Source organism: Lagenorhynchus albirostris, chromosome 8, assembly GCF_949774975.1.
Source record: "Lagenorhynchus albirostris chromosome 8, mLagAlb1.1, whole genome shotgun sequence".
NCBI classification, from domain to species: Eukaryota; Metazoa; Chordata; class Mammalia; order Artiodactyla; family Delphinidae; genus Lagenorhynchus; species Lagenorhynchus albirostris.
The window spans coordinates 92,728,287-92,789,714 of NC_083102.1; the positions used below are offsets into that span (position 1 = coordinate 92,728,287).

The 61,428-nt window shown below is 43.2% G+C and overlaps 1 long non-coding RNA gene and 1 other non-coding gene across 3 annotated transcripts; one reads left to right on the forward strand and one right to left on the reverse strand.

The window, feature by feature from the left end:
• Positions 1 to 247: 247 nt before the first annotated feature.
• On the reverse strand, positions 248 to 56,481 carry LOC132524847 (uncharacterized). Of its 2 annotated transcripts, XR_009542061.1 has the most exons (8): positions 56,400 to 56,481; positions 55,822 to 56,290; positions 54,462 to 54,559; positions 35,705 to 35,801; positions 34,621 to 34,873; positions 24,824 to 24,964; positions 13,851 to 14,057; positions 248 to 1,721 (listed from the first exon to the last, which is right to left on the reverse strand). It is a non-coding gene; the product is annotated as an uncharacterized LOC132524847 (long non-coding RNA). The 2 variants fall into 2 exon arrangements; XR_009542062.1 differs by lacking the exons at positions 55,822 to 56,290; positions 56,400 to 56,481 and adding an exon at positions 55,021 to 55,492 and having other exon boundaries at positions 251 to 1,721.
• On the forward strand, positions 10,875 to 10,981 carry LOC132525011 (U6 spliceosomal RNA). Its single transcript, XR_009542146.1, has one exon. It is a non-coding gene; the product is annotated as a U6 spliceosomal RNA (small nuclear RNA).
• Positions 56,482 to 61,428: the final 4,947 nt, after the last annotated feature.

A 61,428-nucleotide genomic window follows, 5' to 3' on the forward strand; every position in this document is an offset into this window, starting at 1 on the left:
TACCTTCCTTTAAATCTTACTGTAGATCATACAGTAAGTACTCTTTGATGACTGGCTTTTCACTCATATTTTTACCTATTGGATTCACCCACGTTTTTGGGTGTAGCAGGAGTTCATCCTTTATTGTATAGTAGATCAGTTTACGAACATGCAGTAATTTATCCATTCTACTGTTGATAGGCATTTGGATTTTATATGATTTTTGGCTATCATCAATAATGCTACTACGAACATTCTTGTGCATGTCTTTAATGTTTGGAGGGGGCCATGTCCCCCTTTTCATTATTTTTCTTTTTCAGAATTTTTGGGCTATCTTTGCATATTATTCTTCATAGAGATGTACTTTAGTATCATTTGGTAAACATCTTAGAAAAGTTAACGTTAGGATTTTTGACTTGGATAGTGCAAAACACACAGGTTAATTTAATATCTTAATTTTGCTGATTCTCATTCCGTGTTTATTAAAATCCCATGTCTCTTGACAAAGTTTTACAGTTTTCTTCATATCATTTTTAAGCATTTATTTTTAAGTTTATTCCTCGGTAGTTTATACTTTTGGTTGCTTTTGTGAATAGGATCTTCTTCCAGGGAGGTCTTTCAATGACACTGTATGAAAGAAATAAATGAGTGCTGTTCAGAAATTCAGTATGTTATAGAAATTCTACTTGTCTCTTTTGTTTGTAAACAACTATTTAGAACTTTCATAGTTGCTTAGGAACGTGTCCCCTTGGCTTTTCATTCTGTGGTGGTACAAAGATAACATGGATTTCTGGAGAAATCCAAAATTGCATGGCAGTGTTGGAAGCTTTCCCAGCTCACGAGTCCCTGCACAAGTTTCTACTCAGGCTGACGGGAAAGAACACCTAAAGCCTGGGCCATTTCTAGGTACTTATTCTGTACCAGTTACTACTAAATGTGGAGAAAACAGACACATGATCCTCAGAAACATGTATAGAGCTTTCAGTTTTCTATGGAGAGAGATTCAGCCTCTAAGGCTGAAGAACTTTCCAGCAGGGGACCCGCATGGGGAAAGGCCCTGAGGTGGGAGGGACTTAGCACATTCAGAGAAGGGAAAAGAATGCAGGGCTGGGATGTGCTGAGTGAGGGGTGTGTCTTGAGATGAGTCATGACTGGGGAAGTGCAGGCAGGATTATCTGCTGAGATGATGCTCTTCCCACTCTGGCTGATGGGGACCCAAGCAAATGCGATGGGCTGGGGGTGGCAGTCAGGCGGCCCTGGCTGCAAGGTGGTGTGGGCCCAGGGAGACTGAGTCCCAGCCCCAGGGTGGCCTCCTTCTAGCTGTGGAAATGAGGGCCAGTGCCGTGGCCTAACTCTCCCTGGGCCCCATACTGAACTGGACATCTGGCATTGTAGCTACATTACATAGAGAATGGATGGACAACAAGGTCCTACTGTATAGCACAGGGAATTATAGTCAATGTCCTAGGATAAGCCATAATGGAAAAGAATATAAAAAAGAATGTACATATATGTATAACCGAGTCATTTTGCTGTAGAGTGGAAATTAACACAACATTGTAAATCAACTATACTTCAATTAAAAAGAATTACTAATGAAATTAACATTTAAAGATCAATATATAAAAATACTTTTGGGACTTCCCTGGCGGTCCCGTGGTTAGGACTCCACACTTCCACTGCGGGTGGCACGGGTTCAATCCCTGGTCAGGGAACTAAGATCCCGCATCCTGTGGCGTGACCTAAAAAGAAATAAAAATATATTTTTTAGCATCATCCTTGCAGATTAACTTTATCTTATTTTTAAACTACATTTAATAAGCAGCAAGTTGGAACAGTTAAGCTTTGGGTTCCTCCCTCTGTTAAGCATGTAACCATCTGTAAGTGTACACATGAGAAGCTGCTTCTTCAAGGGGCCCTTTTGAAATATGACAAGCATTTTCTCATGGGAATAACATCACCCTCTAATTGGATGCAGTAAGAGAGTAAATGGTTTGATCATGCAGAAGACAGCCTAGTGAGGGAGAGGGTATGTTTATACACACAGGATTCCTTTGATTCACACTCTGCTGTGTCCTGTGTTTCTATGACAGACATCCGGTCATTCCCCTCCCAGAAAGCCATTGTGTGGCACCAAAGAGATAAAGCATGTGAAAAGGCTTTTTAACAGAAGAGCTAGACAGGTTGGGGGTTATAATTAGGTTGGGTGACTTCCTGGGGTCCCTGAGCATCTGGGGAAATGGGTGGTAGGGGCCCTGACAGGTAACCCACTGAGAAAGCAGAGGAAATGCCAAAACTGAGATAACTGAGGCAGCTGGAGATCAGATAAGACCTTTAATTTTTTTTCTAAGCTGGCCTGCCCACAGTTCAAAATTTGGCACTAGTTCCCATGGAAGAATGCTGGTTGCCTCAACCATGAGACCTTTCACTGCCTCTCCACCCTCACCCTGTCCAGCTTCGACCTGGGCTCAGCCTAGCCAAACCCAGCTCCTGAATGCACGTAGGCCCAAGTGTTGCAGGAAAACGCGTGGGGCCAGAGAGGATGGTCACATCCCACGTCTCAGGCGAGTCCCTGGGACGGCCGCCAAGTGTGGGTTCTTAGCTTCGCACAGGAAAGAATTAAAGAGCGAGCCACAGTAAAGTGAAAGAAGGTTTATTCAGGGAGATCTATATTCCATAGACAGAGTGTGGGCCATCTTAGAAGGTGAGAGTGGCCCCAAGGTAGGGAGATATATATTCCATAGACAGAGTGTGGGCCATCTCAGAAGGTGAGAGTGGCCCCAAGGTATAGTGCTGCCAGTTTTTATAGGGGTGGGTCTCTATAGTGGGTAATTTCATAGGCTAATGAGTGGGAGGAATATTCCAGCTATTTGGGGGAAGTGGTGGGGATTTCCAGGAATTGGACCACCACCCACTTTTTGACTTTGTATGGTCGGCCTTGGAACTGTCATGGCACCTGTGAGTGTGTCATTTAGCATGCTGATGTGTTACAATGAGCATATATTGAGGCTCAAGGTCTGGTGGAAGTCAATTCATCAGCCATCTTGGACCTCGTTCGTTCTAACCAATTTATGTCGTGTCCTCAATGGCTGTCATTCTTTTAAAGGTTGTGTCCTGCCCCCTTCCTGTCTCACAAGCACCCATGTGGCTCAGAGATGGGGTGAACACATCTGGTTTTCCTGCGACCCTCCCCATTTGTGCCTGTTGTCCTGGTGCCATTACTAATACTCCCCCCTCATTCTCCGCAGTGCTACAATATAGGTGATAAATTATGTGTTCTCCTTATTGAGAACCCAGCTACGGGCTGTTACCTCAACCGTCAGCAAGACTTGGAAGCCTAGGTTTGGAGAGCAAGGGTCCAGGGATACTGCACTTGTTCCCAAAAGGTAAAAGGAATGGACAGCAGGGGAGGGTCTAAATTGTTCAGCCTAACATAAGAAAGACCCAGGAGGCAGTGATAATGCTCTGGCTCACCTCCCCATCCCAGGCATCCTCATTTGTTTGAGCCCCAGCACTGCTGCCTTGCGTACTAGCAATCTAGATGCATAAAGCACGGTACACTGATCAAAGGCAATCAGACATTCATTCCATCTAACAAAACTGAGTCCAAGCTCGCTTTGTGTACCACGCAACAGGCCAATGAATCTGGAAACGAGGTGCTGAGGCAAGGAATAGCGACTTTATTCAGAAAGACGGCAGACCAAGAAGATGGTAGACTATAGTGTCCCCAAAAAACCATCTTATCAGGGTCTGGATGCCAGTTTCTTTTATAGATCAGAGAGGGGGAGGCAGTGAGGAAGTAAAGTAAAAAGGGCCATTAGTTTTGCCTGGCTTGGCCAGCCTCAGGGAGGGGATGTGTTAGTTTCTTCTTTTCTGCAGCCATCCACCGGTGGGCAGGGTCAGATTGTCTCCCTGTGAGCTGAACAAAGGCACTTTAGTTTAACATTCAGGCAGAGGGGCAGGGTTCCCTGAGGCAGGCCATTACGGATGATTATAATAACAAAAGCAACGAAAAGCAAAGGTTAAAGTCAAAGAAACAGATCCAACATGGAGTCAGATTTTGCTCTTCCCTGTTACACAATTACTGACACGCTACTTTGGTCCAGGAACAGACACAGATACTGGGAATCCAAAGAGGATTTCAGGCAAGTCACTAGACTTACAGTGCAGTGAGGTAAACACTATGAGGTAAGCCCAAGGGGTCATGGGAGCCCAGAGGAAGAGCTGGCTCACTTTTCCTGGAAAGCCAGCGGGGGGCAGGGAGGGGCGCAGTTACCAGGAAAGCTATCACAAAGGAGCTCTTGGAGCCAGGCTCTGCAGACAAGACAAGGTACCAGATATCTCCCTGTGGGAGCAGGGAGTTCTCAGCTTTCAAGAGCCATACAACCAGTGTGATGAATTGGGGAATGGGGATTGACATATATACACTAATATGTATAAAATGGATAACTAATAAGAACCTGCTGTATAAAAAAAATACATAAAATAAAATTAAAAAAAAAAAGAGCCAAACAACCAGAATTACAAGTGTGTGTGAGCCAGCAGGAGGACCCAGGCAGGCAGATGAAGCCATGGATGACGCAGTCCCAGGAGGGTGGGGCTGGTGTTCCTTTCAGACCTTCCCCTTAGGGGTAGCTTGTGCCAGGCCCCAAGCCGGGTCTGGGGCTGAAGTTCAGAGCATCCAGATGGCCTGTGGGAGGTGAGAGTGGGCCTAGAATCAGGCAGGCTCTGAAAAAGCTGATCCGCTATCAGATAAACCTCCTGGGAAGAAGGGTGGAAATCTCGTGTGCCCATTCCGAGAAGCAGAAAGAATAGGCAGGCCCCAAGGCACTGGTTTCCCCTTGACTAGAGGGCAAGGTTGAGAAACAGGCTGGCCCCAGCTCACCCTTCCCACCCCTCCACCCTCTGCAATTTTTGCCCCTGAGGATGCCATTAGGTTTTAGGGTCTGGTTGAGGTAACCCAGTGGTTCTCAAGTTTTAGCATCACCTGGGGAGGCCTGTTAAAACACAGATGCCTGGGGCCCACTCCAGAGCCCATAGGTCTGGGGTAGAGACCCCAAAACTGTACTGTATACAAGTTCCCAGGTGCTCTGGTTCTCATGGCGTTTTTTGGTTTATTTGCTTTTCATTGAGGTATAATTATACAATAGTATACAAATTTCAGGTGTACAACATAGCAATTCACAATTTTTAAAGGTTATACTCCATTTATAGTTATTAGAAAATATTGGCTATATTCCCAGTGTATAGTATATCCTTGGAGCTTATTGATTATATTCTCATGTTTTGAGAAGCACTGAGGTAACCCAGGCGTGGTCTCTCTTTGATGGGGCCCCCAGTGAGGCTGCCTGGGGCTGAGGACATGGGATTCGGAAGTGGGAACTGGGCTTGTGGGCTGGCTTGTAAGACTCCTCAGTTTCTACCTCAATAAAACGGTCATTCTGGGGAATATCCTGGCTGCCCAGTGGTTAGGACTTCGTGCTCTCACTGCCGAGGGCTTGGGGAACTAATAAATCCCACAAGCTGCGCAGCATGACCGAAAAAAAGAGAAAGGGGTCATTTTGAGTCCCAAACAAGACCTGTGATATAAAAGCCTTTTGTAAACTGAGAAGTGAAATTCAATGTCAGTTATCATGCCCAAGCTGAAACCGTGTAAAACTCAGATTGGGACTCGAACCCACGCAGCCGGGGCTCAAACCCGGCCAAAACCCAGATTGGGACTTCAACCTACGTGGCCAGGATTTGAACCGGGCCAAAGCCCTGCTTGGGACTCTAACCTGACGTCTGGACTTACTGAGGCTCAGGTTCTGCGTCTCGGTGCAGAAGGAATTCAGCGAGAGGCAAAGTGATAGGAAAGAAGTAGATTTCTTAACTTAGGAGGCTTGTAAGAGATGCAAGCGGGCAGGCGAGGGAGCTCTGCCTTGAGGATTAAGTGGGCTACAATTTTATGGTCAAAGGAAAGGGGGAGGGGAAAAGACGGCCTTATTCCAGTAGATGTGAGGCTTACATCACTAGTTCCTTCTTCATATCAGGCAGGAGAGTGTCTGACCCTATGAAGTCAAACTAGGATTATCATAGCACTTATTCAAATCAGTAGAAGGGTGGGGACATTTTTCTTCCATCTAATGGCCTGGGGCATATCTTGTACTTTTATTTATGGCTTTATAGTTAAGCAAGGCTGCTTTGTTCCAATAGTTTTCTTGAGCCATCATTAACTTACAGTGGTCTCCCAAAGTTTCCTAGGTTTCCCTCTCTAACTATAGTCCCCTACTGGGACTTCTACAACTACCTGTATAACTATCCTATTCTATGCGTATCACAAACCTGAAGTTGTGAAATGGGCTTGTTTCTCCTAAAATAATTATGGCTGTGACCTAAGGACCACACCTACATCAGGATCCCCTGGGATGCTTCTTTTAATGTGAACTTCATAGATCTGAATCTTGGGTTGGGGTCCATCATTACATTTACAATTTCAAAACATCTTGGGTGATTCTTGGACACCCCAAGGAGTTTAAGAACCTCCAACTTATTTGAAGAGTGAGTGGGAGATGAAAAAAAAAAAGTCATTCTTCATTTTTCTGGTTTGCTGTTGGGCCAGTAAGATCCCTCCCACCCCAAACCCCGCACTCCCTCAGTCTCCTTGCTGCCAGCAATGCTGGAGGAACCTCACTTCTCTGGAAGGTCATGGCTCACGGGATTCACTTTTCCAGAAAGCTGCTTCTCCGTTGCCAGGCTCCCAGCTGCACGCACGCCAGGCGCCCCCTCCTGGCCACATAGTTTTGTCACTTTTCCTCCGATGGCGCTAATCTGATCCTCCCACGTATGAGTTCAGAATCCTTTTAATGTCAGAAGGAAATATGATTCTCTTGCATTTAAGAAGTTTGAAAGCCTCTTCAAATGTCTCAGCTACTTGTGATTTTACTGTTCCAGTGTTCTGGAATGAGCTGTCCAGAAAAAAGAGGTTCAGGCATTTAGTTTGCAGAAGTGAAATCAGATCGGGGCGGGCGCGGTGGACTCCACCTTCCGTAGGTGGAGTCTTTTCTTTAAAAGGACCACATCTGCCAGGGTGTAGCTCATAACACAGCAGTAAACTTGGTCCCTGGAGGATGTTGGAGGTGTGTACCTGTGTGCAGTTTCCTTCCATGGCTTCATTTCAGCAGTGTGTGGTTTTCTGTGTTCAGTTAGCGTTTCTTGCAGAAGAAATCATGCATAAGCAAATGTAAAATTCCCATTATCCTCAGATAGTTCCCTAATGTATCAATTGTACTGGCACAAATTCATGCTCTTTTATAGCAAATTTGACTGTAATGCATCATTAAGAATGTGCTGATATGAAAATACCTCTGAAATAAATTGTAGAGTGAATAAAACCAAGGTGCAAAAAAAAAAATGCCACATTTCGGTAGGCTGGCAGAGAACGTGTTCATGGATTCAGAAAATCTAATTAACAACCTGAGACTTCCTCTGAGTCTTCTGTTGACTGTCTGGTCACTTTCATCACAGCATCCTGGAGCTGGAGGGTGTCCTAGAGCTGTTCTTCCCAACTGTGTGCACACCCAGCACATAGTGATTGTTAAAAGATAAACTGATAAACTAAGGCACATTACACCTTTGAAGAGTTTATCTGAGCAAACATCAGTTTGAATCGGGCAGTACCGAACCAAAAGCTGTTAGAAGCACTCCACCTACAGGAGCTAGTAGAAAGGCTTTTATAGGAGGAGACTTGGAAAGAAAGCGAAGAAATTATTTGATTGGCTATAGCTTGAGCAGTTGCTTTTGGGGGGCAAACCTAGCTGTTTGTTTTTGTGTTTTTTTGTTTTTTTGCTTTTTGGCACATGGCACGTGGGATCTTAGCTCCCTGACCAGGGATCAAACCCACACCCCCTGCATTGGAAGCGTGGAGTCTCAACCACTGGATCGCCAGGGAAGTCCTGACTGTTTGTTCTTAAATTTTATTTTCTGGGATTTGAGTGGCTAGGTTTTGCTTTACTTAGATAGGCTACCAAGGCATTTGAGTCACCTTAGTCCATATATACATTAGGGTCCACCCTTGGTGTTGTACATTCTATGGGTTTGGACAAATGTGTAATGACATGCATCCATCATTATAGTATCATACAGAGTATTTTCACTGCCCTAAAAACCCTCTGTGCTCCCACGTAGTCAACCTCTCCCTTCTCACTAACAATCATTGATCTTTTTATTGTCTCCACAGTTTTGCCTTTTCCAGAATGTCTTATAGTTGGAATCACATAGTACGTAGCCTTCTCAGATTGGTTTATTTCACTTAGTCATATGCACTTAAGTTTCCTCCATTTCTTTTCATGGCTTCATACCTCATTTCCTTTCAGTGCTGAATAATATTCCATTGTCTGATGTACCGCACTGTACCTATCCACTCATCTACTGAAGATTCCAGAACTTTTTCATCTCCCCAAAAGGAAGCTCTGAATGCATCAAACACTTACTCCACATTCCCTGGCCTCCCCAACCCCTGGCAACTACTGATCTACCTTTAGTCTCTGTGCATTTGCCTATTCTGGATATTTCATGCAAATGAAATCTCATTAATTCTTTGTACCTTCCTTACTATACAGTCTTTTTTTTTCACATCTTTATTGGAGTATAATTGCTTTACAATGGTGTGTTAGTTTCTGCTTTATAACAAAGTGAATCAGTTATACATATACATATGTTCCCATATCTCTTCCCTCTTGCATCTCCCTCCCTCCCACCCTTCCTATCCCACCCCTCTAGCTGGTCACAAAGCACCAAGCTGATCTCCCTGTGCTGTGCGGCTGCTTCCCACTAGCTATCTACCTTACGTTTGGTAGTGTATATATGTCCATACCACTCTCTCACTTCGTCACAGCTTACCCTTCCCCTGCCCTATATCCTCAAGTCCATTCTCTAGTAGGTTTGTGTCTTTATTCCTGTCTTACCCCTAGGTTCTTCATGACCTTTTTTTTTTCTTAGATTCCATATATGTGTGTTAGCATATGGTATTTGTTTTTCTCTTTCTGACTTACTCCACTCTGTATGACAGACTCTAGGTCCATCCACGTCACTACAAATAACTCAATTTCGTTTCTTTTTATGGCTGAGTAATATTCCATTGTATCTATGTGCCACATCTTCTTTATCCATTCATCTGTTGATGGACACTTAGGTTGCTTCCATGTCCTGGTTATTGTAAATAGAGCTGCAATGAACATTTTGGTACATGACTCTTTTTGAATTATGGTTTTCTCAGGGTATATGCCCAGTAGTGGGATTGCTGGGTCGTATGGTAGTTCTATTTGTAGTTTTTTAAGGAACCTCCATACTGTTCTCCATAGTGGCTGTACCAATTTACATTCCCACCAACAGTGCAAGAGGGTTCTCTTTTCTCCACACCCTCTCCAGCATTTATTGTTTGTAGATTTTTTGATGATGGCCGTTCTGACTGGTGTGAGATGATATCTCATTGTAGTTTTGATTTGCATTTCTCTAATGATTAATGATGTTGAGCATTCTTTCATGTGTTTGTTGGCAATCTGTATATCTTCTTTGGAGAAATGTCTATTTAGGTCTTCTGCCCATTTTTGGATTGGGTTGTTTGTTTTTTTGTTATTGAGCTTATACAGTCTTTCTTTCATTTGTTCTTCATTTCCAACCTCTCCTTTGCCCTAGGTCCCCCAGGCTCCCCTGCTGCATGACAATGTGTTATCTTTCCTTGGAATATTTGCACTTTAAACCCATGTGAATATGGCAAGTATAAGGCAAAAAGATATTTTTAATCATGTTTCTGGGCCTCATTGTGACCCTGGAGATCCAGTGGTTAGGACTGGGTGCTTTCACTGCTGAGGCCCTGGGTTCAATACCTGGTCAGGGAACTAAGATCCCACAAACCCCTTGGCATGGCCAAAAAAAAAAAAAAGAGGCCTAATACTTGGAACAAATAGAGCCAGGGAACCTGGGTCAGCCTCAGAGTCACCTGGAAAGTTTCATGAAATGCAGATTCTAACTGCCCACCGGGGAAGTCTCATCCAGGGTGTCTTTGGTATGGTTTCGACAATGACTTTTTGTTCATGCACACTTGTGAGCACTCTGGGGTGGGGCTAGAAGTACAGTAAGGGCAAACCCTGGGGCACAGCATTTAGGGAAGCACTTGCCCTGTACCCCTTGCATCACCCAGTCAGGGCCCTGCCCTGGGGGCTTCTAAAAATGTGTGGAGGAAAATGGGTCTTTCCAGGGAGCTGGAACCAGTGACCAGGGTCAGAAAAACCCAGGTTATACCTATAAGGTGTCCTGACATGGCAACTCGTTGAGTTTTCACTGTTATCTTTTAAAAACTCATATCTTTAAAGGTCACAGGCATAAGGCAATATTTCCACCTAAATCTCAGACCTAGAGATGTCTAAGAACTAATTAGAGTTAATGACATTGACTTTTCTCAAATGGCTGATTTTTAACATGCTGTATTAGTTTCCTAGTGTTGCTGTAACAAAGCACCATAAATGAGGTAGCTTAGAGTAACGATTCTCACCCCGTTCTGGAGGCCAGAAGTCTGAAATCAAGGTGTTGGCAGGACCATGCTCGCTCTGAAACCTGTAGGGGAGAATCTCTCCTTGCTTCTTCTAGTTTCCAGGGGTTACTGGCCATCCTTGGGTTTCCTCAGCTTGAAGTTCCATTACTCCAGTCTCTGCCCCCACGGTCTCAATGACCTTCTTCTCTCTGTGTCTGTGTCTCTGTCTCCCTCTCGTTATAAGATGGCCTATCCCAATCCAACGTGTCCTCATCTTAACTTGATTACATCTGCAAAGGTCCTGTTTCCAAACAAGGTCACATTCATAGGTCACGGATAGACGGGAATTGGAGGGGAGGAGGGGGACCCACTTCAACCCCGTCCTGTGCTCGCTTCGGCAGCACATATACTAAAATCGGAATGGTCCAGAGAAGATTGGCATGGCCCCTGCACAAGGATGACATGCAAATTCATGAAGGGTTCCATGTTTTTCAAATATCATGTATCACATATATGGAATCTAAAATATGACACAGATGAACTTTCCTACGAAACAGAAACAGACTCACAGACATAGAGAACAGACTTGTGGTTGCCAACGGGGAGGGGGCATAGGGGAGGGAAGGATTGGGAGTTTGGAATTAGCAGATGCAAACTATTAAATATGGAATGGATAAACAGCAAGGTCCTACTGTATAGCACAAGGAACTATATTCAATCTCCTGTGATAAACCATAATGGAAAAGAATATGAAAAAGAATATATATACACATATATATGTAAATAACTGAATCACTTTGCTGTACAGCAGAAATTAACACATTATAAATCAACTATACTTCAATAAAAAAAAATTTTGGAGGGGGCTATACCACGCAGCTTGCGGGATCTTAGTTCCACGACCAGGGATTGAACCTAGGCCACGGCAGTGATAGCGCCAAGCCCTAACCACTGGACCGTCAGGGAACTCCCGAATAAATTTTTAAAAAAATTGTTCACCTCTTGGTTCTTCATTTGATTTGGATTCATTCTCTTCACCTACCTCCAAATAAGCGGGTGTCTTTTATAAGGATTTTAATGGATGTTGCCAATCATCTAGCACCAATTTAAAAGATGAGAAGATACTATTCTCCACAGGTGAACTAACACATCAGATTATCAATGTGCTCTGCTCCCTTACAGAAATGCACATTTATAGGGGAGCAGCCTTTAGGGTTTGACCACCTGTATCCACTTGTATGTTTCCAAATGTAGGAGACAGTATACCTACAAAGGATTTTCTATTTCTAGGAAGGTTGGGAAAAAATAAATAAAACTCCTACTGTTTACTTGAATCTAGAAAGGAATGAAAGCTCTCTTTTTAAGTTAGCAAAGGAATGAGATAGTGACAGGCAGACCTAAAAGGCAAATTTTTATTTTAAGCGAAACAACGGGGAATCATCGCTGTTTCTCAGTCTTAAGGATCACCAGGTTCACCTCAGTTTATAGTCAATTGAAACCCAGGGAAGCTAAGTGATTTCCCAAGGTCACACAGTGCATCAATCACCTAAAAAATACTTACTGAGCCTCTGCTACATGGAAATTTCTATGCTGGGTAGCATAGGGGCCGGAACAGAACACTTGACTCCAGATTCCTAGTCTCTTAAAATTGCTGGTGCCTCAATACCAATCAAGGGAGTGGCACCAAACCACCAGCAGCTACTGCATTCTTTATCTCCATGTACTTTTTTTTAAAAAGCCAGTATCATTTAAGAATGTTCTTGATCAAGCAGTAAGAAGTCATTAATTTTATCAAATCTTGATCCTTGCATACACATCTTAATATCTTGTGTACGACATAAACAGGCATAAAGCGCTTTTGTTGCATCCTGAAGTTGTCCACGAAAAGCCCTTGACTTGCAAACTGAACGAGTTGCATTTTTCATGAAATACCATTTATACGTCAAAGAACACCTGCCCAAACTAGAGTTATTCACATCTGAGTATTTGGTAGGCATTTCCTCGAAACTGAATAAAGTGGAGACAACTGACAGCGTTTGTTGCCCATGATAAAATTTGAGCCTTCAAGTGACAAGTGAAATTTTGGAAAACTTGTGCCTAACCACCATGAGCTTGACAGGTTCCCAACATTGTAAGACTTTTCTAATAAGATCTATAGTCATATTCCAAAGGTAATTTTTTCTATATTACATAATGAAGTGTGTTAACTTTTATAAGACTTGCATAACTCAGTTAATCAATATTTCCCAAATTATCAATCCATGATGTTAAAAAACCAAGCATGGGTAAAATATCTATTCAAAGTGCAAGATGAAAAAGAAAAAAAAGTGCAAAAGATGGATCTTAATGTAGCCGAGTAGGAAAAGTTCATTGATATGGTTTCAGATTACACATTGCAACTTAGGAAACCACCACTTGTCAAGCACTGGGGGTAGTATCACGCAATAGTCACAATTATCTAATAATCATCTAAAAACAAAATTTTCTTCCCCTTGCTAACTACATAACGGTGAGGATGAATTTTCTTCAAACACTTTAACCAGAACAACACCTTGCAACAGACTAATGAAAAAGAAGGTGAGAATCAAACTGTCTTCTATTAGGCGAGGCCTTAATAAAACATTTTTAATGTAAAAAAACCACATTCTTCTCACTAAATGCTTCCCTATTTTGAAGAAGATCATTATTTTTTATTTTTAAAAATGTGTTGGGACTTCTCTGGTGGCGCAGTGGTTAAGAATCCACCTGCCAATGCAGGGGACACAGGTTCGAGCCCTGGTCCGGAAAGATCCCACATGCCGTGGAGCAACTAAGCCCGTGCGCCACAACTACTGAAGCCCACATGCCTAGAGCCCGTGCTCCACAACAAGAGAAGCCACCGCAATGAGAAGCCTGTGCACTGCAACAAAGAGTAGCCCTGCTTGCCGCAACTAGAGAAAGCCCGTGTGCAGCAACGAAGACCCAATGCAGCCAAAAATAAATTATTATTATTATTTTTTGCGGTGCGCAGGCCTCTCACTGCTGTGGCCTCTCCCGTTGCGGAGCACAGGCTCCAGACGCGCAGGCTCAGTGGCCATGGCCCACGGGCCCAGCCGCTCTGTGGCACGCGGGATCCCCTCGAACCGGGGCACGAACCCACGTCCCCTGCATCGGCAGGCGGACTCCCAACCACTGCGCCACCAGGGAAGCCCTATTATTGTTTTAAAGTGTTATCGTTTTACCTAACATGAAGTGGGTTTATTATTGTTATTGCTCTGGTCATCCCATGGAAGTATATGGATCCCACAAGCAAAATTTGACTCCAGTTTTGAGACTAACACACCACACACACTAAGAGGGTATGAAGAATGCTATTACTCACATAATCAGGCTTTCTGGGAAGAGCAGGGCAGGCTCCAAAGAAGGTCCAAAAACAGCTGAAGAAAGCAGGGAGAGGCGACTGGAGTCTTCTGGTGGTTAGGGGTGGGGCTGGAGTGAGGGCTCCCTCACGCGGACCAGATCGTGCGTGGGCTGAACTTTTCCTTGGCACAAAGGCAGGCAGCTCCTTGAGCTTTGTAACTGGCTTCAGCTGTGGGGCGAGAGGGCCAGGTCAGGCACAGAGGCTGGAAGTTGTCAACACTCAAATAGCAACAACGGGGTCAGACTCCTTATTAAAATTCACCCTTGATATTGGGCTGATGACTGAAATGTGGCCATGTTTCATTCAAATGAATTTGAACTTGTAAGAAACAAACCATTATGGTGTTCTATGAAGCCTGTAGGCTGGTTAGGGAGGTGAAAGTTCTGTTGAATGCCTTAAGAGCCCAGTGTTCTGTATTTTGCAAAGTGAAATGTGTGCATTGGTCGCTATCAATAATATTTAGAACTGCAAAGGAGATAAGAAGGGTCTTGGTGAGCCCTCGTATTGTGGCTTTCGTAGGTGCAGAGATATGTGTGACCTTGGGTTTATATTTTGGGTATCTGTGAAGCAAGAGATTCCTAGAGTTTTTGACCCATAAGGATGCAACCTTGGATAAGGAATTGTTGCTGCCACTTGGCTGGACCAGATGGCTGACTATTGGCAATGAACAACCCACGCATCTGTAAACATGCGCAGCTGAAGCAGATTGTTGGCTAGGGATCAGGGCTAAGATGACTGCCTGAAGTCCAGCTAATTGTGCTGACACTGTGTCCTGTCCTCAGTTAGGGATGACCCCATAAAGGGATAAAAAGCAGCAGCTCTCCAGAGAGCTCCATGACGTATAGTGATGGCAATGATGTCTGTAAACCATTCAAACTCTCATTGCTATTCACTGTATCGACCCCAAGCCTCACCAAGCAGCCATGAGGTCTGGAGAGGGGTGACCTCTTCCAGCATGGTAGCATCTGGCAAAGGTTGTGAGACAAATGACCCAGGGCTACTTGAAAGAGGGCCTCAATGACATTCTCCAGGCCTTAAACATCAATTATTAAAACTTTCAACTGAGGTTGATGACATGTGTAACAGAGGCTTGGGCAGACTCAGCAGATGCAGCATAAAGCAGCCAACTCAGTGTAAGCTCCCTAGCAGGCAGCAACACAGCTCAAAGAGCACACTGGCCAGTCAGCAGGCAGCAGCTCAGAATGCATGCCTGCCAGCAGGCAACAGAACCAGTTAGCGAATCAAAGCAGGAGAAGAAAGACCCTTGGTAGTGGTCACCACCTAGATACTCAACGGTTGGGTTCACTCTGCCTCCTTGGGGTGATCACAACATTTATTTACACAGAAATAAATAAATAAATAAACAAATCAGTCATTAATTTTAAAATAAAATTTTGAATTCTCAGTTTTAATTTCTAATACAGTAAACGTCAGTAGAAATATCCCACATAAACAACAACTTTTTGACCCCCTCTCTATATTTTAAGGGTGTGAAGAGATCCTGAGACCAAACAGTGTGAGACCCATTGGCATATCTATTTGTAAAACTGAAGCAAAAGTCTCACAAGACGGCAGTTACTCATCTATCATGTGATACACCTGGTTTTCTCCTCTATTCTTTTCTATTTCATCCTATAACAAATGCTGTCCATGCCCACGAATGGTTCACTAGCTACAGCTTGAAAACACACAAGTAAGGCATGAGGATAGTATAATGTCTTTGTGGGGCACTTTTTACTTAAATTAAACTTGGTTATTGCTGGAGAAGGAAGTATCTAAAGTCACATTGCCCCTGAGGATCAGGTTCTCACTTCTAAACAGAGGTGAATAGACCGTGAAGTTAATGAAGCTTGGCTTTACGTCTCCTCATGCGCACAGGCCCCTTCTAGGGTCCTGTACCTATTTTTTATGGGTAATTTGGCATTCCTATTTTTTTTGAAAGCTGGCCACCCAATCTGTATAAGCTTCAGGCCTCACCAAACCTAGATCCATGCCTGCTTCTAAACCATTTTTCCCCCAGTATATAAGCTGGATTGTTTTAAAATAAATGCTTTGCTTTCCTAACTAAAAACAATGGTAGCAATTAGAAACACAGTTGCTGTTTGCATCAGGTCCCTTTAAAGAAACCCACATGAGTTACTTATTTCAAGGAAAAGGGAGTTGATTCTAAGGATACATGTGCACTGGGACTTGAGAACCGTCCAGAACAAGTCTGTCCCTTTTTCCCTTAGCAGCCCCATGGACTCTCTGCTTCTTTCTTGTGAATCTGTCCTCCTCTCTTTACAACCGGGCTCCTTCAGACCCTCAACTCCACGGTCCACAGTGAGCCCTTACTTAGTCCTCATCCTCCATTGACCCAGCCTGCCTCGGTTTACTCCCTTGATTTACAAATTGCCAACCCCTGGACGAGCAATCTGATTGGCTCAGCTCAGGGGTCCAAGCCTGGCCATGCCATAGGTTTCTGGGGAGCCTGAGATAGGCCATCCTTGGACCAAGTGCCCAGTAAACCACAGCAGGGGGTGTGGGCACAGGGCCAGGTGATACAAGCCTTAGCCAGTTAGGCCACAGAATCTGTAGACAGGGCCTTATCCCTTAGAAGGGCTGGTCAGCAGACAGAAGTTATTCTGATCATTCAAGCTTTGAGTTTTTGCTCTATATTCTTAATTAGATTTTAGTTCAATTTTAACTTGAATGTTTTTGCAGTGTTGCTTCCAAATGTATGTGTATGTGTGTGTTTGTGTTTGCCTCACTTTTCACTGTTTAATTTTGGAGTACAGAGGAGAATTTTTAGTTTTGGTATTTTCTATTTTTAAAAACATGTTTCTTTCAGAGCATACTGATATTCCAATTGTATTCCTCCCGGATTTTTTGCTAATCATTGGAAAGTTGATGCAAGTGAATTATTTCAAAGAAGTATGTGCTACTCAGTTTCACCTAGATGTCACTCTAAAAAGGTGGTTAAGACAAAAGAATCAATAGTATGTGTAAATAGGAGTTTCATTACGATATTCTTAGGTGCTGGAGAATTTAATTTGTGAGAAAGACACAAACTCACTGTGAGAGTCAGCTCCAAAAGGTCTCCAATTTCCTTTGTCTCTCTTCAGTGACACCCTAGGATTCCCTGAGTGTGTTGTGGGCTGCGTGCCATTCCATGTTATTGCTTTGTTTGTTGCTGATGGCAAACCGTGTCTATGACTTTTTTTAAAAGTCTGGAAGCAGAAGTACCACATGAAGCATGTTTACAAATTTTAAGCCCTTCTGGGTAGTTGCAGGAAAGAAGCCAGGAGAGGAAGGGAGTTCATGCACAAGAAAACCTACCATGGGCTTGGCACTATTCTCAGGTACTACCCCTTTCTGAAGGCCAGCTCAGTAGAAGACTGCTAGACCCCATCCTTCCTCTGTAGCAGACACCCCTGTAGGGCTGTGGTTTTGCAAGTAGGGTCCTAGGACCAGCAGCTCAGCATCACCTGGGAACTTACCAGGAAAGCACATCTTCAGGCTCAGCCCTAGACCTACCTAATCAGAACCCCTAGGGGTGGGGTCTGACACTTGGTTTTAACGAGCTCCCCCAGGTTTCTGATGCAGGCTAGAATCTGAGAACCGCCATTTACAGCAGCGGCCCCCAACAGTCTGGCACTGGTTTCTTAGAAGACAATTTTTCCACCGACAGCTGGAGGGTCGGGGGGTGGGGATGGTTCAGGAGGTAATGTGAGCGATGGGGAGTGACGGGCAGAGGCAGATGAAGCTTCACTTACTCGTTCACCACTCACCTCCCGCTGTGCGGCCCGGCTCCTAACATGGAAGTACTACTATGGTCCAGTACCAGTCCACGGCCCGGGGGTTGGGGACCCCTGACTTACAGGCTTCCATGTCAAGATATAAGGATACGCAACACAAACAAACAGTACTTGGAGTAGGATCACAAGGGCCTATAACTCACATGTTACTTTGCTACTTTCCTCACTGAGTCCAAGCTCACACTTCTCTTGGCACAATAGGCCAATAAATTGAGAGACGAGGTGTTGGGGCAGGAATAGCAACTTTATTAGGAAAGCCAGCGGACAGAGAAGACGGTGGACTTGTGTCCTAAAGAACCATCTTGTCCAAGTTAGAATTCAGGCTTCTTTTATTCTCAGAGGGGAGGGAGTAAAGTCAAACATTTCCTGCTTCCCAGACAGCCTCCAGAAGGGATATGTTAATTTCTTCCTTCCTGCAATCATTCATAGGTTTGCATGGTCAGGATGTTTCCTGTAGCTAAACAAAGGTATTTCAGCTTAATGCTCATTACCTGGGAGGCAGGGGTTCCAGAGATGGGTCATTATGTGTAATTTAAGCTTATAGGCAACATCCCTTTGGTGATTAACTTGTAATAGAATACAAAGGTTCTTCCCTGTTACACTTTCAGGCCTTTATTTAGGTTACTCCTCTAACTAGAACACTTTCTCTCTCCATGTCCAGGCCCATCTGTTGGAACCTTGTTTGTTTTTCAAAGCCAAACCAGTTCAAAAGCTACTTCCTCTAAGAAATTTTTCCAGATTCATTCACTCCTCTGAAATGTGGTGTCTGTCTTCTATGGGGAGTTCAAAATAGAACAAGTTGTGGTCAGGAAGAAAAGTTAGAAGCTGACACATTTCCTTTGCTTTCTATCAGCAAGTCATACTGCTGCTCCCACCTCAGGGTCTAACTGTTCCCACTCCTGGAATGTGTGTACTTGAGCTCAGGAATCAGAGATCAGAGGTCAACAAACATAGCCCACATTCTATATTATACAGCCTCTGAGCTAAGAATGTTTTTTACATTTTAAAAGGGTTAGAAAAAATCAAAAGAAAAATAATGTTTTGTGACGCATGAAAAGTACAGGAAATGCAAATTTCACTGTCCATAGATAAGGGATTGGTGGGACAACAGCCTCACCCATTCATTTATATTGTCTATGGCTGCTTTCTTGCCCCAAGGGCAAAGTTGAAATAGTCGCAACAGAAACTGTATGGCCTGCAAAGCCAAAAACCATGTCTGGCCCCTTACAGAAAAAGTTTGCCAACTCCTGCTCTAGGTAACCTCATGTTTCACGCTTTCACTTTATTTAAGTCTCTGCTCAGATCTCACCTTATCAGAGAGGTCTTCCTGGACCACCCTACCTAAATGAAACAGATGCCTCCCGACCTGTTCTGCATCCTTAAGGTGCTTTGTTTTTCTTTGTAGCCCTTATCTTTTGTAGATGTTAGGTATTTTAAAATTATGGGTCTCTCCTCATCAGAATCCAGCTTCATGAGATCAGAGTCTTTATTTTGGTTCATTACTACATGCCCAGAATGCTCTTAATTAACATTTAAATGAATGAATAAATATTCTCTAATAAGAATTCCTCCTAAGACATTTCCTGGTAGTTAAATTATTTTACTTTTATATTTGGAGGGACATGGGGTCATGTGTAACTAAGTGTAGTCTCTAGACTAAGTGATAGGAACAGAGGAAACTGGAGATATTGTTTGCCTTAAAAATAATGAACATACACTTTAGAATTTTTTTTTAATTAGAAGAACTGGAGGCAAAGCTTTCAGACATGGAGGCCATTTATCAAAACAACTCCTCTAATTTGTGATAAGAACGTCCAGAGTTGCTGACTGGAATTCTAGAAATTAATTTTGACAACTTGTTTTTTTAAAGAGGTTTTAGAGACTACTTTGTCCCATTCTGTTTCTATTTCAAAATTCTTCCACATTTTAATCCAATTTTACAGATTTAGAATGTAGGCAAAAAAAAATGGGTTTCAAGACATAATTGCTGTTTGCTTTAGGGTAAGGAATTTTCTGGAGAAGTAGCCGGCATCACTCAAGAGCCTCAAGTGATCTTCCCATGCCCTCCCAATTAGAAGTCAGAACAGTGTTTGTAAAGGAATAACTCATCTGCCTTTTCCTCCTTTTGTAAAGGCGTGGTGTCTTCTGTCGTTTTCTGGGGTTTTTTTGTTTTGTTTTGTTTTTATTTTTGGCTGCATTGGGTTTTCACTGCTGCGCGGGCTTTTCTCTAGTTGCGGCGAGCGGGGGCTACTCTTCGTTGTGGTGCACAGGCTTCTCAGTGCAGTGGTTTCTCTTGTTGCGGAGCACAGGCTCTAGGCACACGGGCCCAGTAGTTGTGGCTCATGGGCTCTAGAGCGCAGGCTCAGTAGTTATGGCGCACGGGCTCAGTTGCTGCGCGGCATGCGGGATCTTCCCGGACCAGGGCTCGAACCCGTGTCCCCTGCATTGGCAGGCGGATTGTTAACCACGGTGCCACCAGGGAAGCCCCTGTAGTTTGTCTTTTAAACAGATTGCCTCATGTTTACCTTGTGCTGGATGAAGACAGCATGTTCACTAGGAATATGCCCTCGTCCCTTCCCCACTCAAATAAATAGAAGTATAGGAAAACAAACAAAAAATAAATAAATAGATAGAAGTATCCACATGAAAGGACAGGTTTTATCATTACATTAGGGAAATTTATACAAATGACTTCTATCTGGAAAATCTGAATTGTGAGATTACAAACTTAGGGTGGTTCTCTCACGAAGACTGTCACTGTCACTTTGGGGAGAATTATGACTTTTGTATTAAATTCTGAAAGTTTTTTCTTGGATATCATAGTCTAACTCCCAGAAAGTATAAGCAACTTGGCTGTGGTCACACAGCTAGATTAGGACCCGGATGTTCTGCCTCCATCTCTGAGGGCTCTTTCCTCTTCCTTGCATCCTTCAATGCTTTCCAAAAACACTTTCCTGCATTTTCCTCCTTTAAACCTACATGACGATGCAGGCAGGGTTTCCTTTGTTTATTATTAGTCTAGTTGTTGATTAAAAATGGAGAGAGACATTTCAATGCAATTCTTTTTTTTTTTAAAAGGCATTTCTGGTCTCTGCTTAGTGGAATGTGAAAAGTTTACTACAGAAAATAAAAAGGAGTACATTCCTATATCAAGGAATAATAGGACTTTTTGAGGTTCAGTGACTAGGGGAATAAAATGTGTGTGCTTGAAAGTACACTTAACAATTAGGTTCAGAAAATACTTTTCCAAATACTCTTTGCATCTAAAACAAGAAATCAGTTTGTCCTGGTACAGACACATCTGACAGAGCTAACGTTACTGGGCTTCAAGAAACTGCCCACGAGGACTTCCCTGGTGGCGCAGTGGTTAAGAATCCACCTGCTAATGCAGGGGACACAGGTTCCAGCCCTGGTTCAGGAAGATCCCACATGCCACAGAGCAACTAAGCCCGTGCGCCACAACTACTGAGCCTGAGGTCTAGAGCCCATGAGCCACAACTACTGAAGCCTGTGCGCCTACAGCCCGTGCTCCACAACAAGAGAAGCCACCGCAATGAGAGAAGCCCACACACCACAACAAAGAGTAGCCCCCGCTGGCCACAACTAGAGAAAGCCTGCGTGCAGCAACAAAGACCCAATGCAGCCAAAAAAATATAACTAAATGGATAAATAAATTTAAAAAAAGAAACGGCCCAGAGACAGGACTGAGAGCACGGAAACAAGACTGAAGATCTGTTGTGACCGCAACTGACCATTCAGAAGCTTTATAATCCGAAGAAAAATGAGCTTGAGAAGAAACATGGGATAGCAACAAATCATCACCCTACACGGTGAGCCCTCCGATTTCTATGAAAGATGAAAATTCTGTCATTTGAAAAGGCAGGAAAAAATAAACATTCTAGAAAAAAAAAGAAGAAAAAAAACAAAAAATAAACATTCTAACAATGAAACTTCTTAAGATTTTCTTTTTGTGAGAAACTGAGAGGAAAGTAGCACCTAAGTTATTTTAAAAAGATCACGATGTCAGAAGTCCTGTGGCTTGGAACAGAAAAACCCTGGGTTTAAGTTTTTGCTTGAGTTAACACTTTGTAAAATGGTTTCAAGTACATACTTTTATTTTTTTTAAGACATACTTTTCAAAAGTAGGATGAGTATGTATTGGGCTGCACCCCGCATGCCTGCAAGGCCTGCACTTGCCCAGCGTTAAGACTGAAGGAAGAGGGACTTCCCTGGTAGTTCAGTGGTTAGAACCCCACACTTCCACTGCTGGGGGCCCGGGTTTAATCCCTGGTCGGGGAACTAAGATCCCGCAAGCCACGCCATAGTGGCCAAAAAAAAAAAGACCAAAGAAAGAGTCCCAAGTCAGCAACAGAGACGCCAATGGTTTAATGGATGGGGAGCTTACACGTCTGAAGCACGGTCCTGGAGTGACACCCCTCTGTGTACCCAGTGGGCAGGACTCGGCGGCAGGCTTTACTCCCTGGGGAAGGGGAGATTCCCAGTTACAGGGGAAATGACATCAGACGGGCTCACTGGTTACCAGGGAAACCAGCAGAGAGGCACGCCCCTCACGGGCCCCTTCGATAAGAACAACCACCAGCTGGAGCCGGGGCAAGGAGGAAGGTCAGTTATGTGAGTAGGTGTAGGTGAAGCAGGCCCTGGTCAGGCGGGGCGTGTACAGAGAGCAAGAGGACAGCCCTCCCGAGTGGCCTGACCACACGATATGCCGTTTCCTGCTGCTACCTAGAGCTGTTGTGATTAATTAAATTGAAAAACAAAATAAAATTAAACAGAGGCAGTACCTAGATCAAAATATCTCTGTGCTATGAACAAAAGAAGAGACATTAAAATATTTACTGCATGAAAATGAAAAATGAGGTTGGAGTCTACCTATGCTCTAGTTTTGATATATCTGTTTCTCTTTTGCCAAGTTCAGGAGACATTTGTTGTTTTGGTGCGTATGTGTAGGTTGGATATCTGTTAAGGGGAGAATGTATTGGATAGTTGTTGTTGTTGCTGCTGTTTTTACCCAGCTCTACTCTGTAGTAATTGTTCCCTGATTTTGCTTTGGGGAACCACCCCTTGCTCCACACTCTGAGCCCACATGCTTCAGGTGAACCTGAATCCACTCTGGCTCCTGGAAAGAAGTATGTGACCCAGGGTAAGCTGATCAGCAAGCCTATGTCTCCTGACAACAGTAATTGGTTCAGAGAAGAACACGTGAATCAAATCAGACCAATCAGGGCATAAAAGATTCAGTTCCAAGAAACTGAGTTTATTGGTGGGTGACCTGGACCTATTTTTTCTCATTGGATGTGAATAAGAATAGAGCTACTCCTGTAGCTCCGGGGGAGAATAGAGCTACTCCTTGCATTCCGGGGGGGGGGGAATGCAACTCCTTGCATTCGGGGGGCAATGCAAAATGTTACAACCTTATGGAGGAGAATTCAGCAACATCTAAAGAGACTGACAATAGAACGCAACTCAAAACCTGCGATATTTTTCCCCCTATAAAAGGTGTTATTGGAACAATTAGTGAAATCTGAGTTATTATATCAAGTTTAATATCTTGTTTTTTATCACTGTGTTTTCATAACTATACTGTGGTTGATAGTTTTGTTTTTAGATACTACACACTGACGTATTGAGAGATAGTCATCACATCTGCAACTCATTGCCCATGGTTCCAAAAAATTACATTATACACGTACACACGCAGATAGTATATGTATAAAGTAAGGGACAAGAAAAAGAATGATAAAACGAATGGGGTAAAAAGTTAACTAGGGAACCTGGTTAAGGGGTGTGGTATAATGAGAAATACATTTGGTCTTTGTCATAGTTCCTGGCTCTGAGCTCCTAAAACCCTTGCCATTCCCTGAGTGATAGGAGGGTCTGATCATTCATAAGGAGCCCCTCTCATGTACACCCGAGTTTATGCTAATGAGGTGACTTAGGGTGGGCCCCAAGATAACCTCTGGATGGAGCTGGTCGCCAGAAAGGCAAAGTGATTAGAAGGCTGGAAATTTCAGCCATACTCACCAACCTCTGGGAACGTGGCGGGGATGGAGATTAAGCTCTATAAAAACTCCTGAACAAGATTTGATCAGCTTCCTAGTTGGTGAAAGCTTCCACACACTGGGAGGTGGTGCACCCCAGTTCCACAGGGACAGAAACTCCTCTCCTCAGGACCCTTCCAGACCTTGCCCTATATACCTCTTCATCTGGCTGTAAATTTGTATTCTTTATAATAAACTGGTCAATGGAAATAAATATTTCTCTGAGCTCTGTGAGTCACTCTAGCAAGGTAATTGAACTTGAGGAAGGGGTTGTGAGAACCTCCAATTTATAGCCAGTTGGTCAGAAGCACAGGTGACAACCTGGAGTTTCTACTGGCATCTGAAAAGGCGAGGGTGGGGAGGAAGGGGGCGCAGTCTTATAGGACCGAGCCCTTAACCTGTGGGATCCGGCGGTATCTCCAGGCAGTGTCAGAACTGAGTTAAATTATAGGACACCCAGCTGGTGTTGCAGAATTGCTTAACGTGTGGAAAAAACTACCACACACTTGGTGTCAGAGGTGGAGTGTGTGAGTGGAAGAGTGAAGGACACACAAAGCAAGTGAGTTTTCCTTTACAGACGGGCACACAGAAATCCTTTATGCTATTCTTGTAACGCTTCTGTAAATCTGTAATTATGTCAAAATAAAGTTTACTTGAGGAAGAGCGGGAGAGGGAGGAGGAGAAAGAAGAAGGTGGCTGTTGGCATCCATTTAAAAGCACACTGGGAAAGGCGGTCTCAGAATGGAACAGACCCAGAAGCAGCAGAGCAAGAAGTGGATCGGGGTGACTTTATGGGAACCCTGTGTTAAGATTTAAATGAGTGAATCTGCTCTACCTCTGTCCTTTTCAGCTTGCATGAGTCAAATGATTCCTTTTCACAAGACTTGCTTGTGAAATATATAATTCACCAGATTCCAGAAGTTACTACATTTCTTTTTCTTTCTTTAATTCTTTTTTTTTCAGTTGTTTGTTTTCATTCCTAAATGAACACTGAAACTACACACCAGAGTTCTAAGAAGCTACACACTTTGCTGAAAAAAATAAGAAGAAAAGGAGGACAAGGACAAAAATTACTTACTGAAACACAACCATCAAGAATTACATGGACAGGACTTCCCTGGTTGTCCAGTGGTTAAAACTCTGCGCTTCCACTGCAGGGGGCACAGGTTCAATCCCTGGTGGCCCTGGTTGGGGAAGTTCCACACGCCATGCAGTGCAGCTGAAAAAAAAAAAAAAGATTTTATGGACAACTCAACAACAAAAAACAACCTGATTTAAAAATGAAGAAAGGACTTGAATAGGTATTTATCCAAAAAAGACATACAAGTGGCCAACAGGTATATGAAAAGATGCTCAACATCACTAATGATTAGTGAAATGCACATAAAACCACAATGAGGTATCACCTCACACCTATTAGGATGGCTACTATTAAAACGACAACAACAACAGAAAATAACAAGTGCTGGTGAGCATGTGGAGAAATTGGAATTCTTGTGCACTGGTGGTGAGAATGTAAAATGGTGCAGCCACTGTGGAAAATAGTATGGCAGTTCCTCAAAAAATTAAACATAGAATTACCGTATGATCCAGTATATACCCAAAATAAATGAACCAGCATCTCAAAGAGATATTTATACATTCATGGTCACAGAAGCATTATTTGCAATAGCCAGAAGATGAAAGTAATCCAAGTGTCCATTGATGGATGAATGGAAAAAGAAAATGTGGTATATACATACAATGAAATATTATTCAGCCTTAAAAAGGAAGGAAATTCTGGGGCTTCCCTGGTGGCGCAGTGGTTAAGAATCCGCCTGCCAATGCAGGGGACACGGGTTCGAGCCCTGGTCCAGGAAGATGCCACATGCCGCAGAGCAACTAAGCCCGTTCGCCACAAGTACTGAGCCTGCACTCTAGAGCCTGTGTGCTACAACTGCTGAAGCCTGTGTGCCCAGAGCCCGTGCTCCGCAACAAGAGAAGCCACCGCAATGAGAAGCCCACGCACCGCAATGAAGAGCAGCCCCCGCTCGCTGCAACTAGAGGAAGCCTGCGCACAGCAACGAAGACCCAACACAGCCCAAAATAAGTAACTAAATACATAAAAATTAAGAAAAAAAATAGAGGAAATTCTGACACCTGCTACAACATGGATGAACCTTGAGGACATTATGCTGAGTGAAATAAACCCATCACAAAAGGACAAACACTGTGTGATTCCACTTACATGAGGTTCCTAGAGGGGTCTAATTCACAGAAAGTGAAATACAGAAAGTTAAATGGTGGGTGCCAGGGCCTGGAGGGGAGGGGAGAATGGGGAGTTAGTGTTTAATAGGTACAGGTTTCAGTTTTGCATAATGAAAAGTGTTCTAAGGATGGATGGTAGTAATGGTAGCACAACAAAGTCAGTAAACTTTTTTTTTAATAAATTTATTTACCTATTTTTGGCTGAGTTGGGTCTTCCTGGCTGTGTGTGGGCTTTCTCTAGTTGCGGCAAGTGGGGGCTACTCTTTGTTGTGGTGCGTGGGCTTCTCATTGTAGTGGCTTCTCTTGTTGCAGAGCATGGGCTCTAGGCACGCAGGCTTCAGTAGTTGTGGCACACGGACTCAGTAGTTGTGGCTTGCGGGCTCCAGAGCACAGGCTCAGTAGTTGTGGTGCACGGGCTTAGTTGCTCCACGGCAGGTGGGACCTTCCCAGACCAGGGATTGAACCCATCTCCCCTGCATTGGCAGGCGGATTCTTAACCACTGCGCCACCAGGGAAGTCCCAAAGTCAGTAAACTTAATGACACTGAACTGTATATCTAAAAATGGTTAAGGTGGTAAACGTCATATCATGTGTATTTTACCATTAAAAAAAATAGTTACAAGGACAAAGAACTTGCTGCCAGACAGACTGAACAACTTACATAGTTTGGCCAGAGAACAGCTCGAGTAAAAAAATAGATCACCCAAAGGAAGTAAATATTTATAAATCCTGAGGAAAAATAAAATTTATTGTAAAACTCTGAGGTAAATTTATGTAGAAAATGTAGCAGAGGGCTTCCCTGGTGGCGCAGTGGTTAAGAGTCTGCCTGCCGATGCAGGGGATGTGGGTTCGTGCCCCGGTCTGGGAAGATCCCACATGCCGCAGAGCGGCTGGGCCCGTGAGCCATGGCCGCTGGGCCTGCGCATCCGGAGCCTGTGCTCCGCAGCGGGAGAGCCCGCGACGGTGAGATGCCCACACAAAAACAAAAAACAAACAAACAAACAAAAACAGAAAATGTAGCAGAAAATCAGGAAAACAAAGTATTGTGGTGGGGAGCGGAGGGAAAGCATAAATTAGGAGTTTGGGATTAACATATACACACTACTATTTATAAAATAAACAACAAGGACCTACTGTACAGCACAGGGAACTATACTCAGTATTTTGTAATAACCTGTAAGGGAAAAGAATCTGAAATGGAATATATATATATATATCTGAATCAGCTGTACACCTGAAACTAACATAGCACTGTAAATCAACTATACTTCAATAAAAACAAAAAACAAAACAAAACAAAAAAAAGTATTACTAAAATGTGCATCACTAGACATGGGCCCTCTCTGCTATTCTAGAAATTCTGAGAAAGATGACCTTCCCCTGACATACTCTTGCAACCTTCTCACTGATGCCTTAAATTTCAGTCTTGGAGGTTTATAACTTTGGCTTAAAGCCTTTCCCTCTGGCCTAAGCACGATCCTAAGTTCAGAACTACAGTACAAAAGCCTAATCAACATTTTCCACCAGTTCTTCAAACCAACATATCCAAAAGTATTACCTTATTCTCCTCAGAATTCGCTCCTTCAGACCTTACGAGTTCTGCCAGTCGCTCCCCTATTCCCTCCAAATCCCACAGTAATTTTCCCTCCTCCACCTCCCTTGCCCTAACAGGCACTTGGCAGTCTGGTGCTGGCATGTCCCTTCCCTGCCATTTCCATCTCTTCTGCTCATCCCCATGGTCACTCTCCTTTGTCTCATCATTCCTAGATTGCTGCAACAGAATCCAAATGCGCTCAGCCTCTGCCTGTCCCATGGTAGGAAGACTAAACACAGCCTACAGCAGCAGGAAAGCAGGACAGAAGGAAGAAAGGAAGAGAGGGAGGAAAACGATATTGGAAAATTTTCAATAACTTGAAAATAAAATCAAAGGATGCATCATGAGAAAAATATAAAATCTACCTTGCTTAACAAATTCCATTCCTCAAACACAATCCTTATACACATATATTTCACACTTTTCCCCCAAATTTTCAAAAGATAGTCATGGATACTTCCTAGTAGTCTAGTCAGACGCTAGTCTATGAATCACTGTAATTAAAGAAAGCCTGTAAGAATCAATCTGAATGTAGTAACATAATGTATTGAACCTGAGATATTTTTTAATCAAAAAATGTTCTCCAAGAATTACCAGCCTTTTAGAGGCCAGGGTGTCTTAAGAGGTTATAATACAAAGATTATTGTTTAATAATAATTTTACAGGTTCTGATTTAAATGTGCTCTCTGTATCACTGGATCTTTAGGTCAAACTTGAGGGAAAGGGAGTCTCAGCTCAGTATAAGAAAGACATCAACAACAATAGTGTCAGGAGTTCCCTGGTGGCCTAGCGGTTAGGATTCTGGGCTTTCACTGCCGTGATCCAGGTTCAATCCCTGGTCAGGGAACTGAGATCCTGCAAGCTGCGTGGTGTGGCCAAAAAATAAAATAAAATACCAAAAAAAACCCCCAAAACCCAAAACAACAACAATAGTGTCTACAACAGAATGGGCAGAATCAGAGGAAAGTAAGCTGGGGGGGTGGGGGTGGGGGTTGAGTATTTGTTAGGAAATTGTAGGACCGACTTAAACATGCATTAGTGGAGAAAAGTAAAGGAACTCCTTGATCAATGGTTTCTCAAACTAGTCAGTCATCAGAAACACTTGAAGAGCATGTTATAGTTCAGATTCCTTGGCCTCACTCATAGAAATTCTAATTTGGCAGGTTTGAGATGGAGCCCTGGCACATGTATTTTTACAGAAATCCTCAGAAGACTCTAACACAAAGCCAGCTTTGGGATCCACTACCCTATGTTGGTTTCTCAAACTGGAGAAACCATGATCTACCCCAAGTATGTCCATAGATTGCGTCCCTCATCCTGGGATCCACAGACCTCATTTTAAGAAATATTGCACCTAATCACCCTGCATTTGTGATGTTATTTTGGCAGAGTTATTTTATTCAGTTATAGAGCTAAACCTGTATGTTTTCCAGCCTAACACTCTTAGCTTTATTCTGTACAGCTGTATATATAGCTGGCCAAGCTGTGTGGCATGTGGGATCTCAGGTCTGCGACCAGATATTGAACCTGTGCCCCCTGCAGTGGAAGCATAGAGCCTTAACCACTGGACTGCCAGGGAAGTCCCAACACTCCTATATTCTTAATAGTGAACATATTCACAATATTTGTAACCCAAGCTCATGGTTGGAGAAACCAGTTTGAGAAACATTGTGTTAGAAATTTTCTAAAGACCCTGAGATTTAACAATGCGGTAACTGGAGTTTCTGATTTGGGCTCAATTAATTCCTAAAGAAAGTTCTTAGGGGAAAAAAAAAAAGAGGACTGTGCGTGGAAGTACAGGTCGGGGGCAGGGAAGGGAGCAGGTAGCATATTAGTCCTTGAGGACAGAATCTGTGGCCTTTAAAAGCCCTTTCAGGGGCTTCCCTGGTGGCGCAGTGGTTGAGAGTCCGCCTGCCGAGGCAGGGGACACGGGTTCGTGCCCCGGTCCGGGAAGATCCCACATGCCGCGGAGCGGCTGGGCCCGTGAGCCATGGCCGCTGAGCCTGCGCGACCGGAGCCTGTGCTCCGCAACGGGAGAGGCCACAACAGTGAGAGGCCCGCGTACCGCAAAAACAAAAAAAAAAAAGCCCTTTCACCAGGGCCTGGAGCAGGGTCTGGCACAATAGGCAGTCAACAGATACTTAGGGAGGGAGGGAGGGAGGGAGGGAGGGAGATTATGTTTGTCATAACCAGATCATTTGCCTGTATTTGTGGCTTAGCAAGCCATATAAAAAAACCTACAAAAAGTCATTTTTGAGATAATCAAGGACATTTGAATAGGGTTTGAGTATTGCATGTTATTAATTTATTGAAAATCTTATTAATATTAGTTTTTTTTCAGATGCTACTAATATACTATGACTTTTGCTAGGTGCAATCATGGCACAGTGATTTATTAGCGATGTAAAAGGTCCTTTCCAGTGAGAGATGTATACCGAAGAATTTATGAGTGAAATTTCAGGATGTCTCAAGCAATAGATGAAACAAAATTCACAAATCGTTGCTAATTGCTAAAGATGAGTGGTTTGTATTCAGGGGTTTGTTACAGCACACATTGTGCTAGTCTTTCTATGTCCCTGTATGTAACAAAAGGTAAACAGCCTCTTTCCTGAGAGAAACCGGTCTTCTTGTGCTAAGGCATGCGTATGTAATGAATTAACTTTGCTTCTACGTAACCAGATCAAAGCATTTCTGCGTGGTCCCTGTGGTTCCTCCTCAATGACTGAGAACATTTTAGAGAGAAGTAAAACCCGTAATCCAGAGGGAGTGCCCCGTTAGGAAACAGGAAGGCACAGTCAGGGCTTACCTAATCTTTCTTTGCCTCAGCTCATGCACATGTGAAATGGGGATAATAATACCCACCTTATAAGTGGTTGAGATGAACTGCCTGCCCTTCTCGTTGTCCTGGTCAATTGATTGTGCACTGTCTGAACATGGTGGCTTCTGCCCAAGGCCAAAACAGGGGATGAGGGAAGAGGAAGCATTGGAAGCAATGGTTGTGGGCACACGCCTCTGGACACAGCCCACAAGGACCTGCTTTCCTATCCTGACCCCATGACCCTTAAGCTGTGTGATTTAGGGCAATGACTTAACCTCTCTTAACATCAACTGCTTCTCCCGTGAAACAGAGATGGTATTACCCAACGTGCTGTTGGGAAGACTGAAGCATTGTAGGTAATGGGTCTGGTGGTCTGCATGGTATACAGCAGATGCTCCGTAAGTTAGTGATATAGGCAGGAAAAGCCTCTCATGGCTGCTCTCCCACCATGGCCATTCAGACCTCACAGGATTCTTTGCACCTTGGATTTTAGATGCTGATAACTGGTTTCTGTAAGGTGAGGTCAGGGCAGAGAAGACCCAGGGAAGGGTTGGTAGGCTGCTCAAAAGACACCCTCCATAAGGGCTGATGGTGGGGTTTTAGGTGAGGGAGATGAGAAGGAGAATGCTTGCAAGAGAGGCAAGGGGAATTCCTGGAGCAAATAGTGAGGGAAAGGAGGGTATGCTCCAAGGAACACACGGAGAACTGGCATTACCTGTGAATATGAACATCTATAAACAGAGAAGAAAGTTAGTTAGTGCTTATTATATGCCAATGATTATTCAAGGTGCTTTAGGTATGTTAATTCACGCAAACCTCTCAGCAACCTTTGAGGTATGTACTATTATCATCTCCATTTTACATGTGCGTGAACTGAGACAAAGAGCAGTTAAGTAACTTGCTTAAGGTCCCCCAGCTGGTAAGTGGTGGGGCTGGGTCACACCAGGTAGGCTTATTTTAATGTCCTTCCACCAAACCATGAAACTGATTGTGATTGTGCGCCCCTGTGTTAGGGGCGCACAGAAGTCAGGGTTGTCACATCTTGGTTGATCTTTCTTCCCCTGAAAATTGGGTCACCCTAACAGTCCCTGGTTTACTCAACCAGGGCACTTTCAGTATCCAGCATCTTTTTTCTTTTTTTTCCTCTTGGCTTGTCCATTGTCTGTTCTCAGATGGGATGTCCTCGCCGTTCCCATAGAGCAGTCAGGGTTCAATTAGAGGAAAAAACACCACCACTAGGAGTGATATATAACATTATAAGCACTAAATAATTTTGTGAGCTAAACAGCCTATGTACTGGGGTCTGAAGTCTCCAGGGCAGGTATTCTAGAAGTGAAGATGAAGATGGATATGAAGTGGGAGAGATCAAGGACAAACTGGAACGCACAAGCATGAAGCTGGGACCAAAGGACAGACTGGAACTCACATATGTCTTTCAAAAAGCCTCCAAGTTCAAGGGAGTGGGTGTCCTATAGGAAAAGCCAGAGCCCTCCACTGTGGAATTAACCACACACCTGGCTCGGGAGTCAGAAGCTGAAGGAGGCTCCCACAGGGGAGGGGATTGGAGGGGCAGTGAGCTCAGTGGCTGCCCACACCAACGAGTTGAGACAGGAGCTTGGGCTGCGACGGTGCCTCACACCCCAAACCAGTCTCCGGAGAAGGAATATGGCTACTGTTTCACTTCTGCCCTCCAAATTCCACCCCAGAATGTCTCTTGCGGCCCATGCCAACCTGAAACTGTGCAGGGAAGGGAATTTGGGGAAGCGTAGCTCCAGTTTAACTAAATTGCTACAATGAGGGTCACCCTACTTTTGCCGGGGAAGCCCCATCATTCTTTCTCTGGCTGTCAAGCTGAGGGGAATAAAAATACCTCCTGCCCAGGCAATTTCCTCTTTCTAACATTTACTTTATGTTTTGTTTTAGAGCAAAAGAGGAGTTATTCCCTGCTGCCAGCCTCTACTCTGAACCCCTGGGTGTGTCATCTGCTTCTCTTCAGAACCACCGACACCCTCTGCCCTTGGGCCTCTTCTCTCCAAAAGTAGGTTGTTATCCTAATCAAAAGAGTCACCAGTGGTTTGATGAGTTTGGGAAATGAAGCTAATTTTTTTAGGGTCTTAATTATGTAATTGCTATGTTCCAAAACAGAAAAAAATATATATATATTTAAGTCTCGGAAAGTGTCTTTTGAATATGCCATAATTATATGAAGTAACATAAACGACAGTGTAATATGATCTACCATACTGATCTCCAGGGTAGGTGTAGGCACAGAGTTGCTTTTATTTAAATATACTAACAATTAGAGGTAGCATAGCCTAGGTGAGTGGTTGTCACACTTTGGCCTGTGGCAGAATCCTCTGGAGGGCTGGTTAAAAGTCTGCTGGTTCCCATCGCCAGAATTTCTGGTTCTAAAGGTCTGGGGTTGGCTTCCCTGCTGGCCCAGTGGTTAAGAATCCATCTGCCAATGCAGGGGACATGGGTTCGAGCCCTGGTCTGGGAAGATCCCACATGCCGCAGAGCAACTAAGCCCGTGGGCCACAACTACTGGGCCTGCGCTCTAGAGCCCATGAGCCACAACTACTGAGCCCGTGTGCCACAACTACTGAAGCCCACGCGCCTAGAGCCCGTGCTCTGCAACGAGAAGCCACTGCAATGAGAAGCCCTTGCACTGCAACAAAAAGTAGCCCCCGCTCACTGCAGCTAGAGAAAGCCCGCGCGCAGCAACAAAGACTCAACGCAGCCAAAAAAAAAAAAAAAAAAAAAAAAAAGGTCTGGGGTAGGGCCCAGGAACTTGCAGTTCTATTGAGTTTCCAGGTAATGATGGTGCTGCTGGTCTAGGGGCCACACTTTGAGAACCACTGGTCTTGTGGTTAAGATCACAGGCTTCTAGGCCAGACATCATGGGTTGGACTCCCAATTCACCATCTGTTTGCTGTGTGACCTTGAGCAAATTACTCAATATCTCCATGCCTCAGTTTCTTTATATGTGAAATGAGGATAATAATGACACTTACCTTTGGGGGTTATTGTGAGGTTTAAATAAATTAATCCACATAACGTATGGATACTTTAGTTTTTTATTTTGTAATTTATTTATTTTTGGGTGTGTTGGGTCTTCATTGCTGTGTGGGGGCTTTCTCTAGTTGCGGCAAGTGGGGGCCACTCGTTGTTGCAGTGCGTGGACCTATTGCAGTGGCTTCTCTTGTTGCGGAGCACGGGCTCTAGGCAAGTGGGCTTCAGCAGTTGTGACACGTGGGCTCAGTAGTTGTGGCTCGCTGGCTCTAGAGCGCAGGCTCAGTAGTTGCGGCATGCAGGCTTAGTTGCTCCACGGCATGTGGGATCTTCCCGGACCAGGGCTCGAACCCGTGTCCCCTGCATTGGCGGGCAGATTCTTAACCACTGTGCCACCAGGGAAGTCCGTATGGATACTTTATGCATCTATAAAATACTTTTATCCACATAAAATATGGATACGGCACACGGTAGATATCAAATATTTGCCATTATTTTAATTCAGAATGTTTTGTGAGTCAGTGATTACATAGCAAATGCATATTATAAAATATTCCAGATCCACAGATCTTTTACACTCACAAAGGCTGAGTTTAGAAAAAATGGAGGTTTTAAATTTAATTTCTAAGTAATCGGTTGTGGAGTTCCCTGGCGGTCCAGTGGTTAAGACTCCGTGCTGCCAATGCAGGGGGCTCGGGCTCGATCCCTGGTCAGGGGAACTAAGATCCCACGTGCCACCAGGCCAAAACATTTTTAAAAAAAAGAAAAAGTAATCAGTTGTGAAATTGTTATGTCTCTTCCTACTTGTCCCTTAGTATTTCTCTAATGATCACGGAGCTTGGAAATACCCAGCAAATGCATTAGGAAAAAAGAAAAATATAGCAAATGCCAGTTCTTTTACAAAACATTATCATTTAAGGGAAAAGGTAGCATTATGGCAAAGTTTGAGTTCAATTTCCCAGTTGACCACAAGGTGGCAGCACCACACGGGATTTTGCAGAAGAGTAGTATTGCTCAAAGTCGCCTCCCGCACACCCCCTGCACGAGGCTGCCCTCTTGGACTCTGAAATCCACTTCCTGGATCTCGGTCCCTTTCTTATCCTTGTTTAGGCTTTAGACCATCCGTGGACCGAGCCCCATTCCTGTTGCGGACTCGAGGGTCAATTCACGGATTAGAAAAACAGGGTTTCACTGCAAGACTAACCTGATTTGTAATTCGGAACAGCTCCCTGTGCGACTCTGAGCCTCAGTTCCCCCGGTGTAAACTAAGACAGTGGAATAGGGGCCCTCCGCGGTCATCAGCCCAGGGTTCCAAGTTCCGAATCAGGTTTGTAGGAGGTGTCCACAGCAGGCAAGTGGGTTCACAGTCCCCGGTGATTTCTGGCTGCAGGAATCCAGGACCCGCCACTGTGTGCCAGAGACCAGCACGACGCCCTCCGGAGCATCCTGTTTAGGGCCTAAGAAATGTAAAACGTTGTGTGCTATATTAAAGCAAACCAGGATGTTCAGGAGATTCCGTGGAAAGTCGTGTCAATTTTTAACGTAAAACGGATTACTTCAATGAGATTACATGCCTCAGAAGACTTTTTCAGGGATCACCTGTCCACTCTCTTCTGCCTTCAGGGTTACCTCGGTGGAGCCTGTCGCTTTGAGCAAGTGTTTTTGTTTAATTGACGCCTAACGGGTTTTGTTGAACTGAAACTTCTTTTGGAGAAGGATGCTCTGGCGCCCTCTGGTGACTTATCCCAAGTAATGCGTCACTCGCCTTAAAACGCCTTGCTTTCAACTTCTTACACCAAATAATCCAGTTTTTGCCTTCTGAGTCCTATGTTAGCCTGCTTCTGGATTATTACTTTTACTGCTAACTCTATGAACCACACCCCCGCCAAGTATGGTTATGAGATTCCGTGCTGGAAATATAGACTCCAGGCGAGCTTAGAGTGGAAGCACGAATAAACTAACGTGGCAGGAGTGCCAAGTCTTTGACCTTGGCTCATTTCATAGGAAAAGAACATGCCTTAGGAGAGATGGTTGTCAGTCCCAGCGGGGAGAGGGAGTGTCTGTGATGAGCCTCATATTTTCTGTGCTTACGGTCCAGGTAGCTGGCTCTCTGGAATCCCCCTGCCCTTTCCTCTACCTCCCATCTCCCTGGCTCACGTGGTATGACTTGGTGGCAACCCAGTTCCTCGCAGGCTGGCCCCTGTTGGGACTCTGACTCTATCCTAGTGCTCCTGGCTAGTGAGGGGCCAGATCCTGATCCTTGTGCCTGGAAATGTTGCTAGAAATACCGTATTTCTCCAGGGACCAACTGCATCAGGATCTCCTGGGATGCTGCTTACATCCAGACTCCTTGGGTCCAGCCCCGGACTTGCTGCATTAGAATCTCTGAAAGTAGAGATGAGAATTATGCATTTTAAACAAGATCCCTGGGTGATTGTTAGGGAAGCCAGGATTTAGAAATTGATTCATAGACGTGTGACTTCACAGACATGATGATGATCACGATACCCTCTGTCCACATAACAAGTGTCTGCATTTCTGCTACCACTTCCCCACCCCACCGCCAATATGACTGTGCACCTTCTTAGATCTGAGCATCAGCCAGGGTGCACAAGCATGAACCTCCTGGCTTCTGTCCCAGGAAGCACATCATAGAGTAAGTTTTCTATCTCTTTCCTGAACCCCTTTTATCATCAATCAGGTTAGTGTTTCTGACCAAGACTCTTTGCTGAGCAAACTTAAATTATACCCCTAACATTAAAATGTCAAGGATTAAGAAGTTGATCCTCTATGTGGTACATATATACAATGGAATACTACTCAGCCATAAAAAAGAACAAAATAATGCCATTTGCAGCAACATGGTTGCAACTAGAGAGTATCATACTAAGTGAAGTAAGTCAGAAAGAGAAAGGCAAATACCATATGATGTCACTTATATGTGTAATCTAAAATATGGCACAAATGAATCTATCTATGAAACAAAAACAGACTCTCAGACATAGAGAACAGACTTGTGGTTGCCGAGGGGGAGGGGGAGAGGGAGCAGGATGGACTGGGAATTTGGGGTTAGTAGGTGCAAACTATTACATTTAGAATGGATAAACAAGGTCCTACTGTATAGCACAGGGAACTCTATTCAATATCCTGTAATGAACCATAATGGAAAAGAATATGAAAAAAATACATATATATTGTTTTATATATATATATATATAACTGAATCACTTTGCTGTACAGCAGAAATTAACACAACATTGTAAATCAACTATACTTCAACAAAATAAAGTTTAAAATAAATAAAAATAAATAAAAGCTACCTACCAAAACAGTTGTGTGGTATTTTGGTAGCTTTGCTGAGGCACCTTTTGTCTATCTGTGTCTGTCTTTCTGTCTATGGAGGGCATGGCATGCCATTGTGCACTTGACATTAACAGGAATAACATGAAATTGAGCACCTGCTCTTTCTGTTAGACAGAAACTATGAGGTCTGGGGCCTGAAACCCATCCTAGGGTTCAGGGACTCAGTGGTGGGAAGGACAGTGAAGTCCAATTTGTTGGCCAGGGCAGGAATCCCATCCCCTCACGCTCACTGAAGGGACATTGTCTTAGATGCCAACTTCTGCAGCTGCCTGCCCTTGGACCTATTTTCAGGTGTACTTTTCACCCGAGTACCCAAGTCCTTCCTCACCCAGCAAGGCTCAGAAAAGAGGTGGTGAACAAAATAGCCTAGGAGGTCACTAACACTGGTCACTAGTGCTATGAGTGCGGACACTCATCTCAGACGCTGAGCAGTGCTGTCCAACGTGGTAGCACAAGCCACATGTGGTCATTGAGCACTTGAAATGCGGCTCATGCAGAATGTGCTGCAAGTGTGAAAACATACACCAGACTCTGGACACACAGTAAGAATATAAAATATCTCCTTGACAGTTATAGATAGATAGATAGACACATGGATAGATAGATAGATGGCATGCGGAAATGATAATATTCTGGATATATTGGGTTAAATAAAATGTATTACTAAAATTAATTTTACTTATTTGTCGTTTTCAAATTTGGCTACAAGGCAATTTAAAATTATATAATGTGGCTTGGACGCTACTGGTCTGGGCCCATGGTATTTGACCATTTCCACTGTTTCCAATCCTTTGGAACTTAACCACTTCCCTAACATGAACTTTCTGGTTTCTCCTAGTTCTTTCCCTCCTGGACAGCCCTATTCTATTGCCCATGGAGCTGTGTGACACATGCCAGCTCTTGCTAAAAAGTCCTGCTGGAGTGCCCCAAGTTGCCCACTCCATTGCTACATGACTCTAGCTGTTAGAAGATTCTTTCTTATAACCAAAATAGGCTTCCCTGAGACAGCTTTCTATGAGAATAAATGAGCCATGGTTAATAACCTGATAGCAACACATTTATGCCATTTATTTAGTCGAGTCCCTATTTAGTTTGTTTTCAGGTTTCTAAAATGTGTATTATGATAATCATCCTTATGTTTAAATTTTTATACACATATTAAATAATTTGGATAAATTCTTACTAATACAATCTTTTAAGCTTTTCACACTGTTCTGTATTACATGAACAACATTGGGCATTATAATTTTTAAGATCTTTGTAATTCTTATAAAATGGTAATTTTGTTAAAAATTTTACATTAAAATGGTTTAAAATAAGTTTAAAATGGTAATTTATTGTTTTCTTTTGCTTTAGTGTTAGTATATTTTAACTTTCTTTGTTTATTTAGAACTTAATTTCATCTCAAGCTCCCTTTCTGTTGATGGTAGAAATTAAACAGAATTCAAATGCTAGTTCCTATGTGCATGTTTTCTTCTAGAGGTGATCTATGCATTTTCTACACAAATGTACCATATAATACACGTTTTTCTATGCCTTTCATTTTCATATTTATTCTGTTTTTAAAAAAGAAAATCCTAGGCTGGCTTTTTAAAAATATTTAGTTGGCTGCACCGGGTCTTAGTTGTGCATGAGGGATCTTCGTTGCCACGTGCAAGATCTTCAAGGGCCTGGGGATCCAGTTCCCCGACCAGGGATCAAACCCGGGGCCCCTGCGTTGGGACTGTAGAGTCTTAACCACTGGACCGCCAGGGAAGTCCCTAGGCTGACTTTCTAAAAAGTCCTCCTTCACAAATGTCACTGATTACCTTAGCCTTGTAATAAACACAGGAATCCACTTTAAGGAGCAATTCAGTTTCCTTTTTTTTTTTTTTTTTTTCACTTCACCCTTCTTTCCTTTATTTCTACTTGTCTTTTCTTCAGATGGAAGAGTAAGCAGTCAGATCCTGAGTGTCCCGGAACCCCCAGTGGACAAGTTTGCTCACCCCTGCATCTTGTGAGCTGGAAACGGTGGGCATGAAGGCCCTGGGCCAGGCTGCAGAATCTCTCCACTAAGACCTGCTGATGGAGGCAACAGGTAAGAAATGACTGAATTCTTCTTCTTGTAAGAAGTCCCAGCCTCTCCTCCTCAACCCCCCAGGTTCATTCCTTTCTTTTATCTCTTTGTCTCAGTTTAACAATGCTTTACATATAACTGGCACTATATCAATACTTGTTGAATGAATGAATGAATAAATGTAAATATCAATGGGTGAATGCTAACCCTGGAAATATCTGGTTAGGCTTGTTAAAGCAACACCGAAGATTTTCATCTGTGTGAATGACTTACCATGAATGACCAGTGATAGGGTAGCACAAACACCATTGGGATATCATAAAATCATATATTGTTAGAGCTGGAAGGGGCCCTTGAGCTTTGCATGTCCCAAGGTTCCCAACTGATGAATACCATCAGAATCTAGCTGGCAGGTGTATTTACTTAGCTTGTAGTCTTGCTGCTGATGTTGGTTTTCCCCTTGGAATTAGTTACCAACATATAAATACTGGAAGACTTCATAAAAAGTGTTTTAAACTGGAGTGTCTGGCACTGCTAGGTCCGTAGCTACACACAACACCCTGGGCTGAGCCGTTGCTGCCCTATTTTAGATGGGATGCGTTCTATTCATCGATGGAGCCCTCAGCTGCACACAGTGCACCTGACACACACACAGGACTTGTCTGGCCCTGGGAGAGGTTGCACTTGTGATGCCTAACCTAGTCCAATGCCAATGTAGATAAGGAAACTGAAGCCCACTGAATTTACCTCCCTAAACAGTTTGCTTGATTTTAGCCTCATCCCTGCACTATCTTCCATCTACTTCCAGAGTAAGCTCCGGAAAACACAACATTGACTAGGTCACACCCCTGCTTAAAATCCTTTGGTGGCTCTACTAGATCTAAAGATCCCAATCTTCTTATCATGGATTATGAGACCTTTCAGTGGAAAGCCTGCTTTGCCAACTTTAACTCGGACAACTCTGACTCACCGGCCACACCAGGTATCTTCATGTTCCTCTACTCTGCCATGTCCTCTTGTGCCTCAGCGTCTCCATATCCTCTGTTCCCTTTTCCTAGAAGGCTTCTCCCTATCTGTTTATGTGTCTGACAATTTATTCATATTCAGTACTTAGCACAGGCACCTGTGATTCTCCCCGGTGAATCCTTCCACCCTCACGTCTCTACCATGGGACACAGTTCACAGTCCTCTTTATAGCTCCTGGAACCGTTTACTATGACTTCCCCACTAGACTGTGTGCTCCTTGAGGAAAGGAACCACAGATCATTCATTTTTATCTTAATTATTTATCCCAGTGCTCAATAAATGATGAATGAATGAATGACAGCCTTGCTCCAGGTGACTTTGTTAGTGACATAGCTGTGAGACACTATGGTCTTCCCCTGATTTCCTCCTGTAGCGTTACGACCAGGAGTCCTTTGCAAACAGAAGAGAGTGTAGGGACAAGCTTCACTCTTCCCATATTACCAGACTGTCTCAGGACCCTTAGTCTTCAGCGTTTGTCGATTTTATTCCTCCTCTTTCTTCTATACATATTGTATACCTCATCTTGGCTTCAGCTTCCCACTTAAAAAATTGACTCCCAGGGCTTCCCTGGTGGCGCAGTGGTTGAGAGTCCGCCTGCCAATGCAGGGGACACGGGTTCGTGCCCCGGTCTGGGAAGATCCCACATGCCGCGGAGCGGCTGCGCCTGTGAGCCATGGCCGCTGAGCCTGCGCGTCTGGGGCCTGTGCTCTGCAATGGGAGAGGCCACAACAGTGAGAGGCCTGCGTACCACACACACACACACACACACACACACACACACACACACACACAAAATGACTCCCAAACATCCATTTGACTCCAGATAATTAACACAAGCCAATCATGGAAATTCTATACTCCATGCCAGTGGGTTCATAAATGGTTTGCGGCCAAAACCTGGCCAGTGAGATGTGAGGAGAATCCTGCTGGATGGAAGATAGCTCTGAGACATTGTCCACCATCCTAAAGAAAAGCCATGAGAACAGATGTCTCCTCCCTTTATCATCTGGACATTGTCATTTCAGAATTTGATGTATACAAGTGCTAAAAATATCTTGCCACAAGCCTGAAAACGAAGCCAATATCAAGGATGACAGAAAGATGGGAAAAACCTGGAATGAAGGTATCACTGAACAAATGAATTAACCAACCCTGATTCTTATTACCAAATGAGGGTATATTGGTTTTTTAAATTTTTATTTATTTATTTATTTATTTATTTTTGGCTGCATTGGGTCTTCGTTGCTATGCACAGGCTTTCTCTAGTTGCAGCGAGTGGGGGCTACTCTTCATTGTGGTGCGCGGGCTTCTCATTGCGGTGGCTTCTCTTCTTGCGGAGCACGGGCTCTAGGTGCGCGGGCTTCAGTAGTTGTGGCACGCGGGCTCAGTAGTTGTGGCTCACGGGCTTAGTTACTCCATGGCACGTGGGATCTTCCCGGGCCAGGGCTCGAACCAGTGTTCCCTGCATTGGCAGGTGGATTCTTAACCACTGTGCCACAAGGGAAGTCCCTGAGGGTATACTGTTAATTGCTACGTTAGATAATAAACTTCCTTCCTGTTAAGCCAGTTTAAGTCTTGTTTCTATAATTTGGAACCAAAACATGTTACCTGATGTAGTTCTTCAATTCCCACTATCATTCCTAAAATAACTACATATAATCCTCAACTTTCTAATCCCTTTTTTAGTCTGTGAATAGCGTATTATATAAGCTTTGGGTGATCTAAAATTGAGCACCAAAGAGGAACCAAGATGGAGGAGTAGAAGGACGTGCTCCCACTCCCTCTTGCGAGAACACCAGAATCACAACCAGCTGCTGGATAATCATCGACCGAAAGACACTGGAACTCACCAGAAAAGATATCCCACATCCAAAGACAAAGGAGAAGCCACAAGGAGATGGTAGGAGGGGCGCAATCACAGTAAAATCAAATCTCATAACTGCTGGGTGGGTGACTCACAGACTGGAGAACACTTATACCACAGAAGTCCATCTACTGGAGTGAAGGTTCTGAGCCCCACGTCAGGCTTCCCAACCCGGGGGTCCGGCAATGGGAGGAGGAATTCCTAGAGAATCAGACTTTGAAGCCTAGTGGGAACTGATTGCAGGACTTTGACAGGACTGTGAGAAACAGAGACTCTACTCTTGGAGGGCACACACAAAGTAGTGTGTGCATCGGGACCCAGAGGAAAGAGCAGTGACCCCAGGGGAGACTGAACCAGGCCTACCTGCTAGTGTTGGAGGGTCTCCTGCAGAGGTGGGGGGTGGCTGTGGCTCACCGTGGGGACAAGGACACTGGAAGCAGAAGTTCTGGGAAGTACTCCTTGGTGTGAGCCTTCCAAGAGTCTGCCATTAGCCCCAGCAAAGAGCCCAGGTAGGCTCCAGTGTTGGGTTGCCTCAGGCCAAACAACCAACAAGGAGGGAACCCAGCCCCACCCATCAGCAGACAACTGGATTAAAGTTTTACTGAGCTCTGCCCACCAGAGAAACAGTCAGCTCTACCCACCACCAGTCCCTCCCATCAAGCCTCTTAGATAGCCTCATCCACCAGAGGGCAGACAGCAGAAGCAAGAAGAACTACAATCCTGCAGCCTGTGGAACAAAAACCACATTCACAGAAAGATAGACAAGATGAAAAGGCAGAGGGCTAGGTACCAGATGAAGGAACAAGATAAAACCCCAGAAAAACAACTAAATGAAGTGGAGATAGGCAACCTTCCAGAAAAAGAATCCAGAATAATGATAGTGAAGATGATCCAGGACCTAGGAAAAAGAATGGAGGCAAAGATCAAGAAGATGCAAGAAATGTTTAACAAAGACCTAGGAGAATTAAAGAACAAACAAACAGAGATGAACAATACAATAACTGAAATGAAAACTACACTAGAAGGAATCAATAGCAGAATAACTGAGGCAGAAGAATGGATAAGCAACCTGGAAGACAGAATGGTGGAATTCACTGCGTGGAACAGAATAAAGAAAAAAGAATGAAAAGAAATGAAGACAGCCTAAGAAAACCTCTGGGACAACGTTAAACACAACAACATTCGCATTACAGGGGTCCCAGAAGGAGAAGAGAGAGAGAAAGGACCAGAGAAAATATTTGAAGAGATTATATTCGAAAACTTCCCTAACATGGGAAAGGAAACAGCCACCCAACTCCAGGAAGCACAGTGAGTCCCATACAGGATAAACCCAAGGAGAAACATGCTGAGACACATAGTAATCAAATTGGCAAAAATTAAAGACAAAAATTATTGAAAGCAGCAAGGGAAAAATGACAAATAATATACAAGGGAACTCCCATAAGGTTAACAGCTGATTTCTCAGCAGAAACTCTACAAGTCAGAAGGGAGTGGCACGATATATTTAAAGTGATGAAAGGGAAGAACCTACAACCAAGATTATTCTATCCAGCAAGAATCTCATTCAGATTGATGGAGAAATCAAAAGCTTTACAGACAAGCAAAAGCTAAGACAATTCAGCACCACCAAACCAGCTCTACAACAAATGCTAAAGGAACTTCTCTAAGTGGGAAATACAAGAGAAGAAGGGACCTACAAAAACAAACCCAAAACAATTAAGAAAATGGTCACAGGAACATACATATCAATAATTACCTTAAACGTGAGTGGATTAAATGCTCCAACCAAAAGACACAGGCTTGCTCAATGGATACAAAAACAGGACCCATATATATGCGGTCTACAAGAGACCCACTTCAGACCTAGGAACACATACAGACTGAAAGTGAGGGGATGGAAAAAGATATCTCATGCAAATGGAAATCAAAAGAAAGCTGGAGTAGCTATACTCATATCAGATAAAATTGACTTTAAAATAAAGAATGTTACAAGAGACAAGGAAGGACACTACATAATGATCAAGGGATCAATCGAAGAAGAAGATATAAGAATTATAAATATGCACCCAACATAGGAGCACCTCAATACATATGGCAACTGCTAACAGCTATGAAAGAGGAAATGGACAGTAACACAATAATAGTGGGGGACTTTAGCACCTCACTTTCACCAATGGACAGATCATCCAAAATGAAAATAAATAAGGAAACAGAAACTTTAAATGACACAATAGACCAGATAGATTTAATTGATATTTATAGGACATTCCATCCAAAAACAGCAGATTAACTTTCTTCTCAAGTGTGCCCGGAACATTCTCCAGGTTAGATCAAATCTTGGGTCACAAATCAAGCCTCAGTAAATTTAAGAAAATTGAAATCATATCAAGCATCTTTTCTGACCACAATGCTATGAGATTAGAAATGAATTACAGGGAAAAAACCGTAAAAACCACAAACACATGAAGGCTAAACAATACGTTACTAAATAACCAAGAGATCACTGAAGAAATCAAAGAGGAAATCAAAAAATACCTAGAGACAAATGACAATGAAAACACGACAATTCAAAACCTATGGGATGCAGCAAAAGCAGTTCTAAGAGGGAAGTTTATAGCTATACAAGCCTACCTCAAGAAACAAGAAAAATCTCAAGTAAACAATCTAACCTTACACCTAAAGGAACTAGAGAAAGAAAAACAAACAAAACCCAAAGGAGGCAGAAGGAAAGAAATCATAAAGATCAGAGCAGAAATAAATGAAATAGAAACAAAGAAAACAATAGCAAAGATCAATAAAACTAAAAGCTGTTTCTTTGAGAAGATAAACAAAATTGATTAGCCAGACTCATCAAGAGAAAGAGGGAGAGGACTCAAATCAATAAAATTAGAAATGAAAAAGGAGAAGTTACAACAGACACTGAAGAAATACAAAGCATCCTAAGAGACTACTACAAGCAGCTCTATGCCAATAAAAAGGACAACCTGGAAGAAATGGGCAAATTCTTAGAAAGGTATAACCTTCCAAGACTGAACCAGGAAGAAACAGAAAATATGAACAGACCAATCACAAGTAATGAAATTGAAACTGTGATTAAAAATCTTCCAACAAACCAGGACCAGATGGCTTCACAGGTGAATTCTATCAAACATTTAGAGAAGAGCTAACACCCATCCTTCTCAAACTCTTCCAAAAAATTGCAGAGGAAGGAACACTCCCAAACTCATTCTATGAGGCCACCATCACCCTGATACCAAAACCAGACAAAGATACTACAAAAAAAGAAAAGTACAGACCAATATCACTGATGAATATAGATGCAAAAGTCCTCAACAAAATACTAGCAAACAGAATCCAACAGCACATTAAAAGGGTCATACACCACGATCAAGTGGGCTTTATCCCAGGGATGCAAGGATTCTTCAATATATGCAGATCAATCAATGTGATACACTATATTAACAAACTGAAGGAGGAAAACCATATGATCATCTCAATAGATGCAGAAAAAGCTTCTGACAAAATTCAACACCCATTTATGATAGAAACTCTCCAGGAAGTGGGCATAGAGGGAACCTACCTCAACATAATAAAGGCCATATACGACAAACCCACAGCAAACATCATTCTCAATGGTGAAAAACTGAAAGCATTTCCTGTAAGATCAGGAATGAGACAAGGATGTCCACTCTCACCACTATTATTCAACATAGTTTTGGAAGTCCTAGCCACGGCAATCAGAGAAGAAAAAGAAATAAAAGGAATACAAATTGGAAAAGAAGAAGTAAAACTGTCACTGTTTGCAGATGACATGATACTATATATAGAGAATCCTAAAAATGCCACCAGAAAACTACTAGACCTAATCAATGAATTTGGTACAGTTGCAAGAAACAAAAATTAATGCACAGAAATCTCTTGTATTCCTATACACTAATGATGAAAAATCTGAAAGAGAAATTAAGGAAACAGTGCCATTTACCATTGCAACAAAAAGAATAAAATACCTAGGGATAAACCTACCTAGGGAGACAAAAGACCTGTATGCAGAAAACTATAAGACACTGATGAAAAAAATTAAAGATGATACCAACAGGTGGAGAGATATACCATGTTCTTGGATTGTAAGAATCAGTATTGTGAAAATGACTCTACTACCCAAAGTAATCTACAGATTCAATGCAATCCCTATCAAATTACCAATGTCATTTTTTACAGAACTAGAACAAAAAGTCTTAAAATTTGTATGGAGACACAAAAGACCCCGAATAGCCAAAGCAGTCTTGAGGGAAAAAAACGGAGCTGGAGGAATCAGACTCCCTGACTTCAGACTACACTACATACAAAGCTACAGTAATCAAGACAGTCTGGTACTGGCACAAAATCAGAAATATAGATCAATGGAACAGGATAGAAAGCCCAGAGATAAACCCACGCACCTATGGTCAACTAATCCATGACAAAGGAGGCAAAGATATACAATGGAGAAAAGACAGTCTCTTCAATAAGTGGTGCTGGGAAAACTGGACAGCCACATGTAAAAGAATGAAATTAGAACACTCCCTAACACCACACACCAAAATAAACTCAAAATGGATTCGAGACCTAAATGTAAGATTGGACACTATAAAAATCTTAGAGGAAAACATAGGAAGAACACTCTTTGACATAAATCACAGCAAGATCTTTTTTGATCCACCTCCTAGAGTAATGGAAATAAAAACAAAAATAAACAAACGGGACCTAATGAAACTTCAAAGCTTTTGCACAGCAAAGGAAACCATAAACAAAACGAAAAGACAACCCTCAGAATGGGAGACAATATTTGCAAACAATTCAATGGACAAAGGATTAATCTCCAAAATCTATAAACAGCTCATGCAGCTCAATATTAAAAAAAACAAACAACCCAATCCAAAAATGGGCAGAAGACCTAAATAGACATTTCTCCAAAGAAGACATACAGATGGCCAAGAAGCACATGAAAAGCTGCTCAATATTACTAATTATTAGAGAAATGCAAATCAAACCTACAATGAGGTATCACCTCACACCAGTTAGAATGGGCATCATCAGAAAATCTACAAACAACAAATGCTGGAGAGGGTGTGGAGAAAAGGGAACCCTTTGCACTATTGGTGGGAATGTAAATTGATACAGCCACTATGGAGAACAGTATGGAGGTTCCTTAAAAAACTAAAAATAGAATTACAATATGATCCAGCAATCCCACTACTGGGCATATACCCAGAGAAAACCATAATTCAAAAAGACACATGCACCCCAATGTTCATTGCAGCACTTTTTACAATAGCCAGGTCATGGAAGCAACATAAATGCCCATCGACAGATGAATGGATAAAGAATTTGTGGTACATATATACAATGGAATATTACTCAGCCATAAAAAGGAATGAAATTGAGTCATTTGTTGAGATATGGATGGATCTAAAGACTGTCATACAGAGTGAAGTAAGTTAGAAAGAGAAAAACAAATATCATATATTAACGCATATATGTGAAACCTAGAAAAATGGTACAGATGAACCGGTTTGCAGGGCACAAGTTGAGACACAGATGTAGAGAAGAAACGTATGGACACCAAGGGGGGAAAACCATGGTGGGGTGGGGATGGTGGTGTGCTGAATTGGGGAATTGGGATTGACATGTATACACTGATGTGTATAAAATTGATGACTAATAAGAACCTGCAGTATAAAAAACAAACAAAAAAAATCTAATACTAATTTTTCTTTGGGTTATTTGTATGGAAATATGTTAATATAAATGTTTCAGACATTACATGAAATTTCTAAAACTCTTATATGTTCTGGTATAATGTTATAAGTCATAATTCAAGTTATTACTTTAAAATGTATATCTCAGAAATAACTAAATTTCCTTGTCAATTGCATTATTTTGAACTTTCATCAAATCTTTAACCGTGGTCATTTTTAAGTCTTTTGTCATTACAGACAGTTCTGGGTGTATTCTGATGCTTTTTCAAAAATGTTCCTATAAAAGGGTTTCATTGGGCTTCCCTGGTGGCACAGTGGTTGAGAGTCCGCCTGCCGATGCAGGCGACACGGGTTCGTGCCCCGGTCCGGGAAGATCCCACATGCCGCGGAGTGGCTGGGCCCGTGAGCCATGGCCGCTGAGCCTGCGCATCCGGAGCCTGCGCGTCCAGAGCCTGTGCTCCGCAACGGGAGACGCCACAACAGTGAGGGGCCCGCGTACTGCAAAAAAAAAAAAACAAAAAAAAAACAAAAGCGTTTCATCTTCAAGGAATTCATGGAAAAGACTCTGACAAGTACAGGTTTCTGGTAACTGACTGTACTGCTGAACTGAATAAATAAGCATTTTCAGAAATCTAATGGAAAACTGATGAATTCATAAAAATGCTAACAAAAGGTCAAGATGAAAAAAAATTAATTACATGGGACTGAATGAACTGATGAGGATGATTATAATTTTTGTGACTTTCTGTTTGAATAAAAAAAAATCCCACAAGGACTCAGAGGCAAAAAACATATAAATCAATTTTCACTGCAAAGTAACGGAGCTGTTACAGTGGAGGATTACTGGACTGAATGTCAATATTATGACATAGTGTGAGTGTGTTTCGTGTTTGGTAATTGCAATCATTGTTGCTTTTGTTGTGGTCATCCATTTACAATGCTTGGTGTCAGTTTATTAAGCTCTTGTAAAAATAAAATACAGTGTGTGTGTGTGTGTGTGTGTGTGTGTGTGTGAAAAATAAATAAAATTGAGCACCATAAAGGGGGAAGTGACATGAAAAGGAATTCTTTTTTTTTTTTTTTGCGGTACGCGGGCCTCTCACTGTTGTGGCCTCTCCCGCTGTGGAGCACAGGCTCCGGACGCGCAGGCTCAGGGGCCATGGCTCACGGGCCCAGCCGCTCTGCGGCATGTGGGATCTTCCCGGACCAGGGCACGAACCCGTGTCCCCTGCATCGGCAGGCGGACTCCCAACCACTGCGCCACCAGGGAAGCCCGAAAAGGAATTCTTTAAGTATTTGTTTTCTTTGTATCAGTCCTACACATGGCTCTTAATTATTAATAAAGCATATCTTAGAGGGGGCCACGAGTGAGCCTCACTTCATTATTCCCTACTGTGGGCCACGCTGTCAGTTTCTCTTCAGGCTTCAGCCACAGTTTTTCCTTCCTAACTCCACCCAGATTTTGTTTATAAGAATACCCATCCTCTTTATAGTCACAGTACCCCCAGTTCTAAAAGTAAGCCTGATTCTTCCATGGATAATTCCACTACCCCTTGTCAACGATCAGTTATGAGTGATCCCATGACTGAATTCCAGCCAGGGAGACATGAGGGGAAGTCTATTACGAGGCTTCTGGGAAAACTTCCCTCATTCCTAAGAGAGAAGTCATCCTTTTTCCTCTTATTTCCCTGTGGGAACGTCGATACTGGAAGTGCTGCTGCTATCTTATTATGAGCTTGAGAATAAAGCCAACTCCAAGGATTTCAGAAGAGAAAGATGAAAAGAATCCAGGTCCTTGACGGCACATTGAACTGTTCAATTGACCAATGCTGAAGCACTCCTCATCTTAGTTGAAAACTTTCGTAGTGCAAGATAATGCATTTTCTTACTTTTAAGCCCATTTGATTTAGACTTTCTGACATTTGCTCTTAAAACATCCACATGATACATCTCCAAAATGTGGAAGATGTCTTGCACTTAACCACTTATTACTTCCCTCATAGCCCTAAGTTACTTTTGTATATTTTGTTTGCTGGTTGAAAATCAACTTTTCATTAAGCATCTGACATGTGGGTGATGTCACTTGAAAAGGATATTTCAGGAATCAGCTATTGTTCAGTTCTCCTTTCCAACACAAATCAAAGGGTACATAATTGTATTGGTCAGGATAGGATAGGATATGATGCAGTAACAAACCCTAAATCTCAGTGACTTGGCATATGTTAGACGAAAGCTCTTCTCCATCTGGCGACTCAAGAATCCAGCTTTATTCTCTGCAGAAATGCCTGCCTTCTCAATCTGGGGCTCCCAAGGTCACCATGGCAGGGAATATAGTACAGGGAGACAGCACACCAGCTATTAAATACCTCCATCCAGAAGTGACACGCATCACTTCCATTCACATTTCTTTGGCAAGAACTGGATACGCATCTTGCCATCTTTAATAAAGGGACTACTTAAAAGATGATGGAAGTGATCCTGTGCCAGCTCCAAGCTTTGAACCTTAAGAAGGTCTGGCAGCCTCTGCTTTTGCAATTTGGGGATCCCTCGAGCCACCAGGTCCAGCTACTCTTCTGGCGGGACCACGTAGGAAGACCCTGTGGAGGGGCCACACGGAGAGGGCGAGGCTCTACGACTACTTGGGGGGTGAGAGAAGTCTCATCTCAGAACTTCAGCTGAGCCCAGTCTTCCTCTGCCTTCACCCAGGGGCCAGACGTGAGAGTCAGGACATCTTGGACATTCCAGCCCCCGCTGGCAGGTGATTGCAGCTTTATGAGAGACTGTTCATAAGACCAGCAGAAGAGCCATTCAGCTGAGCTTTAGTCAACTCACAGAACCAAGGAAAATAATAAAATGGGGTTGTTCTAAGTCACTAAGGTTTGTGACATAACTAAAATGGCCACCAGGCAGCAATGCCCCCAGAGAGGGAGCCTGGGGATAAACATTTCAACCTCACTCTTCTCTCTACCTCTGATCTCCTTGTAGGTGCTCCCCATAAATTGAACCTAATTGGAAGCAGAGGGCAAGGGAAGCTTTGATGTTATCCATAAAGGTCAGCCTCTCAGGGCACAGATCAGGGGAGAGAAGAATGGAGACTGGATCTGGAGAGGCGAACAGAAGCTATTCAGTAGGGTTCACCCCCTGTGCCCTGCAGCATCAACTCTTGATCTCTGTGCAGGTGAAATTTTGTCTCCCCATCACGGGAGATACTCAAAGTCCTTCAGCTTCCATATTACCATAGGGAAATGTTTATTCAGTCATAGTCCCAACTGAATCTAAAATATTAGCCAATACTAGAGCTTTTTATTTTATTTTTTGGCCATGTTGTGAGACATGCGAGATCTTAATTCCCAGACCAGGGGTCGAACCCGTGCCTCTGGCCGTGGAAAGGTGGAGTCTTAACCACTGGACCACCAGGGAAGTCCCGACTCTAGCATATTTCATATCAGGTGGCTAGGACAAGGGGGAAAGGGATGTGGAAAAATAATTAATTGATATGTAAAATATAGCTATGACCATCCCTGCTTCTGTGACTGGTCATGAGGTCTAAGCAGGTGGTAATTATAGCTGCATTCTTCCAGATTAGCTTCATGTTTTTCTTATCCTCTGATACCATGTCAGCAGGATGGGATCCTTTACCCAGTAGGGTGACTCAAACCTTCTTTCCCGTGGGGTTTCAGTTCTTAGTGGTTTTGCTTTATTGTACCGCTACAGTTTCCCATTGACTGGGAGAGTTGGCCAATTGAGTACTACGAGGCCTCCAGTGAATCCTCTGGGCTCCAAACATAGTTCTCTGCCTTTCTTGTGTAGCAGCAACCCAATTTCTCCCTGGTAATCAGGATCAATGACCCAGCCAGCACAGTAGCCTCATTCTCTGCATTCCTCCCTTGGGCACTAGGATCTCTAAGGGACACTAAGGTCACAGAGACGGAAAGCAAAAATTCTTCAAGTGTACGGTGTGATAGGGAGAAGAAGCACTCTCACCTTTGACCCTTGGTGCCCATGCATTCTGGCTAGGAAAAAGAAGGCACCAGAAATTGACCACCGGTTAAAAGCATACCTCGATTTATAAATCGGCAGCCCAACCTCACAGGGTGGTGTCTCCCAGCTGGTGTCTGGACTGAGCCATCAGCAAGCCACTCCGCTGTTCTGTCAAGCAAGCTACTCCTGTGTAATGGAGCACGTGGTAAGGTCAGCGAAGTCCACAGGTGCTGAGGGCAGTGCTCAACTCACTGCCATAAAATGCATCCCCTTGTCTCAGGCAACGCTGCGTGGGATACGATGGTGGTGAATAAGGTGTTCCGAGAGAACAAAAGCTGGTGGAGTTGGCAGAAGCGCTGAGCTCTTGCCACTGATTTTCCAAGATTTATCTTTCCAAGCTCCTGACCAACTGAGTCACTGTCCGTGTGTCACTATAGTTTTGTACCTCAGGCTACCTCTTCTTTTTTCTTTATTGAAGTAGAGTTGATTTACAATATCGTGTTAGTTTCAGGTGTACCGCACTGTAGGTCCAACAAGAACCTACTGTACAGCACAGGGAACTATACTCAGTATTTTGTAATAACCTATAAGGGAAAAGAATCTGAAATGGAATATATATACATACTCTCACTATATATATTGAACTATACTCTCTCTCTCTCTCTCTCTCTCTCTCTCTCTCTCTCTCTCTATATATATATATATATATATATATATATATATATATACACACACACACTCAACTGAGTATATCTATACATTGAGCAGAGTTCCCTGTGGCAGACTGCTAGTGCAGCGGCCCTCACTTCTGGCGGGTAATGGCACAACAGGCAGGTCCATCAATAAATCTGGCCTATGTTTTTCCCTTTTCTGTTAACTGGTGGTATGGAACTCCTTGCAAGGCACTGGTGTGGATTGAGAAAGAGGTGACAAAGCAGAAGGAGCTGGGGGGAGGCCTGCCACCTGCTTATGCAGTTTCCTTGTGTCTTCCTGACCTGCTTATGAGACCGGGCATATCATTTCTATTTTATAAGAAATCTGCTGTGCACGCCCAAATTTTGATGTTTTGGTAGAACACATACCGCTGAGTTTATTATGGGCAGTTTGGGTCACAGGTGTCTGTCAGGGCCTAGTTATCCAGGAGTTTTGTTTTGTTTTTCAGTACATAATAGTTGATGGCCTTTTAGGAGCTGAGTCCTTCCATTGAGGGATGCAGCTGAGTTCTTAGAAGGGGGCTGGAGGAATAAATATCCTAACCTCCCTCTTCTTCCTCTCTCTGAGCTCCTTGGTTTGTCATGGGCTGAACCTAAATGGAATCCAGAGAACAGGGGGTTCATTGGTGATTGTAGACCATATAGGTCACCCTCCCAGGGCACAAAGCAGGGTGGGCAGTGGATCTAGAGAGGCAAACGGAAGATATCCTGCACATCAGGTGAGTATAGTAAAGGGAGACACGAAGGAATTAAGAATGAAGTGAGGGACTTCCCTGGTGGTCCAGTGGTTAAGACTCCGCGCTCCCAATGCAGGGGACCCAGGTTCAATCCTTGGTCAGGGAACTAGATCCTGCCTGTGGCAAAGAAGATCCCGTATGCCGCAACAGCCAAATAAATAAATAAATAGTCCAAAAAAAAATGAAGTGAAAGATAACATTTAAGCTGGGTAGGGGGAGTGATGAGGACATGGGACGAGGGGGACAGCAGTGAGAAATATGCAGGATCTTATAACTACAGGTCCAATGGGGGTTACAGAGTATTTAAGTGGGAATACTAAGGCAAGCTGGGAAGACAGAAGGTGTCTGTCAGAGAAGGGAACCGCTTAAAATAAAACTCTTGTGTGAAATACTGGTCATGATAAGGTTTAGAATAGCCCTGTCCAGTGGAACTTTCTGTGATGATGGACATGATCTATATCTGTGCTGTCCAGTTCTGTAGCCAGTCGCCACATGTGGCTATTAAGCACTTAAAATGTGGCTAGTGTGAGGACTTCCCTGGTGGTCCAGTGGCTAAGACTCCACGCTCCCAATGCAGGGGGCCCAGCTTCAACCCCTGGTCAGGGAACTAAGATCCTGCCTGTGGCAAAGAAGATCCCGCAACTAAGACCCGGCACAGCCAAATAAATAAATAAGCATTAAAAAAAATGTGGCTAGTGTGACTGAGAAAATGAATTTTAGATTTTATTTCATTGTAATTAATTAATTTTATTTTTGATAGCCAAATGGAGCTAGTGACTACTGAATTGGATAGTACAGGTCTAGAGTGTGATCACGTCAGCTGCTTTATTGGGAGGTGCAATCTAAGGGCAGCAAAGAATGACGGAAAAAAGGGAGCAGAAGCAAATACATGTGGTGAGTTACAGAGCTGGTCACAGCCTCACAGGAAAACACACCGGTCACACAGGACATCTCTGGAGGTGCCACGTGGTAGTGCTGTGGGAACAGCCCATCAAGGGCAGGAAGGAAGATACACTTGTTTGCTGGCTTCTTCTCATCTCCAAGGGTGCCCCACAGGGTGTTAATTACTCCACACTTCTGGGTTGTGCTGGGAAAGCAGCGCTTCATCTAATCTGGAAGCTGTGTGAGGAGCCAGTCAGTAGGTCACTATGGACCTGGGTGCTGAAGCTGCTGCTTCCTGAGTGGGCATGAGGGACCTCAGGCCAATGCCATGCTTTCACTCCCAGGGAGTCTGAGTCACCTGGGGCATTAGGAGATGAGGTGAGCTCCACTGAGCAAGAGGCCAAGGTCAGGAGGTAGGGTCAGGGGGAGCCAAATGAGTCTGCAGTAGTGTATGAACTCAGTCTTGTATATTGTGAGTGACCTTGGGCAGGTCAGCTAAGTACTTCAAGTCTTAGCTCCCTTTTTTGTACAATGGTAACAGGCCCTACCTCGTATGCTGGTTCATATTATTCATACACATTATCCAGTATTATTTACAAGAGCTTTGTAACAATAGGTGAGACAGCCATCATTCTTGCCATTTCACAGATGTGGTAACAAAGAGAGAGTAGATGAAAATACTTACAAATGCTATAGCCAGAGTCCCTCTGACTCAACTTCTTACTCTTTCCACCCTGTCACATGCCCCCTTGAGATTTCATCTGAGGACTGAATTTCAAAACCCTAAGAAAGAGGATTCAAACATGAAAGTTATACACGGGGGCAGATATTATAAAGGGTAAAATATGTGTCCAACGACATTGATTTTATAAAGTAAACTGTACTTTGAAATCAGTTTACAAGCATAGTTTTATTTATTTTTAATTTTTTAAAAATTGGAATAGAGTTGCTTTACACTGCTGTGTCAGTTTCTGCTGTACAGCAAAGTGAATCAGCCATACGTATACATATATCCCCTCTTTTTTGGATTTCCTTCCCACAAGCATAGCTTTAGAAGCACTCCAAAAAAATGTTTGTTTTGAACGAAGTTATTTCTGTTGAATCGTACTCATCTGTGGAAGCATAAAACATAAGACCCACTCTTCCGAACAATTTTCAGAGGACGCAGTCTCATTTGCCAGGCGAGCGCAGCAGGAGAGCTGCTATCATTGAGACCACACATGCTCTGACTTGTCAAGACCTACCTTCGTGTTTCCCCCTGCCAAGTCACAGGCTCAGCTATCATGATCTCTAATCCCTTGGATGCAGCTGCCTGTCAAAGACTGTTAGAGCCCAAGCCACACAGCTTTCACTGACAGCAAACCTCTTTCCGATCTGAGTTCCGAGGAAAAGAACGCAAGATGGAGGGATTAATGGAGCAAAGACCCTCCAGACAGTATGAGTAAAAACTTAATGATGAAAATGAGATGTGTGAACTGTTAATATTTTGCACTTCATGTACATAGAGAGTGAAATCAAGACTCTCTTAAAAATAGGGTTATTACCTTGTAGCCTTCAAACTCTCTGAGTAAGACGATATGGGAGTGACAGTAAGGGACACAGACAGAGCTCTTAAAGAAGCCTGGCAGTTCCCGGGAGCACACAGCACAGATGAGCCGTTTCAAAACTGAAGACATTTCCTGTGAATTACACGGACGCCATAGGGCTATGGAAACAGAAACTGGCACCTACTGACTGATGTTCTTACCCTGAGAAGCAAATGGTGGAAGGGATGAGAAGGTCATCCAAATGTTAGACTGAGTCAGATGTCCTGGAGACCCAGGGCCTCCTCATCGAGAGAGAGGCAAACAGGGGCTCTGCATCTCCAAACTTGCTCCCCTAGTCCTAAACCAGAAGGTGATGGTGGCAGTGCCAAGATACAGCGAGGATCAGCACGGGCTCCTTTCATGGGAAGCTAAGAGGTCGTCTACTACTGATGTAAACACTTCCATGAACTATCTCCAAGGCCACTTTTTTTTTTTTTTTTAGTAAATTTATTTATTTACTTTTGGCTGCGTTGGGTCTTCGTTGTTGCACACGGGCTTTCTCTAGCTGCGGTGAGCAGGGGCTACTCTTTGTTGCAGTGCGTGGGCTTCTCATTGCGGTGGCCTCTCTTGTTGCAGAGCATGGACTCTAGGCACGTGGGCTCCGTAGTTGTGGCACGTGGGCTCAGCAGTTGTGGCTCACAAGCTCTAGGGCGCAGGCTCAGTAGTTGTGGCTCACGGGTTTCGTTGCTCCACGGCATGTGGGATCTTCCTGTGTCCCCTGCATTGGCAGGCGGATTCCCAACCACTGTGCCACAGGGAAGTCCATCCAAGGCCATCTTTAATGATAAGGAAAGAGAGTCTCAAATATGTTATAGTCTGGAATGGTAGAATTTCAGATAAACTTTCCACCAGAAGAGATAGAAATGGTGCTGTCAGAGAAGATACATGTCTGCTTCACGCGTTTGTGTTCTTGTGTCCAGAATGGTGCCTGCCATGGATACAATAGGACAATCTCTGTCATCAATGCTGATAGTAACAAGGCTTGATTTAAAAAAATTTTTTTTTTCCTGGGCTTTCTGGAGTAATTATTTGTTTACCTTTCACTTTCAGTGGTCAGGGGATGAAAACACATGTTTTGACTTCACGTTGTCTTGTGAGGCATTAACCAGCTGTCCTTTCATGAACAGCTGTGAACATAAAAATGTTTCAATACTATTATGTCTTCTTTAGACAAGTTCTCATTTTACCCCCCCCTCCTTTCTCCTTAAGTATACAGATATCACTCAAGGTTCTGCTAGTTATATGATGTTGAGAAAATTATCTAATTTCTTTGATGTTACATTTCTATATTTGCTTAATAGGGATGACAGTAATGCCTATCTCACAGGGGTGTTCTGAAAAGTAAATGAGTTATTATCTGTGAGTGTCTTCAGCAGGATGGTTAGTGGACTGTAGGTATGCATAGGATTATTGGATTAAAAAACATGCAAAAATGGGACTTCCCTGGCAGTCCAGTGGTTAGGACTCCGGGCTTCCACTGCAGAGTTCAATCCCTGGTCAGGGAACTAAGATCTGGCATGCTGCGTGGTGCGGCCAAAAGTTAAGAAAAAAAAAAAAAAAAAGCAAAAATGACAACGAAGTTTTACTTAGCCGACATTTCAAATTTCTCTTTTGAGTCTGCTATGAATATCAGAAGAAAAAGGGAAAGGAGCAGGAAATAGTCAATATTTTAGAAAATACTTCAGAAGAAAATCAATGTCATATGGCCCAAACTTTTTTTTTCCAGATTTAGGCCAATTCTACCTTTCCTGAAATATGGTCAGTTTGAATTTTCTTTTGATTTTGAGGAATTTTCTTTAAATCAAAGACCTCTAAACATCTAGATTTTTCAGAGAAAATACAAAGAATTAGGAAAAGAAAATCCTGCAGCATTTCTGGTTTCATCTGGATTGGAATTTATAGATTCTTTTAAAAAAATTTTGAGACAGATTTTAAAAATTTATTTATTTATTTTTGGCTGCGTTGGGTCTTCGTTGCTGTGTGTCAGTTTTCTCTAGTTGCAGTGAGCGGGGGCTACTCTTCATTGTGGTGCACGGGCTTCTCACTGCGGTGGCTTCTCTCGTTGCGGAGCACGGGCTGTAGGTGCATGGGCTTCAGTAGTTATGGCATGTGGGCTCAGTAGTTGTGGCTTGCAGGCTCTAGAGCGCAGGCTCAGTAGTTGTGGCACACGGGCTTAGTTGCTCTGCAGCATGTGGGATCTTCCTGGACCAGGGATCGAACCCATGTCTCCTGCATTGGCAGGTGGATTCTTAACCACTGAACCACTAGGGAAGTCCCTGGAATTTATAGATTTTTATCAAATGTTTTATAATTTTTTATAAAATGGGAAAACTATTTAACTTGCATGAATCTTGTCATTCTCAATTAAAATTTTGTGCAAAAAACCTCATACAATAAGTTACTGCTAATAACTAGAGAGGTAAATGGAAATCAAGTTTTTTAAAAAACATCAGCAATAAATAGTGATTGCCTACTATTTTATGCAATACGCTAAGCAATGGGAATATACTTCAAATTTTCAGGAAACTAACATTCAAGTCATTCAAAAGGACAGTTAGAAGAGTTGACTGTGAGTGCATTATTTTATGAGAAAACAATCCTCTTTCTTTGGTAGAAATTTTATGTTTTTTCTACTTGATTTTGTGTAATTTGGTGTTTACCCGGGACACCCCTTTGTGGGGAGTAGAAACAGGGCGATTGAATGTAAAGGGATTTGAGGGTGAGGCTAGGCAGAACAGGCAAGGGCTTGATTATTCATCTGGCTTGGAATTTGTCTGGTTTATAAATGAGCTGAGAACTAAAGTCATTATTTAGAAACAAAAGGAGAAACTTTCTCATTAAGACCAACTTTATGGTCATAAGATTACAAGTCCGCTAGGGAAATTAGGGTCAGGAGAGAATGAGTGAAGATGCCAAGCTAGGATGAATTAATCCAGTAAGATGCTGTGGAAATACCCAAGATAGCATACATCTCAGCTTTGGAGAGATGAAGAAAGTCCCTCCTTGGAGGAGGGGAGACTTAAGTTGAACTTTTGTGGGTACATAGGAGACACACAGCCATGGGAAAGAAGATTGAAAAAGGAAGGAACCACACCCAGGAGCTCTGGTTCAAAGACCAGCAAGCAACACATTTGGATTGACTGGGATGCTGAGAGGTGAGGCCAGAAAGGTGACCAGAGATTAGATAAAGAAAAACCTTCAATCTGTCATGAAGGCAATAGAGATCCATTAAAGGATTTAGGTTAGGGGAAGACTTTAAGCAGATTTGCCTTTGAGTAAGATCCCTCAGGACTAGTGTGAAGAAGAGATTGAGGGAGGTAGTCTAGATATCGGCCAAAATCAAAGTCTTAGAGGGAAGAAAGTGACATATAATAAACCTGTTTTTCAAGTTTAATCCAATTTTAATTTCCTCGTGTTGCTCTTAGAAGCAACCCAGACATCTTTTTTAAAAAATTAATTAATTAATTATTTTTGGCTGCATTGGGTCTTCTTCGCTGCGCACGGACTTCCCTAGTTGCGACAAGCAGGGGCTACTCCTTGTTGTGGTGTGCAGGATTCTCACTGCGGTGACTTCTCTTGTCGCAGAGTACGGACTCTAGGCATGCAGGCTTCAGTAGTTGTGGTACGCGGGCTTCAGTAGTTGTGGCCTCTGGGCTCTAGAGTGCAGGCTCAGTAGTTGTGGCGCACAGGCTTAGTTGCTCCACTGCATGTGGGATCTTCCTCGACCAGGGCTCGAACCCGTGCCCCCTGCATTGGCAGGCAGATTCTTAACCACTGCGCCACCAGGGAAGACCCAACCCAGACATCTTGAGTAACTACCTAAATATATAAATTCAATTTGCAACCTTCATGTAAATATATACTGCTAATGTGTTGGTAGATTTTTATACAAACAAGAATTTCAAGACAAGCTGGATGTAGTTCTAGAGATGATTTTCCCCTTGTGCAAACTCAGTGGCTGGATTCCTTTGATTTATCATTTAAAATCATTAGTCATGTCAGATGTTATGAACAATTGTATAATTAAGGGTATATACGCCCTCTCTGAAGGGCGCCTCTATGAAACACAGATGGCACTTTCAGGGTTTTTCATATGTGATTTAAAAATGAATTCACCAGTGATTTTAAAATGAATTCTTAATTTTTTAGTTCCTTGACATTGTAAACCATAACATTATGAAACTCAATGGTTTCATTTCTATAGTTTAATGCAGACTCAGGATTAAGGACTATCATGATCTTCACAAAGATAAATTCTGGGAAACATAAAAGTGTGGAAACGTGTACATTCTGTCTGTTCTTTGAAAGGTACTAAAACCTATTTTTCTCCAGAGACAGGCAGTGCCTTCTGCTACTCCTGAAAACTTTACTCAGCCATTGGCCTCTTCTATTATTACTGGCAGAAAAATTTAGTTCCTTACCTTCGAGAGCAACTTCCTGGCAAGCCTGAGAGTAATACCTACCTACCTTTCAAAACCAAAGAATATAAAAGAACTTATAACTCAAAGTAACAGTCACCTGCCCCACCCCTGGACCATTTTCCAGAGGCAACTACTTGGAATCATTTTCTTGCTATTAATCTAATTTAGACATTGTCTTTCTACTTCCTGCTATGACAGGAGAGTATTTAGCACACTTATACCTCAGCTCAGTTCACTTACTTCCCTCTCATTTCTGTTAGTCATCTTCCTATACTGTATTTAGTTTCTCTATTGCAGAGGTTGCAAATGGATGGCCTGAAGGCCAGATCTGACTGTAGATGTGTTTTGTTTGAATTGCAGTGAGTTCAAAAACAAAACAAAAAACAAACAAACAGAAAACCCCAACATGAAAAAAATGATAAGATTTAACATTTAAAAATTCCAAATGTTTAGCCCCACAAAAAAGTCAGATGCAGGGGACTTCCCTGGTGGTGCAGTGGTTAAGAATCCACCTGCCAAGGCAGGGGACACGGGTCCGAGCCCTCATCCGGGAAGATCCCACATGCCGCGAAGCAACTAAGCCCGTGAGCCACAACTACTGAGCCCGCGAGCCACAACTACTGAAGCCCATGCACTTAGAGCCCCTGCTCTGCAACGAGAAGCCATTGCAATGAGAAGCCCGCGCACCGCAACGAAGAGTGGCCCCCACTGGCCGCAACTAGAGAAAGCCTGCATGCAGCAACAAGACCCAATGCAGCCAAAAATAAATAAATAGATAAATAAATAAAAAAGTCAGATGCTGCACGTTTTAGTTTCCTAGGGCTGCCATAAGAAAGTACCACAAACCAGGAAGCATAAAACTGAAAACAACTCTCACTATCCCAGAGTCTCGAAGTCTGGAATCAGGCTGGTAGCAGGACCATGCTCCCTCTGGAAGCTCTAGGAAAGAATCCTTTCTTGCCTCTTCTGAGCTTCTGGTGGTTGCCAGCAATTCCTGGCATTCCTTGGTTTGTAGCTGTATCACTGAAATTTCTTCCTCTCTCTACATGTGGCCTTCTTCCCCTCTGTGTGTCACGTCTCTTAGTCCAAATCTCCCCTTCTTATAAGGACACCAGCCATTGGATTTAGGGCTCACCCTAATCCAGTATAACTTCCCTTTACGAATTACATTTGCAGAGACACTTTTTCCAAATAAGATCTCTTTCTGACGTTCCAGGTGGACATGAACGCTGGGGGGACACTCACCGAATACAAGGCAAATATGGCCCCTTTCCCATGAATTCACCAAAGCTGATTAAGTGGCTGTACTCTCCAGATGGGGCAAGCACTGACTCGTATGCCAAAGTTCTCTGCACATCTACCAGGTAAACACAAGCACCAAGACCTGAGCCCTGTTTCTCATTTATGTTGCTTGCTTTTCTCCTATAACTATTTCAGTTTGCTAACCATGCTATTGGTCATCTTTATAACTTTTAAATAATATACCAAAACTCCTATTTCATGTTTTATAAACTTTTGTCAATATCTCATGGCCACCTTCCTGTTTTGTGGTACCAGGATATTAGGGTTTTCTCCCACGTTTCCCTCTATCTCTTCTGCTTCCTTTCCACCTCATGGATTTTTGTTGGTAGCATCTTAATTATTG